Source organism: Cyrtonyx montezumae, unplaced genomic scaffold, assembly GCF_038088225.1.
Source record: "Cyrtonyx montezumae isolate F1298 unplaced genomic scaffold, pur_monq_1.0 scaffold_0, whole genome shotgun sequence".
Classification (NCBI taxonomy): domain Eukaryota; kingdom Metazoa; phylum Chordata; class Aves; order Galliformes; family Odontophoridae; genus Cyrtonyx; species Cyrtonyx montezumae.
This window is the reverse complement of record NW_027071824.1, coordinates 2,156,606-2,226,630: the sequence shown is the minus strand read 5'-3', so window position 1 is coordinate 2,226,630 and position 70,025 is coordinate 2,156,606. Positions and strand designations below refer to the sequence as shown.

General features: G+C 42.7%; 3 protein-coding genes across 3 annotated transcripts in view; all 3 read right to left on the bottom strand.

The window, feature by feature from the left end:
• The window catches only part of CCT4 (chaperonin containing TCP1 subunit 4), a 6,714-nt gene extending 979 nt beyond the window's left edge, over positions 1-5,735 (bottom strand). The window contains exons 1-12 of the mRNA XM_065753503.1: positions 5,543-5,735; positions 5,337-5,389; positions 4,973-5,062; positions 4,117-4,225; positions 3,316-3,458; positions 2,343-2,464; positions 2,124-2,256; positions 1,650-1,789; positions 1,338-1,434; positions 893-1,003; positions 529-659; positions 198-432 (exon numbers count right to left, since the gene is read on the bottom strand). Of these exons, the coding sequence (XP_065609575.1) occupies positions 198-432; positions 529-659; positions 893-1,003; positions 1,338-1,434; positions 1,650-1,789; positions 2,124-2,256; positions 2,343-2,464; positions 3,316-3,458; positions 4,117-4,225; positions 4,973-5,062; positions 5,337-5,389; positions 5,543-5,660 (1,482 nt within the window). The 5' untranslated portion in view covers positions 5,661-5,735. The remainder of the gene's footprint in view (positions 1-197; positions 433-528; positions 660-892; positions 1,004-1,337; positions 1,435-1,649; positions 1,790-2,123; positions 2,257-2,342; positions 2,465-3,315; positions 3,459-4,116; positions 4,226-4,972; positions 5,063-5,336; positions 5,390-5,542) is intronic.
• Positions 5,736-14,025: 8,290 nt separating this feature from the next.
• Positions 14,026-20,819, bottom strand: LRRN4 (leucine rich repeat neuronal 4). The gene is made up of 4 exons (XM_065746182.1): positions 20,100-20,819; positions 18,353-18,554; positions 16,826-16,963; positions 14,026-15,723 (listed from the first exon to the last, which is right to left on the bottom strand). The coding sequence occupies exons 1-4, from the start codon at positions 20,785-20,787 to the stop codon at positions 14,400-14,402; spliced, it is 2,352 nt and encodes a 783-aa protein (XP_065602254.1). The 5' UTR covers positions 20,788-20,819; the 3' UTR covers positions 14,026-14,399.
• Positions 20,820-26,155: 5,336 nt separating this feature from the next.
• Positions 26,156-48,092, bottom strand: FERMT1 (FERM domain containing kindlin 1). Its single transcript, XM_065747386.1, has 15 exons — positions 48,006-48,092; positions 44,670-44,842; positions 43,250-43,483; positions 40,733-40,879; positions 39,952-40,165; positions 38,859-38,961; positions 37,224-37,331; positions 36,180-36,311; positions 35,980-36,029; positions 33,658-33,782; positions 32,445-32,551; positions 31,318-31,539; positions 29,706-29,830; positions 27,733-27,874; positions 26,156-26,548 (listed from the first exon to the last, which is right to left on the bottom strand). The coding sequence occupies exons 2-15, from the start codon at positions 44,818-44,820 to the stop codon at positions 26,375-26,377; spliced, it is 2,034 nt and encodes a 677-aa protein (XP_065603458.1). The 5' UTR covers positions 44,821-44,842; positions 48,006-48,092; the 3' UTR covers positions 26,156-26,374.
• Between the last annotated feature and the right edge of the window lie 21,933 nt (positions 48,093-70,025).

The window sequence follows — 70,025 nt, the reverse complement described above, 5'->3', positions numbered from 1 at the left end:
ACTTGAATGCCACAGCTGTAGAACAAGAATCTGCTATTGCCAATACTCAGGGTGTTGCTGCAGACTCAGAGTCATTATTTCTCTCAGCACTAGTTCTAAGATTTTTTTCTGTGTACTTCAGACTTGAGCTAGTACATTTTTCCTTGTAATCCCCTATTTATATAAGCTATGACGTTCTACATGCAATTCTTCGTTACCTTTCTGACATTAATGCCAGCTGTTTTCTCTCCTTGAGCATGTCTGTTCCTCAGCTCTGTTACTGTTGAGATAGGGTTGAGCCCTGCGTTTTCAGCCAGCGTAGATGGGATGACTTCCAGTGCGTCCCCGTAGGCACGCACGCAGTATGAGTCCATGCCCCTCAAAGTGCGTGCGTACTCGTTGAGGCGCAGTGCCAGCTCTATCTCTGGTGCTCCACCTCCTGCAATCAAAGCTCTGGGGACAGAAATTAAAAGTCAGGCCTCATAGTGCATAAATCAAGAGCTTTCCACATTAGTATACTGAATCATTCTGGCCAAACGGGCACGTTACCTTTTCTTCACTAAGCATCTAATGACACACAGGGCGTCGTGAATCGAACGCTCAGCTTCCTCTAGAACAAGTTTGTTGGATCCACGTACCACAATGGTTACCGTTTTCCCAGGGTTTGTGCAACCTGTAATCTAGAACAAAGCCCAGCAACAGCAGTAAGAAAACAGCCTTTGTGAGCTATGTACAACCTCAGTAATAGTACTCAGGTCTGCTGAGCAAAACCACTATGCTGCCAGAGCCTACACGGGGATTACAAGCAGGTACTTTCAGGCTTCTTAGTGCTTTTATTACTTTTAGCTAAGTAGTTATTGTTAAAGGAACTGGAGAGGGTTAAGGAAGAATTAGTCTTCTATCACTTGTTCACCTTTATTAGTTTTCCAGAACCGTTCAGGTTGACTTCCTCTGCCAGCTCAGCAGACCCCAGCATGTCAGGAGTGAACTGGTCAATGTGAGCAACAGGCTTGGTTCCGATGGTCTGAAAAAATAACAGCAGGAAAAAAAATAAGTAAAGTGAATCTGAACTGCAGAGTCAGCAGGCGTGCTCCACAGTGCACTCAGTAAAATGCAGTTACAACTATTGCTCTTACATCCAGCCCTTATCTTTCTAGAAGTGGGATGGCTCAACAGAACAGGAATGCTCAACAGAACAGGAATGTTTTTCGGGGAAATGTCTTGTCTGCTCTTATGCTATGTTCCAAATGGACAGTTGCTGAAGTGTGAAAAAACTGGCACTGGCTGGGCACTTGAGTTTTGGTGTTGCCTTTAAACATAACCCTTATTTTATTAGACGTTTATGTAACTCACTTTACCTTACATATGAACTCAATGTCTTCTCTTTCTATGTCTTTAACCACCATGATCTTCATTTTGTTCAGAAAATGTAAGGCAAGGTCACTAAGAGCATCCCTAAAAACAAGAGGGGAGAAGTCAGTCCAAACTGTTATTTTATTAACTGGGTGAACACAAGGCACTTGTATGCTTCTGAGCAGTGATATCATGTAGGGACATCATTAAACCCAAAATGTATCAGTGACAGCACTAGCATTGCTGTGAGTGACAGATACAATCTGTCCCTCTGCATCAATGCAACTGCTGATGAGTTCCACTTTCCACCGACGTACCGAAGAATAGATTTCTGAATCAGCAGCACGTTGCACCCAGCCTTCTTAATTTGCTTAACTAAGTTCAGAATATAAGCTCTCTCTTCACGCAGCACTCTGTCCATTTGAGCATAATCAGAAACAACAATTTGGTTGTCCATCTGTTAAAAAAAGAAACACCAAGTATCGTGAACAACTGCTTGCTTTATGAGCATCAGGATGCTGTGTGTTCTTTAATTGAACAGCCTGTGATTCAGAGCACGTGCACACAGTACAGTAAAATGCCTTATTAGAAATAGTTTCAGTGAGAAATACAGGATTCTGAACTTGCTTATGCCAACTATACAAATTCTTCATATAGAGTTCTAAGTAATATGATGAGTTCATTACAGCTGTGGAATAGAGCTGACATTACCATATCTCAAAACACTTATTTTGTCTTTATGTTCCCCAAGAACTACAGCAGAAGTTCTCACTTCAGTTAGTTAAACTTACATCTGTCTTTGGAGCAGAGAGGCAGAACTGAATTAGGCCAATTTTGGCTTTTTCCACTCTGGTTACACCTGTGTTTGCCACCTTCTGAGTCAGGACTAGTCCTTCAACCAGTTCACAATCATCAATTGTTCCTCTGGAAACAAAAACAATCCATGACTCTAGTGCTTTGGGAGGCAAACTCCGCAAAGCCGTTGCCTCTGACTGCAAACTGTTTCTTACCCCAGCTTCTTCACAATTTTAATATCTCTGAGGTCCACACTGCTAGCTGTAGATGGGTCAATCACCTTCATCACTGCATCCACGCTCATGGGAGAAAGTAAACTAGAATACTGACACACAACCTAAAGGATTTAATGATAGAAGGGAAAAGAAAAGAAAGAAATCAGTGATATGTGATTTAAACACTGATCAGCAACAGTGACAAGTTCCTCAAGATTGCCACTGGATTTTAGTTTGACTTTTTAGTTTTTAAAGAAAAATTTCCCCTCCCTGTCCATCAGCCAGGTACCTCAACATGGTATCTTCTTACTGGTGTCTCCATTTAGAGGAAACAACAGCTCCCTGCTGGGAAGAAATAAGCTCAGGGACTTTGGAAAGCAAATGTGACTATTTCTTTCAGTCTTAAAGTAAGCCTGTCGAGAGCTTTGCTGATTGTTCTGCCAGAATGGAAATACACTTGTAAAGGAAAGCTTGCACGGTGCTATAGGAATCTTATGTTATGGAGAATAATAATTTCTGCTTGTATCAAAGCTATCACCCCTCTAGGGAAAAATCAAGAGCTCTCTCATGCAGCCACTTTGGGAACAAAGTTCCTGCAAGCAATTCAGCTCCACTTTTTGATGCTGTTTCTGGAATTCCTGCCTAATGATGAACAACTGCCTACATGAAAAGCTGGTAAAAGCTCTCGCTGTCCCACCTGCTCTGTTTTCATCTTAAGCTGGTGCATGTATTTTACACTCAGCAGTTAGTGTTTGAGATCATTAATTGTTTCAAACGGAAATTCAGCTTCAGTGCATCAATCTTGATCAGCCTCAGCTTTTTAAGAAGTCAGTTCAATGTAACGTAGCCACCATCCCAAAAGCAATGACATCTGTGATGTGCAGGATTCTTAGTCAGTAAACAGCAGCACAGGCTGGGAAAAGCTGAAAGGCTCAGCATGCCTGGAGGCATCAAGTTCATGTTCCAGCCATACCTTTGAGTTCAGTGAAGTAGTTGCACTGTTCAGCAGGGTTTCTCTGTCACTCAGTTCAACTGGCTGTGCCATGTTGGTCAATACCTCGATACCTTTCTCCAAAGCTTTCTGGAATGACTCCGAAATGATGGTGGGGTGAATTCCTGTGAATAAGTAAATATAGACGGTTGTTAGGTGATCCTTCCCAACCAATGGCCTTTCCCCATCTCCCCCCACCTGTCTTTGTAATTTGAGGTTAATTTAAAGACAGCGAGTGTCAGAATAGATATCATTTTAGCAAAATGCACTCTTCGTGTAGATGGCTTTCTCTTGTTAAAGCTATACATTCCTAACAATTTGTTCTCACAGCCAAGTACAGCACATTTCTCTGCAATATCTGACATGCCAGAAACAGTACTGTTTTCCCTTAGCGTTCTTAAAGCTGCAGCTCTTCAGGTACCCGAGGACCATGGCTAATTTTACATCACATTTATTTCCAAGAATGGTTTCAAGTCCAAATCTGAGCCGCAAGAGGACTCGAGGATGAGTTTTTATAAGGCAGCATTTACCAGATCACCTAGTTACTGTTTTCAGTATCAGTGGTGATGCAATCAGCTCAAAATGAAAGGCTAAGCAGTGAGAATCAGAAATGGAACACGAGTGAAGCATCAAGTTACCTTTTCATGTTTAAGGTAGTTAACAGCTACTTGAAGCTCTGTGATACACATGAAGCTGTATGCAGGGCTCACCCCAGTTTTTGTAGCTAAGACCTTCATACGTAACAGCATCGTACATATATATGTATGAAACAAATACACTTGCCTTTCTGAAGCAGTCTGGAACAGGCATCCAGGAGAGCTCCAGCAATGACAACAACGGATGTAGTGCCATCCCCAGCTTCAATATCTTGTGCTTTTGACAGCTCTACCAACTAAATAATGAGATTAAAAAGTTTAAATATTAATTAAATAAAGCTACTTAACTGAAAACTCTGACAATTACAAAAAAAAAAAAAGACACTAGAGAATGCAACACTACCAGAATTACCCACAGTTTCAGGACTAATCTTTTCTAATTTGCAACTTACTTCTCATACTTTTATATATGTTTGGCTGAAGCAATTAAAAAAAAATAAAAACCTTCAACAAAAGAAAAGGAACAGAAGTCAAGAAGCTTTTCTCCCAAGCTAACAGGTGATCTCACCCATCTAACAGGTCAATCTTTCCCCTTTCCTTCAGAAGGGTCCCAGATCACTCACTTCCACCTTCAGCCACAACCAAATATAAGAGAGCTACATTTAACTTTTCACAAGACTTGGAATACTGTATCCTAAGATGACCAGACCATAACGTAATTTATTTTCTCCTCTCTCTTTTGTCCTACTGGTTTGGGACATCACCAACTTCCTCAGATAAGAGAAGATTTGGGCTAAAATCTTTTATAGCTTCAAACATCTGGAAGAGATTATTCCTAAGCAATAAGAAAAAAAGATGTGGAATTCTTCAGCACATCTTACAATCAAAATAAGTAGTCCTGAAGCACTCTGCAGGAATTCTCTTGCTCTATCACTAATGAGATACACTCCTCAAATCCATGTGAGACATTGCAATCAGGTTCATTTATGGGACTAAAGAACATTAACGTGTATCAGTGTGCAAGCAATGGAAGAAGGCTTTACCATTTTGGCTGCAGGGTGCAAAACCTGCATTTGTTTCAGGATAGTAGCACCATCATTAGTGATTGTCACATCTCCTTTAGCATCCTGAATCTGAGAAGGAAAAAAAAAAAGAAACAACACTCATTAGAAACTATAAGTCTGTATCCTCATGTCCAATGTCAGACAGTCTGACAAACAACCTCATCAGGAAAACTTCGATAAGTATTCAATCTTCACTTCACTATGAAAAAGATTTGATCATAAAAAAAAGGAATATTTTTCAAGCTCAGAAAAGCAGCTCAAGGCAAAAGAGCGCGTCCACTTGATTCACCTAGGACGTTACAGTCTCTTGAGCAATCCCACTGCTTTCAATCTTGCAGCTTACCATTTTATCCATCCCTTTTGGTCCGAGGCTCGTTCTAATAGCGTCAGCGACAGCTGCAAAGAGAACAATGGCATTTGCAAGCTGATCCAGCAAGATACAGCCACTCGTACACGACTCTGAACAGCGTCTCCCACCACGAAGCGGCTCCCTCCTCCTTTCACCAGCATTAACCGCTCCTCCAGCAGCAAGGCCCCGCCGGCCCTCACCTTTGCCTGCGGAGATGTTGCTGAAGCGGATCTGGGAGGGTTTGTCCCGGTCCTGGTACGTGCCCTTGGCCCGATTCCCGGCTCCGCCGTGGGCTTTGGGTCCCGCGTTCTCCGGCATCGTGGCTCTGCCGCCGACAGCGCCCGACGTGGGGATAGATGGACGTGGATGAACCCCGACCACAGAGGCGAACCTTCCAGAAGACGCCGCCGACACCCCCTGGGCGCGCCGGGGTCCTGCCAGCCGGCGCCAGGCGGGACGTCACGCACGGAGGTGGCCGCGCCGCGCCTGCGCGCTGGTGGCGAACAATCGCAGCCTTGCAGGCGAGCTGCGCGGACACCTAAAGGCGCGCGGTGGCGCTTATAGAAGCGGCCGCGTGGGGGCCTCGCCGCCCTGCTGCTGGCTGTGCGCGTGCCGTGGCTGTGGTGGGCGGTCACACGGTTCTGGTGTGCTGGGCTGGGCTCTGCCTTCAGCAGTGCTACAGTACGGCACGGCACACCTGGGTTTCTGCGGGGCGTATAGTGGCAGCAGTGAGCTCAGTCTGCTCGGTGCTGCGCTTATTGCAATAGGGCTTGGAGCAACGCGGTGCGAGTTTTTGTCTTCAGGGTTTTGGAGGAAAACAGGCTAATACTATTGCTCTCACAGTCACCATGTTACACGTTACTCTGTGCTTGGTTAAAACAAAAGCCTCTCTAATATTAAAGGTAATTTGGGGTTGGGGGTTGCACCCTTTTGGGGTGGAGAACCAGGGTGACATAGCATTGGTCTGTGTGACTGGGGATTTATAGAGCTGTTGGGCTAGTGTAAAGGCTGTTAAAGTTGATCCGTACAGAGGGCTGAAAGATGTTTTGTAGATGCCTGTTGTAGCAGAAATGCTAAGTCATGGCCTGAACCAGTGATGGAGCACCTGGTGGGAAGGCAGGGCCAACCCAGAGGAGCTCAGCTGCGTGTGATGGAGCCAGGACCCACCTCTTCTTAAACCTCATTTAAGAGTTGGCAGTGGAGGTGAGGGTATTTCATTGGAGATCCTCGTGTATCTGAAGCCTTTCAAGAGTAAGCAGTTGCTTTTTTTTATTTTTGTGCCCCTAGCTGTTGTGTTTGAGCGTATCTCCGCTTGCTGTAGCCTAGGAATTTGCTACTATGCTGTCATGTTGTATTACACTTGTGATTTGGAATTGCTAGTGAGTCATTTGAGCTGACTTAACATTGAACCTTGCTGGTAAAGCTAAGCTTCATATAAGAGGAGGCTGCAGTTTGAGACAGGATGATTTGTGGGCAGGTGCAGATGGAGGGACTGGGAGGGAGTAGGTTTAGGATCTCCATACTTTTCAGTGGTCCACCTACAAGAAGTATTTTTTGTTTTTCCTGAGGTTTGGGCTGGTTAATGGCTAACTTTGATTTTTGCAGTAGGATTCCTTCTAGCTAGCATGCCTAGGTTTGTCTTAGGTTCATCAGCACTTCCCTCAGAAGTTGTAGGCTAATCAAGCAAAAGGAGATAGAAGTTTTGTCTGTAGTTGGCCTGAGTTACAAATTGCTGGTGTGTATTTAATGCTGTTGTTAGATGTGAGAGTAGGATCTGGGGTGGAGGAATAAAAGTGCCCAGGCCCAAAGGATAGTGTTTGTGTTAAGCTGTGCTTAGAGCCAGCATGCACAGAAGCCTTCCAGGCCCATTTGAGAGTTGGATTTAGGCCAGGAGATGCCTCACATGATCTTGTGTTTCTTACCCTCTTATCATTTCTGATTGTTCTATCCTCCAGGATTTCCAGGGAGCAGTAAGGAAGGTGATGATAAATCATACAGTAAATGTGTACACATATAATCCTGGTCTTATATTTTTTCCACTTATTTTCTCTGTCCTTTGAGTGGGCCTTGCTCCTGTAACCAGCTATGACTACAAGTGGTAGAAATGTTATGTTTTCTGGCTGAGTGTGTATTGAGCCACTCAGAGGAGGGATTTTTAGTTAGTGGCTGCTCAGCCCTTTGGGAGCATATGGGGATCCATACAGGAGTGTGATAGATGACAAGCCGTGGGTGGGAAGAAAGATGAAGACAACTGCTTTCTCTATTTGAACGTGGTGTGAGTTCTCCTTTTGGGCTCCTTCCACATGGTAAAGCACAGCTATGTGGTGCACAGGGAAGGGCAGAATAACCCTTCTGTTTGGCAATGGCATGGTTTTTCTGTGACTTCCAGTGTTTTACTTTACTCAGGCAGAGGCAACCAAGTGTGAGTGCAATGAATGTGCTCTGATCTCTGTTTCCAAAATCCAGAATGGACTGATTTGCCAGTTTTCCCTTCTTGATCTTTAGAAGTCAATGGTTCTTTCCTTCCCTATGTCAGGTTAGCAGATCTTTTCCTGATCACGATGCTACAGAAAGAGTAAAGAACAGATCAACTGCTGAGAAGTAGCGTGTGGGACAGTGACTGATAATCCTCATCACTTCTGCTTGCTGACCTGAAAATGGTTGAGCACCTCAATTCAAAATGAAGAGTTGGGAGAACAGCAACACAAAGGATGCCTAGTGTTCTATCTGTCTAGAAACTGAAATTGCAATTGAAATTATTCAAAACTGAAGTCCTTCCTTTCCTTTGTTAACTTTCTGGAGGGGTTTGTTGCCTCTAGGGAGGGTTAGGGTGAGGAGAAACAGTTGGAGGCTGAATCCTGACAGAATAATGGGATAAGTGCTACTGAGCCTTTGAAGAATTGCAGTTTCTTATAGGGGTCCAGTAACACCAGTGCAGGCTTGAGGTCTTTGGTAAAGTATTTCCATGTGGAGTAGTACCCAGGTTGATTCCACTCCCTCCCTCTAGGTGACAGCAGAGCACCAGTCTTGCTTTAAGGGGTTATTCCCTGAATACGTTAAAAAAAAAAAGTGCTGCTATTTATCGTCTTGCTTGATTACATTTTAAAGAGGTTGAAATTAGTCTTGCTATACTGCTCTGCTTCAGAACGAACTACATACCTTGGGCAGCTGATAGAGAGGAAAAGTACCAGGAGTTTAAACGTTTTCTTTTATGAATGTTTGTTTCCGTGGACACGAAACGTGTTCTCACCTGTGATAAATATCTCCGTATTTCACAGGTAAAGCATGAACTAGATCCTTCTTGGCAAGCAAGATTCTGAGCCATCAGAGGCGTCCTGGTTTCTACCTCCAGGTGAATGGTTTTATTTTTACTTTTCTGAAGGTGACTGCAGAGGAGCCTGTCTGTGCAACTCAGTGCTTGCTGAACGAGTGCGGTGGTTTGAGTTTGCATCCTGTGCTGAAGAGGTGGATCGAGGCAGCAGTAATGATGTGGACTCCCTGCCTCAGGCTGCAGTGACTCCAGGTGGACCAATGAAATGCCTCTCGTGCCCTGGCCAGGGACAGCTCCCCAAAGCAGGCTGCCTTTTGTGGCAGAATGGCACAGGGCAAAGTGCCTTGTCCTGCTGCTCTGCTGTGCTGGGCTTGCTCACCTACCTGCTTCTGTGTACACAAGGGCTCTGGGGGACTGCTGCTTGAAATGGCATCTGTTGCACTGAAAATGATGTGGTCCCTCTCAATTCCCTCGCAGCCTACAAAGCTGTGTGGTGCCTGAGCCTTGAAGAGGACGGCTTTTCTTTGGAGTGAAGGGATCATCTGTCTTTTTTTCTAGAGAGTTTCTTCTGCATAAATGAGATTTGAGACTCAGTGGCTGATTTTGAAATACTGAGCAAGGAGAGGGAACAGCATATGCCTCTCCTGCAACGCCCTGGGGATGCACCCACACGTGCTGGCTGTTTCGGCCTTCCTTTGCTTGAACTTGGACCTCTAGAAAGAACAAAAACATTGCCAAGTGAGTGGAAAGGATCTTAGGAATGTGTGTAACTTTTTTTTCTTGGAGAGAAAACCAGGGAAAAAATGGATACAAGCTCATGAAAAAACATGTTTGGTGCTCAGTGTGCTTCCCCCAGGTGATCTTCCTTTCAAGGAAGGGACAGGATCAGCAGGATAGCAAGTTGAGCTGTTAAATGGTAAGTGGATTTACTACTGATTGCTTTTTGATAACCAGTTGGCTTTTGTTAGCTTTTAAGATTGTTTCAGAGATGTGTGGGTATACCTTTGTCATTCATCCAAAGGTGGGGTTTTGCGTTTGGAGCTACAAAGCAGGATTGGACTGAAACAGGAAGATGGGGGTGAACAACCAGGCAAAGCAGAGCTGGGAGAACAGCAGCTGTCTGACTCCACCCACAGATGGAAAAGTTTGTGTTTTACTCCCTGGTTGCTTTCCTCACTGCCCTGGCCCCAGCCAGTGCTGGGAGAGGCTGCTCAGCTGCTCGTGTCCATTTGTGGCACAGAAATGAAGGGAGATGTCCAAGCTGGTTACTGCTCCTGTTTACAAGAATGACAGCTCTGCTTTTGGTAGTCAGGGAATGGGAATAGTACTGAGTAATATTTTTCTGCAGTTATATATACTTGGATTATGTAGAAGCTGTAAAATAAGCTTCAAGAAAACTTTTAACCTGGCTTGCTTTATAGGATTTACTTTTGAAGATGATAGGTGGAGCTACAGTTCATGTTTTAAAATGGATCTTGTGGTGATTTACTTTTTTTTTAGAGGCATTTAGTTATTTGAAGTGCTAGCAGTATCAGTGCTTTTCAAGTAATTGCTTTGTAGAAGTTGTGATTTGTTTAAGACTCACTTGAATAATCAACATTTTACCTGTTCTTGGGCTGCAGCAGTTACTGAATAGACAGATTCTGGGTGAGAATAAGGAGGGAACTGCTTGTACACAGGTTGGGATTTTTGAAGAACAATAGAATAAAGCCATTAGTTTTCCTAACTTGAAAATGATTTCAGGCTGTAGGATTATGGTGTGAGGGTAGAGAGAAGGCCTGTGAAAAGGCACAAGGGGCTGGAGTGAGAACTGGCTGGAGGAGTTGTTTGTGACAAACCTGTGTCTTGCGCTGGGGAAGGTCTGTCTAATAGAGAGACTGAGGTTGAAGAGAAATTGTGAGGCAGTATCTAGCATCTGACTTTGGAGGGTGCTGTTTGCATAGGCAGCACGATGCTGGTGTGAGTTGGTGGGCAGTGGGGCTTTTGTAGACTTTCTTAGTCTGAAAACAGAGCCTGCTTTATCAGCCTTATCTTGGCTGTGACCCATGTGATGGAAGCAGTGGTTCTTGTCACGTGTTTGTGAGGCTTTGAGTACTTTTCTTGCTTTTGCCTGCAGTTTACATTTCTGCTCAGCTTGTTATTGCAGAATTGTAGGGTTGGAAAGGACCTCTGGAGATCCTCTATTCCGACCTTGTGTTAAAGTAGGTTCCCTAGAGTAGGCCGCACAGGAAAGCGTCCTGTTTTTATTACTTTTCCTACTGAGAAGATAAACAGTAAGGTACACAACAAATATACAGGTAAATGAAGGTAGATGTGTTATTGTAAAAGAAGGAGCTAAAGAAGAGTTCTTTCCTTATTTTATTCGTATACATCATTAAAACTTAGTAATGCTAACTGCACTTGTGATACATACAAAAAATGAAGAGTACATCATGTACTGCAACGTCAACTCTAACAGAGACCTGAAGGTCACAGATAAAAATATATTGATAATCTAAATCTGAAGATCCAGTTCAGTTAGGAATATCTAATCTGGCTCAACCAGCACATGATTATTTCAAGTTGTTACTAGTGAAGCTGATAATAAGCAAGGTTTTGGTTGGGTTTGCTTGGAGTAGTAACAACCTTTACTGAAACATGTGATACAGAACTTCATCACAATTAATCCATAAAATAATACAACTGTATCTTCCTAGATTGTAAGGAGTTATTAAGACAAACTGGGCTCAGTGAGCACTGTAAGATTCTGGTTCTTCTGTCCACCTGTGCTTTTGCCTCTTTCCTTCTTTTGCAGAGATCTTCCTTGGATGAGCATAATTAGTGGCTTTGGGTCTTTAAATAAGTTTGAGCTTTTTGTCAGTAATTCTTAGCAGGATCTGGTTAGTTACCCTAGAGGGAAAGGAATCTGCATTTCCAGTGATATTGGTGGCAGGGGAAAATAAAATTCTGCAAGTGGTACAGATGAGTTTTAAAAGAATAATCTATCATACTGTATTGTATGATTCACATACCTCTCCTGTAAACTTAGCTTGCCCTTTGCAACATATATAGGGTGGTGAGGGGGGAGTTCAAGCATTGTGTTTGTTGTTAGAGGTCTTGAAGTGTTATGCAAATCTTTGAAGCTTTGGTTGCTGAAACCAGTGAAGTTCTGGGTGCTGTCTGCAAAACATTCCAGAGGAAGGTGGGTATTATTTGGCAGCAGGTGGTGGGGGCCTTGGGTGTGTGCCTGCTTCCCTGACCCAGATGGGTCAGGGAGCAGGAACTGAGGGCTGTACAAGTCTGCAGCTGGAGCTTTCTGGCTCAAGGGGATCTCCTACTCACAGGCTGTGTGCTGGGAATCACTGTTGCCTTCTCAGGGCTATGAAAGCAAGAGGAAAAGGTGAAAAAGTAGTTTGTGAAGTATGTAGGCTGTTATGATAGTAATCAGTCTTCTGGGAAAGCCACAAGGTATGCTTACACTGATGTGCTTGGATGAAGGATGATAACTTGGGCTTTTCTGAACTCATGATGTGATTCCCTGTCTGGAGGGCTCTGCTGTGAGGGACCAGGATGGGTGTCAGGGCTGGCCCTTTTGCCTGCAGTGGCTAAAAGCTGTTTTGCTTTTGGGTAGCTGTCAGATTGGAGGTGAGTGGTCACTGACCCTCAGCGAGGTCAAATCCTGGGGCCTTGAGACCTTCCTCTGTTGAGCTTTGCCTACGTGTTGCAACGATTTTGATTTTTAAAGTAGGAAATGGTAGTTAAGATGTATCCTCTCAAACTCATTTTGTGCATCATTTTCCTTTGGACTTGCTCATAGTTGAAGTGGAACAACCTACTTTGTTTCCACTTGCAGTATCTTTTCTGCTCTTCCTCTTTAGAGCTGATCTTCAGGAGTACATACACGTGGCTATTCACAAATCTCTTGCTTTGTTCCACTTTCTGGTAATACTGAAGACCCCAGTCAAGGTCTTTTTGAGTGGTGTTTTACATACACTGGGGAGTATGTGATCCCTGCCCCAGTTTGGGTTAATATACATCAAAAGCTGAAGGCTCTTGTTTGCTTTAAATGAAGTATCATCGGCTCCCGTTTACTGCACCTTCCAGAAAACATAGGAAAGAACAGGCCTGAAATAAATGAGAAACTATGTCCAACGCTCTGAACTACCAGAATGGGAGAGCAGATGAAGTTTTCCAAGTAAGAGCTGCTGCCTTCCCAGTTTCTTCATCTGCAGTTCACTCCTGTTTTGTGACACGAAGCTCAGGACAGGCACATTAAGCATCTGCCTGGAGCTGGTGTCATCTCCATTGCTGGTGTAGGGGAATGAGTAAATTTGCATGAAAGTGTTGCAAACCCAAACCCTTAGGAGTGAGGAAGCTGTAGTCAGCTTCATATGGCACATCCAGAATGAAAATTCTCTTGACATCAGCACATTTATCTTAATAAAAGTGTTCCTTAACTATATCTCTGAAGGTTCCAAAACAATGAACTGTTGGAGACCACTCTTTGGCTAAACACTATAGATGGTAAACACAACTCAGAGATCTCAGTCTTTAACAAAGAACCACTCTGTAGCTTTTATTTCCATTAATACAAGAAGCATTAAAAAAATATGCAGAGAAGAGAGACTCTTTTGTACTGTACAACACCCTTCATTCTCTGAAATTTGGGGTGGGGGGGAAGGGGGGGGGTTATATGCTGTGTCTATACAACAACAGGAACAGCTTCTGGAACATAAACCTGGCTCTCTGAACAGTGGTTATCGGAGGGAAATGTTTGACCAGGACAGACTCCCCCTCTTACAAAAAAACTTTTCATTAAAAGATCTCACAAAACTGCTGAAGAATGCAAGTTCTCAGCATCTGTTGCTATTATTATAGCAGAAATTAGTACCCCAGGGTACATGTGAAAAAAGTCTGCATAAATCCCTGCTGTTGCTAGTGGACGGGATTTCAGTTTTTCGAGTCCCAGCAACATACACATTCAATTCTTTCATTGCTTGGCTCTGTGCCTCTGTATGAAGTAAGTCACCAGCCTGCTGAATCTGCAGATGGAACTGAGCAGTAATCTCTTGTTTAAAGTCAGTTGTGAAGTAAATGCTGATGTACTTTCCCCCCCCCCCCGAACCCTTCTGTAAGGAACTGCTGTCTTGCAAACTCCTCTCTGCCTATGGTTGCTATTGTGGTAGCACTCAGAAACCTCAGTTGCAGAAGGCATCACACAAAGTTGGAACAGGACAACTGTCCTGGCCATCCGTGACCATCCTGCGGTGTCTCACTCTTCCTTTTGTCAATCAACCTGTGTGTCTTTATCTTGATCAGAAGTAGAGCTGAGAAGTTCTGGTCACCGGAGTTATTTACTGGAATTGGATGTGTAAAGCACCTTGCCACTGAGCCAAGATCTTTCTCAGACTCCTTCCAGTAACACACTTGAAAATGAAAGCAGCCTCACAGGAGTAAAAGCAGTGTCTGTCTTGCTTGGTGAGATGTGCTGTGGATTCTTGCTCTGCGTGGACTGTATCCGTGACAGCTGACAAGGCACCATCTCACTGTGTGAAATGTATGTTAGTATATTTATTGGTGAGTGTAAAGCTAACTTTCCAAGGTTGATGTCCATGCTTAAGCATGAAACAAGAACTCAAAGGCATTTTTTCTGTGTGGCTGCCTCTTTTTTTTTTTAATTCTCCTCTAGAAACATGGTGGCAGTAATATCAGATGTTTTCTTTTTTTGCTGAAAGACTTTTTGATAAAGGAAAGCATACCAAAGTGATAGACAGTGACCTTGGAATGTGTAGAACAATCACCTAGATCTAATCTGTTGTTTGTAATTTTAATGGGTAATCAAATGCTGGGTTCTTGTAGGAGACTAGATGTGTACCGTATTGCTCACTGTGGGGCTTTTGTCGAGCCTTGCACAGGCAAATGGACAAAATAATTGTGGAAATGAGGAAGAGTCCACTTGCTGAGGACAGAGCAGCAAAGACAAACTTGTAGCTGGGCTTCGTTCTGAACTTGGTGCATGAATTGCCTGCAGCTCCCTGGTTTACTGTGTGGCTTAACCCTGCACGGTTTGAAGCAGTCACACAAATGTGGTAAGTGGTGTATGGTGAGAGGTTATACACAGTGTACTGCCTTGCTGTGGCATAAATGTTCTCCAAGACAAGCTGTCCTTCCTCGCTGCCTTGGTCGTGAAGCATCAGCTGATAGGTACGAACAACGGAATTTGGGGCACACCAATGTATCTGTGCCGAGCTGTCTGTGACTTCAGACACCCCTCTGAGCCTCGGTGGGTCTGGAATTTCATTTTCTGTGGACATGCCAGGACATAAGCACGGAGATGCTCTCTGAAGTTCGCTGCACGGCTTCTGAAGGTGTCTGCAGGGATTGTAGTCGCAGGAGACGTACGTTTGTTGCACAGGGGTTTCCGTTGTCTCCTCGCTGTATTCGTAGTCATCTACATAGTGGATCCGTGGTCGGGTGGATGCGGATGCTGACTGAGAGCTGGGCTTCGTGGAGTTCAGCTGCCGTAGATTTGTTTGTGGTGTCCTTTCCACGGCAAAGGAGTGAATGTAATGGGGAATGGCATCTGGTTTTCCTGTTGCTGGACTGGAATGCTCGCTAGTGGGCTGGCTGAATAGGCGTTCCTGGGGAAATGCCATGTGAGTTTTACTGAGCTCTCCCTGGAGCTGCTGTGTTTCAGTTTGACTCACAGAGCCATAATCCGTGGTCTGGCTGTAGAGCTCTCTGAGAAAACTGGGGGAGGTGGTTAGAGATGAGAGGAGAGGGGGATGGCTCATGGATTCGGAAACTGCCTCATCCTCAGGGGAGGAACTGTTGGCTTCTGTGAGCATCAGCTCAGCTGGGTTGGCTGCAGTTGTGCTCATTACATTCCACTGAATGAGGAAGCCAGTGTAAGTGTCTTTGGTTAGCAGAGCAGAGTCTGTTGCCGTTGCTGCAGTGGTGGTGTAGTAGCTGGCAAGGCTGAAAGGGTCGCCTTGGCTGGGGGCTGTGTTTGAGTCAGGCAGTGAGAAATCTTTCTCAGCCTGGCATTTATTGTAGAGTTCTTGCAGTGGAAGAGAGATTGAAGGCCTGTCCTGGTTTTCTTGGGATGTGATGCAAAAAGTGTCCAAAACCCTGCAGAGAGGACAAGTTAGAACAGAAATACCACATTCCAGGTTCCTTTTTATCCAAAGCCATTCCTCATATTAAAGATGTGAAGCCTAGACCAAAATCACATTGTGTTAACAATAGTCCTGTGCTAAATAGATGACTTTCCACAGCACTGTGAACAGAGCTGACTAGCTCTTGGTTTTTAAGGTGCCTGAGACAGAGCATCCTTTGCTATGCAGTGGACCTTGGCAAGAGTGTCTGAGTTCAAGGCAGCTCATATTAAAGGTTCAGACTTTTAACGCTACACTAAGAAGGAACCACATGTAGAGAGTTGTAACAGGGTCCCCAGGATCCTCAATTGGCTGGCTTAGACAGCTAGAGCTATGCTAATGCTGGATGTGCTTTTAAGTGACTGAGATCAGTTTCTTTCTTTACTCAGTCCCTGCAGGCTTCTGTAAAGAATGCAAATGCTAAGTCTGTCCCGAAGAGAGGCGATCTGATTGTAACAGTACACTTCCCTGCTTTCTTAGTTATGGGTTGTGAAATCTTCTTGGTGGCCCTTCCAAAGGAAGACAGATCATACATACATATGCAAAGTACTTCTTGTAACTACAGCTTATTGTAGTTAATCTGTAAAACCCTTGGAAAGCATGAAAACAATTGAGGACAAACGGTGCTTTTTGCAAGAGGTTTTGTTCGCTGCTTTTGGCTTTGGGAATGCGAGAGCAAGGAGGAAATTGTGGACAAAAGTACTTGCAAAGTCTTCCAGTCCTGCTCCTGGTGCTTGTCCATCAAGGCTACCTAGCTAGCCCCCTTTTTTTTTTAATCTCCAGTAAATAGAGGAATATGAACCAAAAGAGGGAAAATGAACTACTCTCAGAATTCACAACTAATGTCACTTTATATCTTTCTATGTATGCCCACTGCATTTGTCCACTTTCAAGTGTAATTCAGCCATAATTCCTACTTAAAGGAGGCTGGATGTTACATTTTTACCTCTTGTGGAATGGAGGAACACACAGGGAATGTGAGTAACTTGTATGACAGTGACTATTTGGTCTTCAAATAACTTGCATATTTAAGTTGTGTATAAAGAGGATTGCTTCATCTCCTTGAACACACTTACTTCTGCAGCACAAATTTCTTGGGCGTGGAGAGCAGCCAGGAGAGCCTGCAGTCACATAACAGAGGATTTCCATGCAAGTTGATGGTGATACTGTCTGAAGAGTTGGTGTTCCAAGAATTAAAGGAACTCAGGTTACAGCTAGAAGATGGCAAATAAATACAGTAATTAGTGCTAAGCTCACCTTAGAAGAATTGGAGCGTGCTTATTAGCCTATCCTATGTAAGATACAGTGCAGTATTGTCAGTTTCCTTGGAAATACCACACTAGCAACACTCCCATTCTGCATTTGAAAGTCCAGGTTGATATCTGCCCGTTGCTCTAACTTGCAGTGTGGCTGCTGTCTGTATATACCAAAAGTGCTGTAAGTGGATAAGCACCCTCAGAGATGGCAGCTGGAAAGGAAAAGGTTCTCTCTGCCATCGTGCATTCACCTGCACTTTTATGTTATGTCATTTCTCTGGCTTCTTTCTCAGTGTGTTTCTAGTGGCTTGACTTTCTCCATGCCAGTCACACCCTTCATGTTAATTACCCTCATATACCTTCATCTACTAAATCAAGTAACTGATCTAGGAAGACCTTGCTTGCCTTTACTGTTAAACTGTCCTAGCTGCAGAGAAAGAGTGAAGTCCCTGGAGCCCGAGTGCTCAGAAGGTGCTCTCCTTTCTCTGCAACTTTGGTACTCCTTTTTTCTTATCAAGTTTAGGTCCTGATTTTTAGAGCTTAGAACTGTCGTTTCTGTGTGTGTTGTAAAGTGCCGTGTAAATTCAGTGTGGCAATCTAGTGGGGGATTTATTTTATATTTTGCTTGAAGAGGTCTGTTGATTTTCCTGAAACTTAAGAGCACAGCCACTGCTATAGTGTTTGCTTGGTGATTTGCTTATAATCTGGGCCAATATTATGAAGTCTTCTAAGGTGTTCTCCAGATGTTTTCCTTTGTGTTGACTCTTCTGTGTGCAGTTTACCCTGATCTTGATATATCACCTTCAGATTTTTGTTTTCCACAGTGCTCCAGTAGGTGTGTGGCACAATGAGTAAGCCGTGCTGATGTGTTATTGCTGAGGTCTAAACTGTTTTACTAACGCTGAATGAGGAGCTTTTATTCCCGCACACTGAAAGAAGCAGAGAGAATCCCAAGTGTATCCCAGGCTTGGGAAGCATGATCTGCTATCAAAAGGAGGCTTCAGAGCATCTGTGCTAATCTCAACAACACTGGGTGAAGTCTTCTAGTGGAGTGGCAGCAGGATGGATGTTATCTCAGGCAAATAGTAACTGTGCTATTACTACAAGTCTCATGTCAGCTCTTTGAGCTTTACCAGTTCTCCTGCTGTATCAGTCCTGCTGCTACAGCACGGGCTTCACGTGGTGTACCTGGCTGTGTACATTGTTTTTCCACGACACACAAGCCCATGCCCCTTTTCTACAGATGTGATGTGAAACAACCTTTGCATAAAAATCCTCTCCATGCACAGTTGTTCTGGGAGGCAAAGGCAATGACTGATGAAGAACACAAAAGAAGAAGCAACTCACTTTTGGAAGGAGAGATAGTTTAGGTGAGGTGCACTTTCAAACATCTCTGTCCTCACGAAACCCAGGGAGTGGGAGTCTCTGCAGTTCAGCTCTTTGAGATGAGGCATAGACCTGAAGTCGGTATCGAGGCTTCGTAATCGTGACATCTTTGTCAGGTGAAGTGATCTGAGGTTGGATAAGTCTCTGGTCCACTCAACTTGAACTGAAGCAGAAGAGAGATTTTTACTTGTTGCGTAAATAGAGCATTGCTGTGAATTTCTGCCTAGGAAAAGGAAGCAGACTGAACTGTGTTGGCCCGATGGTAGATGTTAGTGAGATACTGCCAAGTACTACATGGAAAAGATGGAGCCCTCTCCTTGTGAAGCAAGTGGATTTATTAGTGACTTAACGGGAACTGACTAGGGAGCTACTAGATAAAAGATCTGAATTCATAGTGCTGTAAAATATCTCTGTGGTTTTCTGCAGCTACTCTCTGTGGGAAGGGAATATAAACAAAAATCAGTACATAGGCATGTAAACACCAGAGCAGCCATTTTTGTAATGTTATTTGCAGGCCTGGCCATGCCATTGTAGGGCAGAGGATAAGGGAAGATACAGAAAAAAAGCAATAAAGGCAACCAGAGAGATGGAAGTTTTCTTATTAGGTGAGGTTAAATGGATTCCCTACTCAGAGAATTAATGTCTGGAGGGCAACGAGAGAGGTCTGCAAAGTCCTGAATGGTGTGAGAAAAGCAAATAATATCCCCTATCTCCTACCACAGGAAGAAGCTGAGACATGAAACCATGGAGGGAACGGGCCTTATACAAAAGTGCCTTTCCATCCCAGGACTGAATCATGTAACTCACTACCACAAGAGGTGTTAGAAATTGTGTTGGAGATGTGCAGTGAGGTGACACCTCCAGCCTCAGGAGATCCATGCTGCTGCCTGCTGGAACTGGGGCCGGCACATATGGGAAGGATCCCTTGGTGCTGCCTTCCTCTTGCTCCCTTCCCTTAAGTAGAGGAGTTGCTGCCCTGTTCTGGGAGGTATGACTGCTGTGACCCCGTGCTATGCTTCTTTGTGCCAGTGCTGACAAATAATCCACAGTGACACCTCACTGAGCCTTTGTGAGAGTAGAATTGTTTTAGACAAATAAAACTGCTATGAAGTGAGACGGAAATGCATGAGGTGGCCATGTGGGTAGGCCAGGGAGGCAGTGGTGTGGTGTACAGGAGAACTGGGGCCAGGCCTTGGCTCTGCCCCAGCTGGACAAAGCACTCAGCATCTCCCTGCCTCAGCACCTCCATTACAAATAAGCTCACAGCAGAGGTGGGACAGAAGGAAAAGTTGTGCCACCAGTTGCCCTGGGCTGGGAAGTCTCACTGTGTGGAAGCATTGGGCCAGCTGTGGCTGCCACACTCTGTGCTCCTTCAGTGCAGCAGTGTAAAGCAGGGTATAGGCATGAGGATAGACAATGAAAGATTTCAGCCATTTGTCTGGAAAGAGAAATGAAATTCCTTCTGCACTTCCTAAAGCTAATCCTGGGGCTGGCAGTGGCACGCTGTGGGATTAGGAGAGAGACAAGGTGCTGCAATGAGATGGGCAATGATGCTTGGTGCTGTCCTCTCCACTCTCCCTTACAGAGGCTGCTCCATGCCAGGGCCTCTCCCCCTGGGTTACGTGACTCTGGGGAGTGCCTCGCACACTCACATCAGCTGTGGGTGAGATCAGACCCCATGTTTACCGTGAGAAATCTGTAAACTTACTTCTCTCAAGAAAGGTCCTGCTCAGATCAAGCACACTGATGGTGTTCTCAGGCCTGTGCAGAGCATCGCCAGGGGATAGACTGATGGCAAATGCAGACTCCTGAATTCCCCTGCTGCCTTCTTGGCCAAGCAGAGTTGCGGAGAGGTTCAGGAACTGTAGCTGGGGGTAACAGGAAAAAGCCAGTGGTTGGATTTCAGTCAGTGGATTTCCGGCCATGGACAGCCACCTCAGGTTAGGCATTGAAGAGGTGTGGCATGGTGGCACAGATGACAGCTTGTTAAAGCTTAAGTCCAGGAAATGGAGACTGCTGAAGGTTTCAGACCCCCATCTGACTGCCTGCAGAAGGTTCTGCCTCAGAGAGAGGATGCGCAGCAGCGGGAGGTTTGCTATGTTTGTGCCGTTTGCCTCTTCTAAGAGGTTGTTGCTGAGATCCAAGATCTCCAGGGTCTCTGGGAGGCAGATGGGGAAAGTTGTCAGGCTGCTGTTGGTCAGCTGCAGGGTGATCCATGTCCTGTTCTTCCGATCCTCACAGGACATGCTGGTGAGATTAACGTTCTCCAGAGAGTCTCCCTGAGCCAGTTGAAAAAAGGTGGTGACATCCCTGGATGCTGCAGGCTCTGCTCTGCTCACTGGGCCTGATGCTGTGTTCCTTGCCAGCAGACAGAGGATGAGCAAGAGGGAGAACATCTTTCTGCTAGCTGATTTGCAGTTAGTTGCAAGATCTGTTTGTTTTTTGTTTTGGGGAAAGGAAAACATAAAGTCAGCATTACAGACAGACATTACATTACATTAAAATCCTTCCAGGTAGCTATGAGCTATTTGAAAGTGAAACGCTTGTAAGTGGTTTCCTGTTGTGTAAGGGATAATTAATGTCTCTTCTATAATTAAACCTAAGCAAATAGGAGCCCCCTGGGACAGGATTGTCATGTGATCTTAGCCGAAGTTGGCCTACAGTTTTTCATGCCGAGATACTGATAACGTGGCTCCTGACCCATGTCGTTGTTCAAGTGTTTGAAAATGGAGTGTGTGCTCCTGGATCAGGGCTGCAGAAGCCTGGGGTACTCGGATGCACTTTATTGGATGTTATGGTTCCCTCTGTGTGTCCCAGCCCAGCTGGATTTGTGTGGGTATCACAGCCTCTGGTTCACTCATCGAGATCTCTATGAGATGGGTGATGAGAGGCGTTTTTGATAGACAAACATTTCGAAAAATACATGAAATCCATTAGACTCCTACCAAAGTAGACTGCATCGCTCCTCTTAGAACTACAAAAGCTCAGGAGGAAACTGAAGACCCCTTTGAAAAATAGAGGTCCTAAGTGACTTGTCCAAGGCAGTGCAGGTAGTTCTCTGTCAGAGAACGAATTAACCGTAGCCCTGAATTAGTGCTTTACTTACTAATCTACTGTTTCAGGCTCTTTCTTCACCTTAATAGCTGCTTGCTGTTCTCTGAGCGGCGCCTGGTATTGCCCAGACCATCATTTATTGCTCCTGTCTCAGGTTTGAAGTAGGGACCAGCCAGCGTGCTTTGGTCACCTGAGTCCTTTTCGACATCTGGAGCTGCCCAAGAGCAGAGCAGCCTCAGGACCTCCCGGCCCCGGGGCTGCCGGCTTCCCTGCTCACGGCACATGGCAGCGGGAGGACGGGAGGAGCGGGACCGCTGGATCCTGCTCTTACATTCACCCGCAGCCCCCACGTGTAAACCGCAGCCGCTCGCACGTACCTGCCCCGAGAGTCCCGATGCCTCGTGCCTCCCCTTTGGCGCAGCACCGGCTGCCGGGCTGTGTTTTTATACACTCCGGTGACTCAGCCGAGGAGCGTCGGTCTGTGTTGTTCCCGGCTTCCTCTGCTCGCGGCTCTGCCCACCAGCACGGGCGACGTTTGTTGCCGGCTCGCTCCCCCCTGCGTGGGGAGGGGGTGGCTGCGCGGCGTGCCCCGCTCGCGGCAGGGTGGGAAGGCTGCCGTTTCTCAGCGCTGCTCCCCGGGCGGATCCGCCGCCGCCTTCTGCTTCTGAGCACGGGGGTAAAGGGGACGGAGCAGGGCCTGCAGTCCCACCGCTCGCATCTTCCTGGGGCGGAGGGAGCCTGGGAGGGGAGAGGAATTCTTCTGGATTTTTTTTTTTTTTTTTTTTTTGCGGACAGAGTGTAATGATGTGGAGATATGCTCCATCTGCTGACAAGGGTGTTGATAACTCTGCGTGCCAATAAAAGGCTTAAAGTATTTACATTTCTCTGTAAGGCACTTGCACTTGGGAGTAACTCCGAGGACTGTTCTCCCAGGATGGATGGCTTCTTACAGGGCACTCCCTCCGAGCAGTCCCCTGGGACGTGCCCCAGGAAAGCTGCTGCCCACCTGCTGCTCCTGCAAAATCCCTTCAGCTGAGGGAGAAGCCTGCAGCATCACACATCAGTGTGACAGCTCCCAGTCCTGCCGTGCGGGGACTTCTACGTGCTGCATCTGCTGGGGAAGGTTCCCTTCCTGCACCTTCCCTCTTCCTTTGCTGGTGTGTAAAGCCAAGGGACTGCTCTGATCTAGGTCTGTTGGCTTTGCCACAGTTCAAACAAAAAGGTTGAGGGCTGAGACTAAGAGCAGGAACATGAGAAGAATGTATTAACAGAGGTTGTTCCGAAGCAAAAGTAAAAATGCGGCTGCTCAGTTGGTGCTATAATACTGTTCTTAACATTTCCAGGGAGAGCTTTTCATTCGTCAGAACAACAAAAGAGATGATGACATAGAAGGGAGAACAGGATTGTGGGCTTCGGTGCTAAAGTGCAGATAAAGGTCTTGCTTTCACAAAATCCTTGACTCTGCTTGTATGCACACCTTATCTTCTGACCGTGTCATTTATTATCTGTGTGGGGAGTGGGCCTTGAAAAACACCAGAACATCCATGGATCAAGATATGGGCTCTGAGTAGGACTCTCCAGTGCCCTTGTGGTTCCCTTGGAGGCTGAATGCAGCATACAGGTTGTTCTGTTCGGAAGGGCTCTTGGGCAAGACAAATAGTTTCCTAAATGAAGGGCTAATCCCACGGATTAACCTTGGTGGAGCAGCTGGCAGGGCTGCACTTAGGGCAGCACATAGGCCAGGTGTTCACAGGACGACAGGTAGCTTTGGAGATCCCCCAGGTTCAAAGGGCAAACTGGAACAGGTTAACAAATTCTAAAGCATCTGCTACAGGAGTGGGTAGGAGCAAAAGCCAGCCTGGTGGGAAATCATCTGATGGCAGCAGGCAGAGATTTCCTTTCTCCCTGTGTGTCACTTTGGTCTTTTCTCAAGTTGCTGTTTCTTCAGGTTATTGATCTTATTCTGCTTTTCTGGGAGTTCTGGTGGCAACCTGAGGGAATGCTCAGTAAAGGCAGGCATTTTTGTTAGCTTTTTTTCCACACGGATGATCTATGAGGCACTAAGAGCTAAAGCAGACACCCCCTCCTTAGGGCTGATTCAGTGCTGCACAAAACCACCCTGCCTGGAGGAATGCTAGAGATGAGCCCTGCATTCCTCAGTGACACGGCGATAAGCAGAACCACGGGGAGAAAAGGAGAAGGTGAGCATGGTACCAGGCTGTAAAGCTTAAGAGATGAGTGTTTCTTAATGGCTGCAGTCCAAATGATGGCTAAGAATGAAAATATCCTGAAAAATCTGGAGAATGGCTTTTAAAGCCAACAGAAAAAATACTTTACAGGTCGCTCCACAGAGCAAGCACAAGCAAGATGTTTTCCTGCAGAGATTAGAAAGAGAAAGGATTATTTAGTCCAAGCTTTCAGAAAACTATGGGGCTTGTATGTCGTCTGTTACAGTAGTGCATTCTGAAGGCAGCAGTGAGACACCCCATGGAATCTGTTAAGAGCAGACAGCAGCCATCTGACACTGGCAGCATTTTGCCCTGATCTGACGTTGGTTTCATTAAACACGACATATAGAATGCAGTCACATCTGAGCCAAAGTATTAGTTTCCTAAAGGCTTTTTATTTAATCTAAACAACATTCATGTTTGGTGTTTTGTCTGTGCATTTCACATACGTTCCAGGGCAGATACTCTCCCTGTAAAGCATCTCTTGTGCAGTCCCGGGACTGAGCACTTAGTAACTTGGTTACTATAGACTGCTGAAATGGTGGTACAAGGCAGTGAAAGCCAAGTTAAACCAGGTTATTGCATGAGTAAGGGTGTGGTATCTGGTGTGCATGAAGGGGAAGATCTGAGTCTGGCTGGGATATGCTTGGTGCCATGGGTGGGATGGAAGATGAGCAGCTGGCCCTGAGCAGGGCTGCATGCAGGCCCAGGCAGAGCAGGCTGCTGCAGCCTGGGGTAGAGGTGCAGAGTGCCCTCACTCTCATTACCCCTGGGATGACTACAGGAGCTGCAGCCACTGCCCCATGCGAATGGATAAGAACAGATTCCTCTCTACATGTTCCTTACCACTCATCCAGGAGCCTTGTAAGTTGGGTGGTACAAGAAGAAATGACGATCTCAAAAACCATGGAGACAGGGCAGGGGCAGGGAAGCATGGCAGATGGTGATGCTTACGTGCCAGCCTGAATGAGCTGGCAGAGCTTCTGCTTGCAAAGCAGCAGGAAGGCTTTCTGAGAAAGGCAGTGACGCATGAGAGTGAGATAGAGGGAGGGGTGGCAAAGAATGGAAAGATTTGGTATTTTCACTGGAACCTCAGCCAAGGCATCCTTGACTGGAAGTACGTGTGTTAGCTAAGCACTGTAGAGTCACATGCTGAGCTAGTGGGAACTGTATTTGAAGTTTCCCTATGTCTGGATCTGCATATTCACGTAATTTAAACAACAGGTGGAAACTACAGGTGTTTCATGTGATGGTTGTGACAAGCAGCGTGCTGAGAGTGGCTAGCACAGAGCTCTGCTTCCTGGTGAACAACATAAAGGAGCCTGTTGTTGCCAAATGCAGGGCTGCAGCACAGACATGGCCCTGATCCTGGCTGAAAGTAAGCAGCTGGCATGGAGGCTGCATGGCAGAGGGCAGCTGTGGAATGGACATCTGTATTCAGCTCACCCACAGCTCCCTCTGGGCAGGTTTCAAATACTGCAAGTGTTTGGATTTGGACTATCTGTCACAGGTAGTTCTTACACTGAGGAAAATACCTGGCTTGTGTCAAGCGAGTGAGAAGCAAGTCAGTCCTCATCTGAAGTAAAACTGGATGGTCCCCTGGCCCATGTAGAAAGTGCTGAGGAGAGAGTCAGAGTGTGCTGGGAAGTAGGCTGTATCTGCTCAATCTTTTGCAAGATATAGTCACAGTTCATTTAAATTGAGGGTGGTTTTCCAGCATCCTTCTCTCATGCACAGGACCTGACAGAAAAATGAGGGCTGTCCAGCCTGTGACATTTGGAAACTATGTAGTCATTTCTGCAACTTCTAGCGATTTGACAACGCTTGTTCCTTCTATTTCTTTGGATACCTGAAACCAGTTTTGGTTTGTCCAGCAGATTTATGAATCCTCCTAACTTTCTTCTCCCGTGCCTTCCTGCATATTGTAGGGCAGAACCACAGTTCTTTTATCTCAAGTGGATGTGTGCTGCTCTCTCCAACAGACTGCTATACACACTCCTTAGGCACAATGTTTTCGAGTAATCTTTTTGTGTTACATCCATGAGCAAGGTAACTTCTGTCATTTCTCCTGGCATTTCAGCTCCTAACTCCTGACAGGCTTGGAGTTAGATGTTACTGCAAAACAGAGTAACAAGGACAGAAGACAAAAAGCAAGCCTACACTCAGAGGCCTTTTTAACATGTAAATAATTTAGAATAATACCTAAAGTGTTTTTTCAATCTGGAAACTAATACAGTTCCTCAAAAGATTAAAATCCTGAGTCCAATTCTGTTGAGATAAATGCTTTGTTCTAGATATGTGGTAGCTCCACTGGCTTTATGGGAGCTATTTCTATGGGTGAAGGTAGGCACATCATGATATTTTTGAACTGTGTAATCACTATTTGGGTCATGACAGCTCAGCTTCTAGACTCTGAAACTGAATGTTTTCTGTTCTCAGCACGAGTGTTAGAGTGTTAGACAAGTGATACAGCTTTAAAACATTTATTCAGCACATATTCTATTAAAGGATGGCCATTTTAACCTGCTGGTTTGACAGTGGGAATTACACAGCTGTAACAGAAGAAACTTGCTGCAAGTGTCCTCGAGTTACTGTACAGTTTATTTATTATTCAGTAGTTAACCATCAGAGATGTATTATTTTTTTAATCATCTCTGGTCGTCTTAAGCCGTGGGGAGAAGCAGGCAGAGCTCGCTTCCCCTCATTCCTGACCTCCAGTTAGTTTGTGGAACAGTTCTTCATCCAGAGTTTCATTGTGGTCTTTGGAACGGGTTGACAAGAAGATGTAGCCCCCAATGTGCTCATGAATGATTTTGCAGTCTGCACTCAGACATGTGAAAGCAATAGACACGTTCTGATCAAACTCAATTCCAACCTAGAGAAAATACATACGGAGAAAGCAGGAATGGAGATAAACTGCATTGTTCTTCTGCTTCAACCTCAGAGAAAAAGTGAGTGTGAGAGTGCAGCTGGACACAAATACTGTGACAAAGCAGCACCTGCCGCTGCTAAGCAAGAGCTGTTAAGATTTCTGGGTCTCCAGTATGTCGAGGGTCTTAATGTTCTGTTCTGGCAGGGCCCTCTTGTGGTCAAAGGCTGTTTTGTCAGGCAGCAAAAAGTTTCAAATGATGTTTTTTTTCTCGTGGCATTTTAAGTGAGAACACTGAGGAGAGCAGAAATGGCACTTCTGACTCTTTGCACACTTAACCGATTATGTTTAATATTGTTGTTACATGCTGACTTCAAATCTGCCTCAGGGGCCAGGTTTTGCCTTCCAACTATTGTCAGTTCTAAAATCCAGCAAAGTGGGGTTAGTTGCTAACTGTTTTTTGCCTTTCTGAGAGCCATTACTTGCTCTGGCATGGGGTGTGCAGCAAGAGGGAGTATGTACTGAGCTCTATTTGATCTCTCCTGTCTCTTGCAGATGGATATGGAAAATGGTATAAGCAGGAACAGTTTCCAGACTGCTTGTATGTATTTGTATCAGCTTACACTACTAGATCCACACCATAATATACAATTTCAAAGGTGGCTTCAAACTTTGAAATCCAAGTGCTCCAGTAGGGTGCTGGGCAGCAGTTGGTTGCACAGAGCACCCAGGAGCAGAAGCACCTCGCTAGAAATCTCAGAATAGAGCATCTTTCTCAGGTCCATGTATGGACACAGGGGAGTTTTCAATCTCAGTCTGGGATATGGAAAACAAGGTGGGTTCTTGCATCCTCAGCCTCTAACAGAGACTAAATTGCTGCAATTTTGAGGATGACACATGAATAAAGAGGTATTTTTACAGACAAGAGATAACGAGGAGGAATTTACCTTCAAGTCTCTGTATTTCATCCCACCAAAATCAAGGGCAACTTGAAAAATCTTTGTAGGTAGATGTTAAACCAGAGAACTTTCAGTTTTCTGAACTTTCTCTACAGACTTGATTAAGGAAAAAAACCTATATTACTTCATAATAAATCAGAACACATTTTAAATTTCCTCACTGTGAGGTTTAAAAAGATTTCAACTGTCTGAAATGTAATGTCTGAATGCTGAGAGCTGTTGCCATTTTACCTGACGTATCTCCCAGTTGACATTCCACTGCTTCATGTTAGAGAACCTCCACGTTGTGATAGGGTCTCCTGTGGCTATATCGATTCTTATCAGCCTGTTGTAGGACACTCCAAGCACATCCTCTTTCTTGCTTCCTTTAAACCTGAAAAAAAACCCACACCAAACTTCTGAGCAGATTTAGTTTGCAGTGATTCCTGCCTAAAGATACACTTAATGTGCCCTCTTGCAAAGGTGCCAAAAAAAAAAAAGAAAATAAAAAAAAGTGGAAAAATTCACAACAGCCTGGGCTGGAGTAGGGCTTGGACTTTTCTTTAAGACAGTATTTGTAATAAAGCAAAGATGCAGCCTGGTGAACCAGGTGAAATAATGGGGCAGGCAGGTCTGGCTGAAGTTTTTCCAATTCGTTGTTGTCTGTTTTAAAAGTACTCTTCTGCCAAAATGCATGAATTTGATTATATTTGTACTGGAAAAGTGCCAATAATATTTTTCCTTTTGTCACTTCAATAATATTGAAATACACCTTGCACGTATTCTCATTTAAATTATATAAGCATATAAAAAAGCTGTTTTATATATCACTATTAACTCATCAAAACAACTCAGCAAAATAAGCACATTTCTGAGTAGCAGTAACATTACAAGATACTGAGACATATCAACTTTCTTGTAACTAGAGGTGAAAATGAAGTATAAGAACTTTTGTGAACAGAAATTTCTGAGCTGGAAAAAATGAGGGAAAGACTATCCAGATAAAAAAAAAATACCATTCACAAAAGCTGGAAAAAGTCTAACCTGGCTGCTGTTTATATTTTCTGCTTTTATCCTTAAACTTGTCCTGAAGGGGATAATGTGACCTAGACCACAATCAGCATCTTAATTAACTCCACCGCTGAGATACTGTCCATCAGCTTGCAGAAATAAACCACAAGATGTTTTACCCATCCTCTAAAATGTAAGGTTTTTGTTGTTGTTACAGAGTTAGTGCTGACTGATGGGGCAAAACATCTCTCTGTTAATTAAATACTGATAGGGAACATTCCTGGGCACTGAACTCAAGTGCCTGTTCTGTTCAACTGCTAGAAGAGCCCCAGGCACTGTTCTGGCTGCAAGCAAGCAGCACTCTCCCAAATGACTCCCAGGGCTCAGGAGCTGGAACATCCAGGCTTAGCTTGTGTTTACCAGCTCTGTGTTCACTACTAGCTCATGCTGTACTGGTGGTTTGCACCTGACTACTGGGTTTGGGGAAACAGGAGAGTTTGATAGTATGAATGTTTGCTGTTCCATGGCAGCTGGCCTGTGCACCAGAGTACGGTTACCAGCTTGTTCAGTTTATACTGCAGATGATGCCTAAGCAGCCCTTGGAGAGGTGGTAAAGGAGTTAAGGAGTGTGCCTCCCAGTATGACTGTGTCAGCACTCTTCATTCTTTTGGTGTTTTGTCTAGAGAAAAGGGTGCAGGTCAGATACTTCTGCAGAGCCATGCCATATTCAAGGGAAGTGTCTGGTGAAATTGCCTTTCTTGTGCTCTTCTAGACTAACCTACAAGACATTCTGTTTTCTTAAAGAAATGACAAAGAAATTATGCTTAGCAAAAGGCATGCTGTTGTATTCCGAGTGAGAAACTGAATGAAAAAGTATGCTGCAAGCCTGAGAACACCAACAAGATTTCCCTTTTTAAAAAGTATATATATTTTAGTGATTTTATGTCAAGAAGAGTTTAATCTTACTGATGTTATTTCAGGCAAAACCCAACAGGTCTGTGTGAAGGCAAACATAGTGGAGACCCTCATTATAGGAATGCAGTTACTGTGTGCTACTGCTATAGAAAAAAACAGTAGCATGGAAGTTACTACAGTTGAAAAAGGCCTGTGGGGAGAAAAATTACTAAGAGAATATTTCTATAACAAGGAATCAAGTAAATTCCTGAAGATCAGTGACTGTGAACAGCCTGACATTGCTGCAGCACTGTGATTACCTTACAATGTAGTAGGATAAGCCAAACTCGGGGAGGGACTGCCATGCTTGAATAAAACGCAGCTTTGCCTCCACTAGGGGCATCTGGGATACATTCTGGTGAGCTTCCAGAATACGAGCTGCCAACTGCAAAACAGCAAGAGAGAAAGTTTTCAACTGAACAAAAATATACATGCTTTCACTAAATCAAACAGCATTAGCTCTTATGCCAAGTTCAGCTATTTATTGTCACTGTTCATGCAGACCTACTGCAGAGACAACTTGGGGATAGACTTTGAGCTATAAGGGGAGAACAGCACAGGAAGGTCTCAGTGTTTTGTACTGCACTTAGGCTACTTCCAGTGTGCTCTAAGACGATCTTGTCCTTGTTTGCTGCCCACAGGCCCATTCTGTACTGGGAGCCTGCTGGCAAACAGGGAGGAAGTCTCTGGTTGTTTCCCTCTGCTGTCTGTGTCTTCTCCACTGGGCAAAAGTTTGAGATGGTATTATCAGGGCAAGGACTTCCCATGAGGTGATTCATAGTGTTATAGTGCTGCCGGAGCAGACTGCTACAGTGTAGCTTGCATTAGTGAAACCTGGCCCTTGGCTCTCTGCTGGCCAAGGCAATTGCAGAAGGCAAACATCTGATCTGCATGTTCATTTTCAGTAGGTTTTCCAAATTCAGCTATCCCAGAGCAACAGTTTGTTCTCATTCAGAACCTGCAGTGTCCCATGTCGGAATTTTGTTAGCCAATTTTTTTCATCATTCTTGTCTTGTATTTCTCCTCTGTCAACGTGGGCCTTGCTGTACTTGCTCTGGATTGACTCCATTGGCTGCAGCTGACCTGGAATGCCTCTGGAAAACAGTATTTCTGGAACGTTAAATGCTCTGCTAAAGCAGTTCCACGTAGCTGGAAATGAATTGCCACCACCCCCCAGGTGGGCAGGGCATGCTCGTAATTGAAGGCTGTGAGGGACGGAAGGAGCTCAGCAAACCCCTCAGGATTCTGTACCGATATACCATGTTACAAGCATCTTACAAGCTCAAGGTGCAGTGCAAGGGCTAAATACAAATGTATACACAGTAACTAAAGTCCCCTTCCTTGTAAGGCTGCTCTAGCTACTGTGCTCCTTATCTAGCCCTGACAGCAGACTGAAATGTGCAGTTAGCCCCTCTGAGTAGGTGATGGGATTTTATGGATGATGCTGATTACTTTGCTTGGAGACTATATCCTGCGCTCAGGTGGGCTGAACTCATGACTCAAAGGCACAGGTAATTAAATGGAGAGGAAGGAGGGGTACTTGGTTTAAAATGTAGGCAGAATTTTCCCTTTCTTTCTCTCTTTGATGAGACTTTCAGGGACAGCACCATCAGGAGAACATAATGAGTGACTTAGGAGGCAGTGTGGATGTAGGAGTACTTGGAAGAAGGGTTGAGAGAGCTGTCCCTGTGTTCAATTTAAAAAAGAGGCCTCTTGCTAAGCATCAAAGGGACAAATGAGTAATGCAAGATGATTCTAATGCATAGCCACATGGTTTACAAATGCTGCTTGGAACAAGTCTCATCCTTAAGCAGTTGTTTGCCTGGTGTTTGGAACAACCCATCCACAACAGTAAAGCCACGCTCAGTGTACCTGCTTAGACTTGTATTTTTTTGTGTAACGTAGTGAGACAAAACATTCTGGTTTCATATCTATGCTTTCTGGATCAGAGGTGGCCTGGGGAGACATAGTCCAGTTCTTCATCTTGAGAAATGAAAGGATCTTCTGAACCTCAGGATGGTAAGAGCTGTCAGCCATTGTTTTGCCTTTTGAGGCTAAAACAGAAGCAGCCATCCACCGAGCATATTGATTCTCCTGCAACAAATACAATTGTTGGTATTTCTGGACAAACTATTTATGAAGGTGGCTCAGACATCTTTCTCTGTACAATAAAACCACTGTGCTTAGTATGTGTGGACGTGTAGTTATAATAGCAACTAGTCCCTGATTGGACTAGTTCCGTCTACAGAACCAACCTGCAGAACAATTAGGTTTTAAAGTTGGAAAGCTCCTTATCTTGAAAGTGTAGTTATTTCTCTAAAAACAGATGCTTTCTTATGCCAAAGAATGTACAGTGTGAAACAGTTTTTGTTGTGTCCACAGCTAGCACTGCCATCAGCTGCAACTGCAGCCTATCACTGCTACGGTTACTAGAAAAGTTTTGGTATTTCATCCATGTGAAGATGTCTGGAAAATGGTGTGATGTGTGAGTTACTAGCTGGCAGAAAGAAATGCAATATTTTTGGATGTATTTGTTTGGCAATTTTGTGGCATGACTGTTCATGTAATGAATTTTTTTACACAACTTGCACTGACGTATTTCAATGCAAACAAAATACATTTAAATTAAAAGCAAATGTGAGATCCTAATCTTCATCTGTACACAGGGAGTTCTAATTAAGAAAGAGAACAAAAACTCGTTCTAAAAAAAGCTGAAACAAAATGTTGTAACTTCTTTTGATATTTTTGATAGTAGGGTCTTTTATTCTTTCCAGTAACTCTACTTGGAAACGGATGATAAAGACCATTAATGTCCATTTGTCCCATCACCCATTATGGTTTTGTTACACCACCACATCACTCTTAAATTTTAATAAACATGCAGATAATTAACTCTCTGGAGCATTCTTATTTTTCTACACAAATTTTAGAACAGGACTGTGGGTCTTCTAGACAATCTGCTAATAAACCTGGAATATAAACTTCCTCTCATTACTTACGTCATCACATCTTAAGTACACTTCATTCATGCCAGCAGCAACAGGAATTAGTAATTTGATTCCAAACTTCTTTGCTGCAACATTTACGTCTGGTACAACTTCACATCCTGGATCACAGAGAATGAGAAAGGAATGGATTTATTTAATTACTACATCACTACCTTTAAGTACTAGTTAATACTGAAAAACTGCACTTAATGGCTTTGCTTTAAAATTGAGAGCCAACTTTCAAAGGTGAGGCCTCGTGAAAGGTTTCTGTTCGAGTTCTGGCCTGGCTTGCCATGGCTGAATGCTTTGAGTTCAAAGTGCATGTTATTCACTATGGAAGAGAACAGATGTGGTGCTTTCAAAACTTCAGCCTGCTCTTACAAAATGCTCAACACTTAAAATGCAATGGTGATGATGAGACAGATGAGCACTTTTGGATATTTTACCCTAAATGACCTGAAAGCCTGGACTATATTTTCAGAAGCAACTCAGTACTGAAAATGGGACATAGGTGACTTCTGCAACAGAGCTAGGCATTTCAAGGATCCCAGAGATCTCTGGGACCCAGTGTTTCATGTTGATGGTGCTACTACAGGCTTTCTGGATCCAGCTGGAGTAAAGTTTATTCTAGGAGGAATCCTGGGCATCACTTATTTCCTGTTGATGAATATCTGATGTCCCCGCAGGAATACAGGTAGATGGTGGCTACATATAATGTTGGTGTCTGCCCTGTGTACAGAAAGTGTTTCTCTTCCAGAAGCACCTACAGCTGGCTGCAGCTATGGAAATCCCTATTTGTGAATCAGACAAGGCCCAGAGAACTTCTTGGAGGTGTTGCTGCACAGCAGTATAAAGGTACAGCATTCTGGCTCATCACATCATCCACAATGCTCTTCTACCAGAGTGTGTTTGCCACAGACAGAGGTGAGTAATAAAAGCATCACTCAGACATCACATTCTCTCCCTGATTCATCTTTACATGAACTCAGGGATACGTGCAATTTTACAAGCCAGGTCCAGATAATCTTGGGCTAAGCTACTGAATCTTTTCTGTTCAGGCTTCTTCTGAAGATTCAGTCTGCCTACTTAGGAGTATCAGTAACTGAAAAAGTAGTTTAAAGACCAAACACGACTGTGCATGCCTTGAGTCTTGCAGAGATTTCTTGGTGTACTCAGTTCATTAATGCAATATAAAACAGGAAAGAAAGGAGAAGAAAATGCCTACCTTTTAGGTTTAGTTTCTCTATGGGTTCTCCCTGTCCAGATTCTCTGTTTTTAAAATAAGATATGGAAGTATCTTTAAAGACAAACCAATATGGCTTGATAGTTTTGATTGACAGTCTTCTGGGCCTAAAAGAAAAAAAAAAACATGACAAATATACTAACATAAACTCAGTAATGCTGATGTAACCCACTAGTTTGTTCCTATGCGACAGAAACTTTTCAGCTTTTCCTTATCTAGGAAATTGGCACCCATCAAACTAACTTGTATGCACTGAATTGTAATGGGGTAGAGCCCATCTTTTTGGCTTTATCTGAATAGTATCTAGCACAACAAAAGTTTATTCCTTGACTAAGTTTCTGCAGCACTCCAAGAAATGGTAATAGTTGAAACCACCTTATTCAGCTCTTCACATCCATATATACATGGATTAATCCGTATTAGAATTATTTTACTTCACTTCAATACTTTGCTGATGCGAAGTGATTTTTTTCTAATAGTAGGCAGAAAAATCTCTACTTAGGAATGGTGAATTAACTGATGGATGCTAACAATTAAACTTAATTGTTGTGTCAGTTCCAGTAGGAGATAAAAATCATAATCCCACTAAGAATATTCCAACAAAACCATGGGGGAAAATATCTTAGATTCAGTATAGCTCAAGAGAGAAAAACAGAAGTCTTAGCACTGTTTTTGTGGTATTGTACTCTCTATTTAGTACTTGCCTTTACATCTAAGATGATAGTATAAATGCTACACAGCAAAGCAGTGATTTACTACCTGCTCTTGCCTTCTCTAGTGCCTTTCCAGAAATCCTAGTTCAGTCCTTTCTAGAAAATGCAGATCTTTAGGTTTAAATTCCAAAAACAACTTGAATTTTCAAAACTGCCAACTACTTTGGCTTTTAATTTTCCAATACAGGGACTTTCTGTTTTCAAAAATAAGAACTATGACATTTTCTTAGACTAAGAGAAGTATTCTTCTATTACAGTAACTTAATGAGTGCTTTCTGAAAGCTTATAATCAATTTTCTTTTTGAAATTGTATTATACTTCTCCACAACATTATCACCCACCTGGAAGCTGTATTATTTAGTGGTATGTACTCTGAATAATTTTGAGTAAAAGTTGACTTTTTATTTATTATAAATTATACTATATTATAAATATTTGTTATAGTTACATTTATGTGAATACATATATGTATATATGATATACAGAAGTTTGCTTTTAGGTTTACAACTAAGCACTAATTTTACTCCCAAAATGCTGTTGTTCCTTGAAAAAATGTTTTACAACTTAGCCAATCTCTACAATGTGTTAGGTTTAGTAAGTGATTAACTATGTCTGTAGGAAATGCTTAATGATGAAAAATAACCATTGAATGCTTTTAAATTGCTTTTAAACTGCTGGGGAAAACATAATCTAGTGTTAGCTGATGGACCTTAAAAGGCTTAAATTCCCTTTAATCCTAAGCCACCTTTGTCATGTTCATGTTGAGCACAATTTCCTAACTGGAAATTAACAACACTTAGCAGTTAACAACAGCTAAGAATTTTCATGTGCAATTTTCAGTTCGCTGATTACAAATATGACTTGTCAACAGAATGAATTAGTAGATATTCCTGTAATAGAAATCTTTATCCTTCTGAAACCTAAAGACTGCTTTGATGAAAGACACTGTAGACTTGAGGTAGTCATTTATATAACCCTTAAATCAAGATATTATAATGGGATCACGGAACTGTACTCCCATCAGCTTACTTATTCAGGTGAGGTATTGCTGAGTTGGTTTATTATACTTTTACTCCAACTTGAAATTCATTTTGATGTTAGAAGAAACAGACTCCACATCTGGTGAGAAAGGGGTAATATGTTTGCTTTGTTCCAAAAGGAAAAAAACTGCTCAAGGTCACCTTCAGAAATCCTTCTCAAGGAAAGCCAAAAGTTCCTTTCTGTGATTTTAATTGGCAAAAACGAATCAGTAAAACGTGATAGAAAACAAAACTGTAAATTATTTAGAGACAATGACTGATGAATGCTGGGAAAATACAGAGAAATATAAAGAGCCTAGACTTTTATCAAGCATAAATATAGATGCCATAGCACCCCAGAAGTTAGAAAGATTGGATGAGAATCTGCCTCAGAAGCAGTAAGAGAAAGATTTGAAGAGGGCAATCAATATTAGGCTAGTTAGAACTATCTGGTGTATTTGCTCGTTTATAACTTCAGGATCTACTTTAAGATTAGAATGCAATATTCAAGGGATCTCTTGTATGGTAAGCTTTTTGTTTTGTGTGTTTTATTATTAGTTTTAAGAACTCACCTAACTAGCCTGAGATAATCAGCAAGTTTCGGGATGTCTGTGATGTCCTCCTATCAGGAATAATCAGGAATAATTTTAGTACAATACACTTGGTAATTGTCTGTTAATTCTGTTAAGAAATCAGGAACTGGGAAAGCTCATCAGAGCCAATACATTTACTTGATTTGGTGACAGCAATTCTGGGATGCAAAAAGACATACCAAAATGTTACTTGATTTTCCACCTTCCAGTGTCACCTCCAGATTAGAAAGTGCAGCTTCTACTTCATCTACTTCTGATTCATTGGTGAAATCTTGTGTCTCTAATGATGATGATAACTTGCTTACGTGATACTAAAAGAAATCATCAAGAATCAGATTTGGATGGGCAAATTGATTCCAAATATCCATTAGTAACACAGAATCACAGCATATGAAAATGCCCTTTGGTCTTCTGGGTCTCGATTAACTGTGTAAAGTTCTGCAATGCAGAACCTCCTAAAGGGAAACAGTAAGTCCAGTGTCATTTCCACTGTTGCTGACGAAAGTTTCCCATTTTAATTGTTGAGATGTATATTCCTTCACTGTATAATCACCCCGTTCTGCATTCTGTGAGGCTGACTCTGCTAACATTTACATTCATAGTACTGTGACCTGTAAGTGCATCCATACCAGGTGGAAACTTGGCAGCTAAGTTCTGTGGTATTCCACAGAGGCAGGATGTGAATTTTTGGCAGCTTCATTTAAGTTTAAAAGGAAGGAATTTATTACTAATAAATTGTTGTGCCTTATTACCCACAGTTAGGGACCAGGCCGTGTTAAATCACAATGAATTTATATGTACTTCATAGCGTCTCCATCTTCACACTGTGTTATAAGGTTTCTTTTTTTTTTGTCTGTTGTGAACTTATTCATTTGTGTATTAGATGTGCAGGAGGAACACACGAAAGGGTGGTAGTTGGAATGAGAAGCAACACTTCACAGTAATCCCCTTCAGAATAGACTGGTGTCAAAGTAATATACTGTGTATGGTTAGCTTTAGCTCATGCTAGTAAATGGTTCCATGAAGTGTATATGTCAATTTGAGTAATGGTGTGCTGCCACTGAATTTATTTGTTTTAGTTAGTTGATGCTCCTTATTGTTTCTCACTCAAATAGGAGGCCCCCTGCCCAAGGAGATCTATTGGCCTGGGCTCTGCTCAAGTCCTGTCCTGGCTTGCGCCTGCCTTAAGAAAACAGGTTTTGCAGCTTGGATCAAGTACATGCCTGTAGCGCAGCAAAGATCAACATTTCTTCCTCCGTGCAGTCAATTTCTTCTAAGAGGATGGCCCAACGGGCTTGCTCATATATTTGGTTTATTCGCACAGCATCATACTGTAGCAAAAAAAAAAAGAACAACACTGGTCATTCATGACAATCAAGGTAGAGATGCAGATCAGCTGCAGCTGATCTAACATTGGACTGAAGCCATAGAAGTTGTTTCCTCCTCTCCCCAACTTCTGCCCTGCTCTATGTTCCCATCCTTCTCCTATACACACTCACATGACTGTAATCTCACAGCAACTCACTGATCCAACAGAAAATTAATGAGGACTCTGTGGCTGAAGTGGAAGGGAAGACTAAGACTTCCTTTTTTGTGGTAGTAGGTTTTGGACTGGATTTAGCCAAATGTGGAGCCACACTGAGAGTGAAAATAACAGCACATGGCTGACAGGAATGTGACATTCAGTAGCTTGCTACTGCCAAAAGACAGAAAATTTTACTCCTTACTTCCTGTCTTTTGCTTTTGGCTTTTTTGGTTCTGACTCTCCTCTTTCACTGGCTTGACATTTGTCAGATCCTGCTGTGAACTGCTTTAATTCACCATCCATTTTTTCAGTGTGGATTAGTTTAAATTTGTTTGGTTAATAAGCTGAAGTGAGTCATGGATACTCAAACTCCAGAGCTGGTGAAAGGTAGCTGACAGGAGGGTGAACCTGGGAGCACGACCTCTCTCTTTCAATAGCTTCAGGCTACCTAATAGCTCATTGCTATCCTAGGTTATTTTGTGGCTATGGCAAAGAATGGAAATGTCAGGGCTGCTGAATTTGAGGCTCCTATTTGATTTTTACTGCGGGTGGCATTTCACCTAAAACATATGACCTGAGCTAGAAAATGCCCTGCTAGGTGCAGGTGAGGTGCGTGAAAGAAATTTACAGAATTTACAGAAAATAATGATATGAATACCATTTCACATTGAACTCTTGATTTACGCGTGTCGCTGATCATAGTTCAATTTCTATAAATGTACCACCAAGGCCCTTAAAAACCCTGGCTTAATGAAACTGATTTGTAGTGGAAATAAACACAAATGAGTGCCAAACTGAGAAAAACATTTAAGTGATTGTTGATAAGTAAGTCTTGCTTTTAAATGAGACTCGATTACTCTTACTGAGCTTTCCAGAAGTACTTAATCACCCAGATATATTGAAACTAATGTGATTTAAGTGGCTTGGAGCTTCAGAGGACTTGAGTCCAGAAAAGCAGAATACTCATTGAAGGGCAGTTGAACATAAATGTCACATTCTTGCCTATTTTCAAAAATATGGCTTATACTTTGAGATCATTTAGGTTTAGTTTTTCTTGTTAGAAATGAAGTGGTAAGCAAACTGTCCTCTCCAGAAGGGAGCTGTTTCTGGTGCTCCTCAGATCTCATCTTAATACTTAAGATCTTATCACATGTAAAGAATGGTAATTCTGTGTCTAGAGGGGAAAAGTGCAGCCATAGCTGAGGGGCAGAATTAGAATTTGATCTCTGAAAGGCCTGTAACAAATCCTAGCTAAAATTCACTATCCTTGTGCTACATCTCCTTGACATGAAAGCAGTCAAACAATGAGCAACAATAAAAACAAAGCTCTTACTTTTGGATTCAAATCAAAGAAAGTGTAATATTTAAAGCGTAGAAGAAGCTGATCATCCTCCATAATGCCTTGTTCCATAAGTGATCGAGATGAATCTAGCCAGCTGTGGAAGAAAACAACTCTCAAATTCATTTGTAAAGGAAAACTGTCACACCTGCAAAGCTCCAGTGTAGTTATCAAGCAGAAATGGTAATGAACAGCTCAAAGTCTTGCAAGTCAGGAAAAATTCACATTTCAAGTCATAACTTGAGAAAGTGGAATATTCATAGAGATTTCCAACTTTCATTGTGTAAACACAGTACCTAATATCTTCCTTTTTGTTTTTTTTCTTGACAGCTATTCAGAACATCAGGACTAAATGCCAGAAACTGAGCAGTAAGTAGTCATAGGGGGAGCTATGCCAGTAAGACTATTTCTAACTGACCTCCAGAAATGGGAATTTAATTCGCGTATCTTTAGAACTCTTGCTTTTAATTTCAGTATTTGCTGTTTTATAATTCCAGCTACTTTTGCCCTTTAGTAAAATCCAGTGACAATATTAAAGTTACTGTTAAATGCCCCATAGATCTCAAACAGGAAAATCCAAGCCTACGGGGGCAATCCTCTTGAACACTTGCATCACTAAACCCCCTAGCACACTGCATTCTTCTGTGCTGTTCAATAAGCAATGCTTGCTTTTGCAAAATTCAAGAACTCACATATTCTTAATTCATCAAACCTTACTGAATTTATCCACATGTATACTTCCACTGTCCCTTTGAAGTCTTCAGAGTTAGCTAACCAGTCTTTTGGTATACCCACAGTGCTACTCACTTTAGTGGATTTACTTTCATCTAGCATCATTCAGTTTGAAGCCTGCACAACCGTATCATTCATCACTTTAAAACAAGATCATCTGATTCTGAGTAAGGAAAGAATGTCAAAAATAGTCTAAGTATTTTCAAAACAAAACCTAGATCAAAGCACGTTTATAAGTATAAATACAGCCATTTATCAGGCTTTTGTTTTCAAGGTCTAGTTTGCCTTTAATAAGCTGCACTAATGCCACCTCTGTTCCAGAGAAGCTTCCAAAGAAGTCTGAGAGCCGTCTTACCCTGCATTGAGTTTGGCTTTGTCAGCTAAAGTCCGAGGCTGATACATCTCTGCTAGTGTTTCTGGAGAACAGTTGGGATGACTGAAGGCAAGGATGCTGCAGTTCTGCTCAGTCAAGGGACTATCACTGAACCAAGTGATTGTAGAAGAAGCTGGTGTTCCACTGACGGGATCGTAAGTGGGCGTCATGGTTTTACTATATAAACCTGGACTCGCTGCAGGTTAAAGCAGTAAAGTATTATTCCAAGGAAAACTGCCTTCAGACTTAAGTAGTCCACCATTTTTCATTACAAAAGATTAAGTAACCTTTTTCTTTTGAGACACTGCTATCTCTGCTGTTTACAGCAGCCTTTTACAGGCCAAGTGCCCTAAGGGATAGAAGTGCTTTTCCTTCTTCTGTGAGGTGATCTCATTTGTGTTAGGCACAGGAAGCACTCTCGTTTTTTTTATTTCTCTTTTTCCTTGCAGACTGCCAAAACTGTCAATTTTTTAAAGACTGGTCTCACATTTTTAAAGAGCAGCAGCACATCCTGCATGCAAGGCCACAGCTGATCACCTCTTTTGTGGTACTGTCTTTCAAACAACAGTGGAAAGTAAAACATTTACACAATAGAATGTAAATATACTGGGAATTTCTTGAAGCTACTGATTTCAACTCAGCTGTGTCTCTGTGACTACAATCCTACTCTGAACTGCTCTCCCCGGTTTTAGTTGCATAACAGAATTCCTTCCTCTTTTTTATTTTCAGTCAGAAGAATAAAATTATACTAGTTTCTCACTACCTGATAATCCAGAACTCACTGGAGAGTTGCACAAGTTTAAAATGTCCTCTGTAACCAGTTCTTTGCTGTTCTTATCCTTTTTCTTCTTTTTTCGGAGTGTATCTTCTGACTGTTTCAACAATGAGAGCTCTTCTGACCGTCTGATATCTACAGCGGCAATTTGGGAAATGAAGCAACATAAAATGTTGGAAGCTTAGAAGACTACATCCAAAAAAACCCAACAACCAACAACCCACGATTAGTAACAACATTTGGGCGAGCTCCATGTTGCTCTCTGAACCTTATTTTTGTCAGTTTGAAATGAGCACCCTTGGAAAATCCAGTAATTCAATAACAAGGCCAAGAGCCTGGGCAGAGAGGGTGAGTTCTACCAGCATTTAAGCCTGCTTTTTTTAGCAAGTGCCACTATGTTTTAGAATATGAGCGTAAATCATACATTTAATTGATGTTATGCCTGAAGGTGGTTGCAGAGCCTTTAGGGAAAAAACCTCTTTCTCCCTAAAGGCTCTGCAACCACCTTCAGGCATAACATCAATTAAATGTATGATTTACGCATAAGCAAGAACAGAAATGGAAACACTGTATTTGAAATTCACTCCTTCTTTTTTTTTGCTTAAGAATTTCTTATTTTACCTACAAGACTGTGTCTTGTTGATACTCTATTCCCTACTGCACTACTGATTCAGACGTGTTATCAGTTGCAAATCTGAAGGTTGTGCAAAATACTTTCATCTTGGGTAAGCAAAGACATTTTAAACTCTGCTTATATATGAGAAGAGTTAGAAGATTTAATCTGGAAGGAAAACATAGATAGAAATATTTAATTAAGCCAAATGTCAGTTGAGCAATTATGTCATTTTTATCAGAGTTGTTAGATGTAATAAATGCATACTATCCCTTCCACGGTCCACTGCTAGAAGATGAAATTGAAAGCTACGCTGTGGTCAGCGTATCATAGAATAGCTTAGGTTGGAGGGGACCTTAAAGATCATCTAGTTTCAAACCTCTGCCAGGGTTGCCAACTGCTAGATCAGGCTGCTCAGGGCCCCATCCAACCCAGCCTTGAGTGCCTCCCGGGTTGGTATATTCACAACCTCTGTGGGCAACTTGCTGTTCCAGTACATTGCCACCTTCCAAGTAAAAAGATTCTTCCTAACATCTAACCTACATCTTTCTTCTTTCAGTTTAAAGCTATCCCCCATTGTCCTATTGCTATCAGATCAGGTAAAATGACAGATCCCCTCCTGCTTATAAGCTCCTTCAACTACTGGAAGACTGCAAAGAGGTCTCCCCAGAGCCCTCCTTTCTCCAAGCTAAACAAGCCTAACTCCCTCAACCTGTCTTCATAGGAGAGGTGCTGCAGCCCTTTCATCATCATCTTCGTTTTCTCCTCTGGATCCACTCCAACAACTCTGCATCCTTCCTGTACTTGGTGCCCCAGCCTGGATGCAGTACTCCAGGTGGGACCTCACAAGGGCAGACCAGAAGGAGACAACCCCCTCCCTCTGCCCCCTGGCCACCTCTCTGTTGATGTAGCCCAGGATACAGTTAGCCTTCCAGGCTGCAAGGGCACACAACTGGCTCACATCCAGTTTCTTGTTCATCAGGACCCCCAAGTTCTTCTTCTAGTATCTGTACTTGTATCTGGGACTGCCTCAACCCAAGTTCAACACTGTGCACTTGGCCTGGTCAAATTTCATTAGGTTCTTATGTGCCCGCTTCCGCACCACTCAGTGTGTCAACAGCAAACTTGCTGAGCATGCACTGGATCCCAAAAGTTGAAGTTTCTTCCGAAGATGAATGTGTCAACAGGATAAGCTTTTAAGATCTAAATTAAAACAGGGATCAGATGTATCCTAAAATGAAAAGATTCCAAAGACTGTTTGTGGACTCAGCTTATTCCTGTTGGGCACAGACATCTGACATGCTGCAAAATTTCATCTTGCGATGGAAGTGCTCAGTGATGGGAAAGAACAGAGACGGGGTAATACAGTGCTGCAGCACATTCATTACTTATATGGAGAAGCTGGGTAAGCTCTGACCTGAAGAGACTAGAGTTTTAAATGCTGAAAACACTCCTACTGAGGTAAATATATATAACCAATTTACCAAGATGAATATCATCTTATAGATGTTATTGCAGGTAGAAGATGGATTGACATCAGTAAAAATGCCTGTGTAAAAATCTGCTCTAAGAGATCAGTACATTCACGCTCCTAGTCAGTGGCTCAGAAGAAGCAGGACTGAGTCCTGCCTAAAGAGGACAGGGATCCATACAAAACCGTCTCACTATCCAGTACTCTTGCAGTTCATTTCTGACACCATTTTCAGCATTTATCACAATGGGAATCACTGGCATACATTGGATACTAAAACCAGAATACCTGTCTTTTCATCCTATCTCAATTCAATCAAACTTTTCCTTGAACTAGCAGGGAGTAAGGATTTTACACGAAAACAAAGCCACCTAATAAAATGCTCCAGCTAAGCTGCCAGAGGAGATTTAGCTTTACTTACTGAGGATTTTGCAGATGTCGCTGACAGCTTTGAATACCACAGAAGAAAAGCTGACTTTCAGTCTCACGGTCTTCATGTTTGGCAAGCGAAGCCTCAGCATTTTGTGCTGAGTAGTGAAGAGCAGCTTAGCATCTGCCTGTACCCCGCATTTATCAAGAGTCCAGTGGGTTTTCAGTAGCCAGCACTTCTTTTGCTCCCACCAAAGAGCATAGTCTGACCAATCTTGTGACACTTCTAGAAGAAAAACAGTGACGATGTGGTTCTTAGTAATTTAGGTAAGTAATACACTAACAAATCAGCTTTGTAACAGTACACTGCAAATGGGAGAATTTACTTATATTAAAATTATAGTTCCAGTTCCTCAGACCTACACCTCATTTGCTGAATACTTGTCGCAGGTGCTGGGATTTAACTTTGTTTTCCCTGAAGAGTTAACCTAGATGCTGACTGTGGCACTGCTTTAATGTTGCTAATATCCACAGGGAAAGCTCATCTCCTGAATCTGGTGCTATGCGTGGTCCAACACTTCTTGGATTGTGCTGGGATATGGAATAATAACAAGGGTAACGACTGTGCAACTCCAGTGTGAGCTCAAAATACCTAGTATGCACCCAGATGGACACAAGGTCTTCCACAATCTCCTGCAAAGCACCTCTGAACAGATTGCCTCTTTAGTCTTAAGAACCAGCAATAAGTTCCTTGAGGTTATGGTGACACACAGCTAAGGGCTGTTTCAGTCATTCAGCTCTCCTCTGTAGCTGCACAGTTGAAGTTAACAAGGATGCTCACAAGAACAGGAATTACTACGTTGGCAGTAAACCCTGTACCGATCAGGAGAGTGTTAACAAGCTCTAACAAATAAGATGACCTCTATCACATAGGATACAGAAACTTGTAAATGAGGTAGAAACTTTTAAGGGAGGTAGAGTGAGTATGATGTGATATGGTACAGATAAATCTGTCTGTGCAGAAAAGCAGGCTGATGAGGCTGACCAAGGACTGCCAAGGGTTGCCTACAAATGCTTCTCAGTGAAGACAGCCACCAAAAGATAACTGGTTTGTTTCACTAATATAGACTATATAGTTTTGATTAAATAAGAACATTGGTGTCTTCTGTACTTCGAAAGCATGCAGAGAAAAGCCCTGAATCAAGAACAGATAGAGACTGCATTCATGAGTTACATGAAGAATTTTTGGAGGGGGAGGACAACTGCTTTTGTCTGATTGGTTTTTGAGCCCTTAGCTATTCTGACATGAAAGATGTCAAAACCTTGACTACATGAGACTGAAAAGCACACACATAAGGAAAGAGACAAAACATTGCTGCTCTTAGTTCCAGGGGGAATTCTGAGATTAAACTGATTAAAGGAAAAAGGCACGATTTTAATAACACCATACAAATGAAACGGTCTTTACTCACTGATTTTTTCTACTAATTTCAGCATCACTCCTCCAATATGAAGGTCCCCTGTGACCTGTAGTGGAAATTCCTTTTGCTCCTCATCGCACTGATGATCAACTATCACCGAGAGGTCCCAGGTGTTAGACCCGTACGCACTTGAGGAAATCATTTTCCAAAGATCTGTGTAAGCTCTGCAAAAACCAAAACAAAAAGGATATTTTTTCCTCTACTCTACTAATGCATATCTTCACGGTCTCAAAACACATCCATGTTGCCAAGATTTCACAGCAGCCTTAGTAGGAAATTCAGATGTGCTACCTTGTTACCTCTGAACTAAGCTCTGTTCTTTTGATTATCTTTCAAGACAGACATGGGATTTTTTTTTTAAATTCTGGATGTATTTTTTTCCCCTAATTCAAGCATCTCCTGTTGGGCAGAAAGAGCCCAGTTTCATACCAGTTTCCCCACTGCCAGTCAGGACACTGCAAAGCCTGTAGCTGTAGGTGGAATCAGTTCTGGCAATCTATCCAGTGAACAGAGGAATTTTGTTGACTTTTACACTCACAGCTGTAATTTTCACTGCAAATAGAAGTTTATGCTTAGAGCAAAAGGTGGAAGGGTTCTACCAGAGTATTTTACCTATTAGGGTAGATGTGAGTGGGAGGGTACAAACAACTTTAATGGCTCTCTGCCAGCAACATCAAGGCACGAAACAGCAGTTCCAGCTGACTGTCTGCTTGTGCAGGGATGAAAGCACATATCCTGTCTCAGCATGGTGAATCACCTGAGATCCCACCATGCTCCTGCCAGGACAGGTACTTAGTTATCGTGCCAAGCCAAACTAGAAGAGATGCTCAAAGTAGAAGCAAAGTAGGTTATCATCAGTAGAGTTCTGCTAATTAGTGAAGAAGGAGCTCGTAGGTACACAGTGCCTGATGCTGCAGGAAGCACCTGGAATATTTAACCAGTGAAAGAAAGTACCAAATTAGCACTCAGTGTCCCATCAAACTGAGCCCTAAGAAACAAACCTTTACAGTGGAAATTTTAGCAATAGAGTGGATAACTTCCATTTCCATTTATCACAGGCTTTCAGTAATGTCTGAGAATTCAAGTCACAAAGACTTTGGACTATGGTGCTGTATACAGACAGCTTGAACATATAAATTAACTAGTACTTGTTTACAAAGAAGGCTACAGGGGACACAGCAGTGCTAACAGACTTCTGTAGATCTTTAAAAAAAAGTATTTAGTAAGTTAAGTAGTTTAGCTTAACTTAGGTCAAAACAGAAAATCAAGGACCATTCCCACAGGGGAGGAGTGACAGAAGGAATGACCCTTTCTAGGACCAACCACAGGACAAAAGAAGACATGTTTAGGCTACATGAATGTAAAATGAAGCTAAGGGTTAAATACTTCATGCCTAGAAACAGGGTTTTCTAGTTTTTATTCCACCTATGCACCAAATTCATAATAAAGCTTTATGTTACAGATGAGATAACAAAGGAGGGTTTTCGTGCCAAAAGATACTATGTGAAGGCAGAGCTGAGTTCAATGTTCAGAGGTTCCCTTCCAGAGCACAGAGGCTCAACAGCCTGTTACAACTTAATCTTCTCCAGACTTTCAAATGTGTTTCCTAGCTTCTTACAGCTTAAGAATTTCAATAGGAAGACTTCTTATTTTTTGTTAAATTACTTAATATGCACTATTTGTATTACAGAGTACAGTGTAAAGTCATCTAACCATTTCAGTCAAGTTCTTTGAAAATCTGTTCTCAGAATACCAACGTTGCAGACTTGGTTTCTTGAACACCTTTGGGTTGAGGCCATACCTCATGGCAATCCTTTTGATATAAAATTGTATATCTAAGGGATAACACAAATTTGGTGGCAGTGACAAATCTACTAATAACAAAAAGTGATTCCAAATGTAGAGGCAATGAAAATGTGTTAAGATTTGATTGATGCCAAAAGAAAATGAATAACATAAAGGAAACAACCTGTCCGGCTCAAAGCCATCACTGATAAGGCTTTCCTTAATGTCCAATGACTTTCCCCTAAAAGGAGTTTTACTGGAACAGCACTGGGAGTCTGCCCTGAATGGCTAAAATCTTGACTTAGAACAGAGAGCTCTAAGCTCAGAACATCAAGAGGCCATTTACGCTGAGGAACAAATGCTATTGTTATGCTCTTGCATGTGCCAGCCTACACCTTTTCACCAAATAGTTACTAAACTAAAAACTAACAAGGGCTGGTACGTATCCAAGTTGTTTGTTTTGTCTTGGTAAATAGGCATCGTGCTGTACACTGGAAAACACTACGGCTGTACAGCCTCTGGGATGGAGCTGGGATTTTGAATTTGTGCTGCTGTGTACTACTTGGATTTAATAGCTTAGGTATGCTTCAGACGAGGGCTCTGTGACCCTCTTGGAGGCAGTGTTCAAGAGCTCCTGAGCCCCGGCTCAACACAAGGGAGGAATACAATGCACAGGAGATCAGTTGCTGCCATCACACTTTATTCACAATGGTAGCAAAGTTGGAACGCCACCAGTCACACTCCTGAGCATCCACAACAGCATTAACATACACAAAAATCGACAGCTGGCTAAGCATAACGACCCCGGGATTTCAGTTCAGGAGCACAGCTATGAAATCTGGCAGAGCTGCAACTTTTGCCTACACTTCAGCCTATCGTGAGACAGTACAATTACCGAATGTCTCATCCTTTCAGCAAAACCCTACGGGTAACTTCTTTTTAAACTCCCCTTAGCTTGCCAATCCAATTCTGTGTACAAATGCTTGCGCTGGTGTGGGTGAAAATGAGCACCCGAGGGCTGGGCGAGACTCGCTCACACTGCGGCTTGCAGGGCCTGGAAAACCATGGCCTGGGAGCAGCTAATTCTGGCACCCCGTCATTCCCCGAAGCTGCTCTCCTCCCCACTTCCTCCTCGAGAGGTTTTCGTTTGATGATAAGAAAACACAACCACCAGTAAATCTATCAGAGAACAAAGCCCAGTCTCAAGAAAAGCGGCAAACCATGGGACAGGCAGGGGACGACCGACTGCCGCGCATTAAAAACAAGAGAAACCACCCGAAGTGCCGTGCGTGCCCCGCGCCCCGGAGCTGCACGTGAGCGCTGGACGTGCTGGCGGGCCGCAGATTTTTCGCCGCGTCGTTCACCCCGCACGCAGCCCGGGCCTTGGAGGAAGTGCCAGCCCGGCGATTAAAACAGCTCCGCGAGTAATCACAATCACAGACTCAGCCGATCCCACGCTCGCCGCCGCTGCTCCGCGCCCCTCGGCCCCGGCTCGGAGCGCCCCGCCGCCCCCCGCCCGCGCCGCTCCCCGTTCTCACTCACTCGGGCCCGGCCGTCCCTCACCTGCCCGCCCGGCTCCTGCTCCCTCCGCCCGCACCTGGCGTCTCAGCGCCGGGAGGAGGAGCGGCGCCCTGCCCGGCCCTACCCGCGCCGCGGCGGGGGCCCCGGGGGCTGCACCGCTCAGGGAGCGGCCCCGCTCCCGCCCCCTCTCCGCGACAGCCAGCCGGCTGCAGCCCGGGGCCGGGCAGCGCGTCCCTGCCCCGGCCTGCCCTGCCCTCCGCCCCGCTCCCTGCGCCTGGCGGGCAGCGACGAGCCGGATCGCGGTGCCGGCGCTGCGCTCCCGAGGGGCGGGCGGCTTCTCTCGGCGCGGGGCTGCGCCGTGCTCCGGCCTCATCGCTGCCCAGCGTGGGCCGAGGGGCTGTCTGTTGCTTGCAGGCGTCCAGAGAGCGCTAGGAAAACGACCGAAACGCCCACCTTGACTCTTTGCTCTTGAAAATAGTGAGCGCCAACGAGTCTGAGTGGCAGCCGCGGTCGTAACTTGGCTCTGCTTACTGTACTGTCGAGGCCGGCTCTCTGAGCCGTGAGGAAGGCCACCGTGGGGAAGTTGATAGCCGCCCTCGTGAGCGGGGAGCAGAAAGCCATATCTGGAATGCTGCCTATCTCGTCATTAGGAAGCGAAAGCAGGTGCAAAGAAACCATAAATACGATGCACAAGTTAATATTTAACATCAGAGTAACTTTTAAAAAGCTATGACTCTGGATCCAGTTGCTGTTTGCGAATGTTGCGACTCAGATAAAAGCTGCTTTGAAGTGGCTGCAGATAAAAGCTTTCCTTTTGTTCTGAAAGGCTTCCTGCAGGAGTTGGGTGCTGGGTGCGGAGCTGGGAGGTGGGACAGACCAATGCCCCCAGCACGAACCTGGGGCCTGTGCCCGTGGGAAGGCTCAATGGGGAGCTCTGCCTGGAAGTGGGCATTGAGTGCACCCTCAGTAAGTTTGCCGGTGACACCAAGTTGGCTGGAATTGTTGAGGAGTTTGAGACCGTTGATTACTGGGGAGAAGAGTTCAGTTCTGAGGGTGAAATGCCAGAGAATAGAAAGGTGTGTTTGAAGTGTATTTGGTAGACAAAGTGAGTTCGATTGACTGGAAGCAAATAAATGCTTCTCTAAAATGCAAATTCTCACAGAAAACTTTTCTTCCCTTAAACTTTTCATGTCCTTGGTGTGTGTAGTGACTGGGTATAACAGAGTGGGGGGAAAAAATGATGGGAGACAAATGGAGAAAATCAAGGAAAATGTTCTTTCGAATTGAACTCACATCCTGAAAAATGAGTCCCCAGAGACTGGAGAGGTAGAAGGGATGCATCTCTGAAACTGTCGGGAGCAAACAGCTACTCTTGTTAGAACAAAGCAGATATGAAGTAACTGAATCACAGATAATATCATATATCTTTGGTCCCTTTATTGCTGCCATAGATTCACCCACTGAACTGCTCTAGCAACGCTGACCTTCTTAGATTGCAAGCACATCAGAGCTGTGTAAGCATCAAACATCCTTTAACTGAAAACTTGAGTTTAAATGCCTTTCTAGTCTCAGTTGCATGGAAGCATTGATGGGCCTTTAACTGCCCTGATCACCCTCACCTGAGCCCTCCTGGTCCCTGCTTATGAATCCTGTAGCAGCTATTGAGCTCAGGTTTGGGTCTTCAGTCCCTGCATGAGCAATGCTGCGGTGCTGTTGGTGGTTATGGTTCTGAAGGGGCTATTCTGCATTCTTCCTTGTGCTTTTGCTGTTTCTTGGCAGTGGTTTGGCTCAGCAGTTGTCTGGCTGTTAGATCTGCATGGTGCTGTTGGGTATGTTATCTATTTGTTTCTTGAATATAGATATGTATACAGTTGAGCAAATAACTTTTCACAGAAAGTGCCTTTCAGAAATACGTAACTCGGGACTGAGTTATTTTCAACAGTCAGAGAAGCAATTAGAAAATTAAAAATAAAAAAAAAAAAAAGTTGTCCCTGGGGCAGAATTGTGGTAAGTGCTTCTCCTGGCTATGTGAGCTGTTGTCTTCCTTGTAGACTACGCTGCCTAAACGTGGACGTAGAGTTGTTAAAGTTGTGAAAGTCCCCTAAGATCCTCTAGTCCAACTGTTGCCAATGTTGCCCACTGAAATCTGTTAGTAAGTAACCCTTCGAGGCATTGTGACTCCTCCACCTCCCTAGGCCGCCTGTTCCAATGCCTCGCCCCTCCTGGAGAAGGAATTCTTCCTAATATCTAACTGGTGCAATCTGAGTCCATTCTCTTTCATCCTGTTGCTGTCATCTGGGAGAAGAGGCCAACCTTCACTTCACCACAACTTTCTTTCAGGCTGTTGTAGAGAGCAATAAGGTCTCCCTTTAGCCTCTTCCTAAACCTAATCATTCCAGTTCCCTCAGCTGCTCCCTGTAAAACTTGTGCTCCAGGCCCTTCACAGCTTCACTGCCCTTTTCTGGACACTCTCCAGGGTTTCAGTGCCTTGTAACAAGGGGCCCAGCACTGAACACAGCATTGAAGGTGTGGCCTTACCAGTGTTGACTACGGAGAGATGAGATGCAGAGATCTGGGGAAACTTGTAAAGAGCTGGGTTGCAACTGCTTAGCTAGGAAAAAAGCATGTTTTATTGTTTTAAACAAACAATGAAGTTTCTCTCTTAGGGATAAAACTGTAAGCCCTTGATTAAAGAAGGCCAAAAAAAAAAAAAAAAGAAAAAGAAAAAACAAGCAACAACTCAGGTGATAGTAAATATAAATAGTAAGATATAAATAGTGGTGATTGCTAAGCCTTAAGTATTGATGAATGCTGAATTTAATCTCCAGGCCAGTGTGAGTCTTGACCTCTTCTAAGTTCAAGTACTATTTATTTTATTCATTTGTTTGTTTGTTTTTCGGTTCATTGTGAATAACTGAGTTGAGGGAAGAGCATGTAGAGACCCGTAGCAGCCATGTTCTGCTGTGCAAGGTGCTATGAGGAATGTTCTTCCTGGATTGCTGAAGAAAACTCTGTAACCCATCCACCGGATCTGTTTGAGAGGGTAATACATTCACTGTACACTGGTGGAGCTGGATGAAGAAGGGATGTGGAAAAAGCCAGAAGCAACTAAATCTGTGTAAGTTAAATTTTATTTGAGGCTAGCATGAACTTTTACAAGATGTAGGTATCAGGAAACAAGTACTTTTTTCAGTCAGCACTGAATTATACTTACATTGCAAAAGGAGGTGATGCTTTGCTTCTGAGAAGTTGCAGAGTTAAAGTATGTTTTGGAGGCATAGTACTTGTTTTCAGCTATCTCACAGGAGGTTGAGGAAATCAGATTTGAGGAAGTGTGATTTGTCCTTTCAGAATAATGAATGGGGAAAACTGTAATTGAGCAACAGCTGTTCTCTGCTGTAGTTTTTGTAGAAAATCACAGGAAGCCTCAGTTTGTACCCTCTACCCTTTTAACCAGTTTATATGCTAAAATCCTCAGTAGTCAAAAATTAGGCTTACTGAAGGTAGTACCATGTGTCTTCATGTGTTAGTTGGTTAGGAGTCAGCTCAATCAGTTCAGTTTTTGAACTCTTTTTTTTTTTTTGTATAGGGTCTACTAATGTCTGTAGTAAAGTCTCCTAGTAGATAAATGTATATTTTGAGAGTAGGGGAAGGTAATGTGAGAGACAGAAATATGTTTATTATGTTTTTTTAAATGCATTTCTTCTTTTAGTATACTTTTTACAGCTCTTTTTTACCTTTATTAGGCTTACCTTATTATACTGAATTACCTTATTATACTGATTGGTATATGGACAAATACTAAGTGAATGCATTGCAGGAGGAAGGCATGTAAATAGTAAAGTACGACTTGCAAATGTGGGGAAAATAGCATCTCTTTCTAACTTATGTGCTCACTACACTTGCTTTGGTCAAGAAAAGTTTAGTCTGCAGTGATGCCACAGGTCTAGTACTTCCTTCCTCTCTATAAACAAACTTTCCCAATAGTAGTGTGTCAGGTTGAGTCAAATGCAGATCTAGTGGAGAGGGTGTGGGAAATTGTCAACCCATTGCAAGTGTGGGTTTTCCTCACTTCTTCTTAGATGCTTGCTCACTTCAGCTTTTCTCAAGTCAAGAGGGAGTTCCCTGAGTTTGGAGGGCAGGAGATGAATGCTGAATGTGGCCTTTCAGGTGAAAGTTGTGTTAAGACTTTGGTAAAATACTACTGACAGATGGCCTACCTACCAGGTCTTACTGAAGTCTTGAAGGTAAGATCACTATGGACACTTGCTGTGCTGAGACTAAAATAAATAAATAAATAGCTTGTCTTGCTCTTTGTTTAGAAGAGTTCAAGCTTCTATTGCAGATATGAACTGGGACCTGAAGTTGACGTGGCTTGAGTTTCCCAAGATACAGAGCGGACAGCCATGATCCATTATGAGTCAAGCTTGCTACCTTCTGGGCACAGGTGTTTCTGAAGGGTTTGAAAGTTGAGCCTCTATCTCTGGCTGTCTCATGCTTGAAAAGCAGATAATGATGGAATACTGACACATCTAGCACAAAGGCTGAGTCACTGAAAGGTGCTGTCCAAAACTTCTTGAATATGAGGAACAGTGAGGGGTGAGCGGGGGCAGACTTGTTACACAGAACAGATCAAGGATGACAAAGTCTGAAATGGACCGTAACAATGTGTGTTTTCCCCAGGCAGCTGATTTAATGACTCAGACCTCTGTCATACTGCTTTTAGCTGAAGCTGTGAAGATTTGCAAAGCTTTAGTCAGAAGTAGAACTATTTTTTTGTGACTGAAAATGAGCTAATCCATTAAGCCAGCCATTCAGTCTTTTACCTCACACTCCCTTGCCTCTCACCACCCCCCTGCCAATGTTAGGTGTCCTGGTTTTCAAACATGCTAGGTGTTTTCAGGCTTCCAGAAATTCTTGGTGTTGCCTTTTTTGTGCTCCTGTGAAGTCAGGGCTGTGAAGAAATGGTGCCTAGTAAATATGGATTGACTTTCACAATTCTACCTTTAAAATACCTATCTGCATGGTTTATTAAAAGAAATACCTCCTACTCCACCCTCAGAGTCTGAAGACATGCTGTAGAGTTGTAAAAGTTACAAGTTACTGTGCCTGATTGTGTGTACATAAATGTTATAGGCTACAGGATTGAGCCTCACAGAAGATGACCAGAGGGTTTAGTCTGCATTCCTGTTGCGTTTCTTGTAGGTTTCCTGTCAGATTTAACATGTACATGCCATCTTTGTTTCAACTTTGACAAAGGAAGTGCTGGTTCTTATCTGGCAAGTTAGAAATATGAGGATTGGAATAGCTACAGGTGTGTGCTAAATTGTATGCTTTTCAGAGGACAGAACTAAGGCTAAAATGCTGATGTCAAGTCTGGAGCTTTAGCTGAAAGGCAACAGTCTTTAGTACATTGTACTTCTTGTATAAATAACACTTGATGTTCTTTTGTTTGTAATGGCTGTGCAGTAACATGGCTATTTATTTGCAGTAAAAATGGGCTGTATCCTGCAGAGCTGTGCCTCAGATTGGTTTACGGGTGCTTGTTTGGAGACTATGGTTTACCAAACAAATACTAAGTCTTTTTTTCATACTGCAGTTTTTGATTATAGTGTTCCTTAATGTCTAAATATTATTTTGAAATCTTAGGGGAGCAAAACTGTACTGAATCATCCTGTGGTGTGCTGCTGGACTATGTCTCTTATCAGTGTACCGTGTCATGTCTGCTCTTCTACTCTTAGCTGCAGGAGCAGGTGGAGAAACAGTTCCAAAGACAAACAGGATTTGGTACTACTCCTACCAAAGTTAGAACATGAAAGACTGGGTTCAAAATAATTGTTTGATTGCATAGTCTTGTTATAACTGTTTTCTTTAGGATACTGTTTCTCAGTTGGAGTGACGTTCTGAGATTTTTATCTGGAGCTGGATTGGGGCTGTTTGGATGATGACTTTCAAGATAAATAGGATTACCTTTGTTTGACCTTCATTTTAAAATTGTTTGTATTAATACTATCCTAAGTCATTCTTCATTCCTTTTAAACACTAAATATTACAGCTGTACTTACAAGATCAGAATGAAATTGAACTTTGCGTCTATCCAGATTGACTAAAGACTGTCTTTTGCCTCAAGGAGTCTGGAGCTGCAACAGGGAGGACCTCTCAGGGTAGTTGTCCTTGCTCCTTTTGTACAAAAAGAAGAATGCCTGGAGGTTGCAGAGTGGTTCAGCTGTAAATTAGGTTTCTGAGCCACAGGTGGTAGAGGCAGGGTTGTACACGTGTTCCCTGGCTGCAGTCTGGGTGGTCTAACAGAGCCCCAGCTCCAGGTCGTGCTGGTGAGAGCCAAGTGCTGCTGGCTCAGGCAGCAGAGACTTGCAGAAAACTTGTGGTGATGAAATGCCAAGGAGCTCCTGTCCTGTGAGCTGCTTGTGAGCTGCCTCATTGCCTGGCCAGGTCTCTGGAGAGGGCAAAGTTGCACCAACTCAGCCCCTTCTGGGGAGCCATGGAGGTGTGGTCAGTTGGATGGATTAGGCTCACAGGCCTACGCTGGAAGGTCTCAAGTGATCTTCCCTGGGCCATCCTACTTGTCATGGAATAGTATGGTGCTTCTGTGAAAGGGAACTGTGTGACTTCCTTTGAGTAATTCCTGATGAAGGCATTGTGAATACTGTGTTGCTTGACTTGGTTTTCCCATCCAAATGCGCAACTATTCTTTGATACTAGACCCAGATTTTAAAAATAGAAGGTTTAATTAAGGCTTCCCTTTCTGTATTCTGGCACCTAAATCAGCATCAGGATTTTCCAAAGGGATGAGCAATATACAGAGTTCTCTGCAGGGTTATGATTGACCCTTGAAAGTTATGGTTTAGTTAGAACTCTTTGGAAGTCAAACCATGGATTTATTCACCTGAGGAGATATAAAAATAATATATGTATTTAACCCCATCCTTCTCAGAACTTCCTCTTGGAGATCAAGGCTAGACATTGAGAACAGCAAAGAAAATCTGAAAAGGGAATTCAAGCATATTAAAACCAAGGAGCAAGTAGTGTATGGCTTATTTAAAAACTAATTAAAAAATTTCATTTGGGGTACGGCTGTTTAAGAACGAGTGAAGTTTTCAAACCTTGAAGTGCTGCTTTAAATGTTTCTTTAAAAAGGAATCACCTTTGAAGATGACTAAAGCAGGGGTTGTCATAATAGTTGGGTTACTTGCATCTCTTCTGCTTTCTGGCCCTAACCCAAAGTTTACTTTCTTGCCTGTGCTTGTACTTGGGGTTGGACCAGTTATTATTTTTATTGCAGGTGACAGAAGAAAACTGATTTATTTGTAAGATCAAGTGAGTGTTGGATACTTGAACTTCCAAACAGAGAGCTATGGCATGATGTGTAACTGCATTCTTAAAACTTGACCCTTATTTAGTTTAGCTTTGCAGCTGGAGTGGGTACTGATAGAAGAGAAACTATAATGGCATACTGCTGTCTTGCATACATACAGCAGGCATGCTTGTATACAATCTCATTTCATCATTCATTCCAGCCTGAGTTCTGCTGTTCATATTACCTGTAGCTAAATTTTATCCCCTCTCTGTCATGCAGATCATTCTTAGTACCTGAAGAAATGCAAATATTGCAGAGTTTGTTAAAGATAAATGCTAAGAGAGGTCCAAATGTCCCAGTTCAGGTGCTGAAAATGATTGGCCAGTTGGTGAGCCCTGCTAACCCAGACATTAAACAGCCCTGACCCCTGTTGTACTGCTGGTGGGATATGCACTAGCTGTGGGTTGGTTGGAGTGGTACATTCACGTGGAGTTTCTCTCCTTGTTAACAGCAGTCAGCTATGTCATTGCCCTGCAGGATGTCAGCTGTGTGGTGGCTGTTTCCCCATGTAGATCCGTGTGACTCAGTTAATAGAACTTGCTTTTTTCCCCTTTTTTATAGAGTTTTTCACATTGTTAGGAACTCGACTCTAAATTAACCTTTCTTCTACATACATGTCTTACCATGTTGCATTGTATGGGTTGGTCCATTCTTGTGGTATGTTAAACATAGGCAGGGCTCTTTGGAAGAGGGGTTGGTACCAGATCCCACTAATCTGTGCTCAGCCTCAACGTGAGAAAATGTGATTGGATCAAGCGAATACTGATTGTGATGCAGCATTGCGTGTATGCCTTGCCTAGGGAAATAAGGTTTGTGGAAAGGAAGGAGAACAGCAGAAAATCAAACTACACTTACGGTTCCCATCAGAAAGGTTAGTATGAGAACAGAAATAATTTGTTGGTGGAACAGCTAGGTGTCTGTATTTTTGTGGCTATATATATATATGTGCACTTTGGCAGAGCAGAAACAAATTGTTAAACCTTTGACCCTAGGGGGAGTGGGGGCAGACAACTTTGTCTAAAGGATTTCCATGGTTTTATATCTTTTTTGCAAATTTGCTGACCAGGGCTGAATATACTTACACCTGTTTCCCCTGTGGAGGGTGGAAGAACTGAGCGTGAGCTGGTACCCCTTTTCTATTCTAATGCAGGCTTTCAGGAATGAAAGTCACTTCAAACTTCGGATAGACATCAAAATTAGTTGATGTGATTTGTCACAATGCTGCACTTGGTTGCATGTCTGTACTTGAAAAAAAAATCTCCAAGGCAACTTAGCAGCAACAGAGGTAAATAAGGAAAATTGTGAAAGAAGCCTGTAAAATTCATGCTCTTCTGTCATATGGAAAAACTTCTCAAGCTGAGAGCACCTCATGCCTCGCTGGGCTGTGGCCAGTAGGTGCCACTGCAGGATTAGTAACACGGGACACTGCAGTAGGGAACATAACTGCAGCATGGGAAGAGCTGAGGACAGGATCTTGCACTGAAACATTTAATTGAAAATAGATAATGGAAAGAATAGAATAGAAAATAGAAAATAAATGATAATGTTTTTGCGTACTTGTTTCCTTTTATTATTTTTATCTTTAAAGAAAAGCAAATAGTGGAAGCTGCACAGCTTCTGTTGTAGCTCCATTAGACCTTCGTGCATGTGCATGTGAAATCCACTTGACAGTGAAGTTTGAATGGAGTGCTATCTATTTAAGAAGTGTCTCAAGTTGAAGTGTAGAACTCGCTGCTGATGCAAAGCCTATCCTCAGACATACCTTCTGTTGCTGGGAGAAAACCGTGCAGGGAGAGTATCTGGGATAAGAACCCGTGCAGCTGCATAATACAGATGGCAGTAGAACTTGAGGGCTGAAAGATGTGGGTGCAGGAAGGATGTGGTGGTGTCACGTTTGTGTCATTCATGCTGTTGTTTGTGTGGAGTTCATTAAGGGGTATTATGAGCTTGCAAATGGTAGTCCAGCATTCCTGAGTAATTCCATTGCTGTGAATGAAAAGTTCCTCCTTTGTGTTCCTCCCTTTAGCTGGTGTAGGGAACCTGCTTTGGCAGGGGGGTTGGACTCAAGGATCTCTTGAGGTCCCTTCCAACCCCTATGATTCTACCAGGCAGGCATGTGCAGGGCTTTTGTGGCTGCTCTTAGAGGTGCTCTGAGCACCTGTAGCTGGTGTTTGGGCAGACCTTAAGGAGGGCACCATCAGTGGATGTGTTTCTCCTTGCCTGAGCTCTTCCTGATGCAAACTTTTTTTTTTCTTAAAGGTAAGATCAAGGTATTTTGGATCAGCTTTGTGAAGCACTTCAACAGATACTTCAGGATATGAACAGTCCCATTGAAGGTGTTCCATTGTACTTTGACCTGATAGGAACTCTTTGCTGGAGATTCGCTAATCAAATCATGAGTTACTTTTACTGTGGCTGGCACTGCAATTCAAGCTGTGCAGATCTGTCCTCATTTGATAAAGGTGAACTAATCCTAATAAATATGTTAACTCTTGAAGTGATTGGGAAAGCACCTATTATCAAGCCCTGAAGATCTCAAATCATGAGCTGCATCCTTCCAAAAAATGGCTTGTACCTCTGGTTTATATGTAATGTCTTCAACAAAACTAGGCAGAGCTTGTTTACTATTCTGGTTGCTTATTTATTTGATGTTTTGAGCCCTTGTTATGCATTCAGGTCATACTGTTAGTCTTTACTGTGCAGCTGAACAGCCAAATGGATGGCAGATGCACCTGGCAGAAGTGAAAGGTGAGATTCCTGAGTAATTGCATAAATATGAGAAAAATAATCTGAGAAAATATCTGAAGATCAGGTCAGAAGTTGTGGTAGCCTTCCAAGGATTTGATTAAACTGAATTGGAGTTAGGATCTTCTTTCCTTTAAAAGAAAGCATGATTGCATGTGAAAAAGAATTAATGAAAGCAATTTAAATGAAGGTTTTTTTTCCTTATAGATGGATTCTGAAAAATCCTTTGTCTCTGTTTGTGGGTTCTTCTAAACTGATTACACTAATGTGGTTGTTTCTGTAATTTAATTACATCTGCACTCAATGAGAACAAGTTAATTAAAAGTTGCCTTTTGTTAGTTGAAACGTATTAGCTTTGCCTACACGGAACTTCGTGGCTTTTGTTTGCTCCTCTTGTTGTAGGCTGTTGTTCAGTGCAGCTGTGCTTTCTATTGCATAATAACTTAATATAACTGGCTTTATAATTCTTACTTTTTATAGGCTAGACTAAGTTACCTCCAGGGATTTGCGAATGCAGATGAGTAGTGTAAAAACATGAGTCTCACTTGTATATTAAATCTTGATCTTAAGTGACCAATCGACTTCTGCTTTCAGTCCCTTCAGCAGGTTGTGTTGCTGGCTTTTGATGTTGGAAGGACGAATATATGTGCTGGGAAGTTGATGGTTTTTCAGACACGGTCCCAGTAGCTTGGGTTTGGAAATCATGTTTTGTTTATAACCAGAAAGGTTTTTATTTTAGAAAGCTCTTGGGAGATGAGCTTAACCTTGGGCTACGGTAATGTCAGGACTGAACAGGGCAGGGCATAGTTTGTATTTAGATTGGCAAGAGCCAATCCTTCAGAGCTGCATGACTCAGTAGCTGACACACTTCCTTTGGGGTATGGATGCCGCAGCATGTTGGTAGGAGGTACTGCACTGCTCCATGAGTCATTAAAACCAAAGCATTGAACTTTTCTTGGTCATTACAGATCACTTGGCTCCCTTAGCATGGCTTTGCCTGGCTGTTCTGACTATCCCCTGACTCCGGCATGCTCCTGCTTCATGCTCCCTGGCAATCCAGTTTCATCATTTACTCAGTATTTCTACTTAAGTGCTGTGGCTTTATGAATTTGGTATGAAGTAGCCTATCCTTGATATTTCTGAGGACATCCTTGTATTTCCATGTCTGTGAATCTAGAAGGCTAAATCCTCAGCTAAAGGGAATTATCTAGCTTATATTGATCATTAGTATACAGAAATAGGCCAGGAATCTTGGGTTTCTTTTCCATTCATAGGAGAGATCCTTGGAGTGACATTCACTGACCTGAAATGGAAATATTTCCTGTCCACTTCAGAATCAAGTATGAGCTTCTCCTTTCCTGCAGCGGGGCTTCGCAGTTTCCTGTGGATCTGCTCTGTCCTGTGATAGCAGTGCATACATATATTTCCTTGCATACTTATTGCACTGTGAACTCCCTTTAATGTCCCAGTGAATGACAGCTGGTATCCTCCCACAAGAAGGGAGTGAACTGTTTGTGTCATAGCCAGCAGCTGTGTACCAAGGCTGCTGTGACTTGAGGATGGATTAGCAGCTTGATGCTGAAATACTATTCACACAGAACTACTGTAAGCTTAGCTAGAGATGTTGGTGATCAGTTTGCATTTCAAGCAGCTAGCTCGCCTTTCTGACCTATGCAGACCAGTGAGATTTCCCTTATTTTAGAGACAGCAGGTTCTGAATGGATAAGGATGGAAAATGAAAATGCAAAATTGATTGATGTTCCCAGACTCTGAAGAGCTTTCTGTATTTGTTTTAACTTAATGTAGATTCATTGTGGGTCTTGGATATGTTCTCCCTAGCAAGATTGATGTGTTAGTCCTGAAGCTTTTTAATGAGAATTTCTTACTGATTGCATATAGTGGCTTGTCACCTCTGAGCTGTGTTGAATCTAAATTGTTTTAGGAATATCCAAGTATGAGGGAAACTGCTGATCTTTAGGCAGATGTAGAGGCTCCATTTCTAAGTCAGTATTCAGTGGTCATTATGAATACGTTATTGTAATTATCTATCTATATGTACTGCATTACTTTCTCAAGAGCCCTAGTTCTATGCTTACTGACAGCTTATTGAGCTGGTGGCCTTTCTTGGCTGGTCTGTCAGGTAAGAGTCTTAGTCAGTTGTCCAGAGATAAAGAGGAACTTGTATTTTTAAACTGTTTTTTCAACTTTAATAATGAAAAAACCCAACCAAAACACAACAAACCACCCAGCATGAAAAATGACCTTATTTCTCCCTCTGTTAGTTGCAAAGGAAGTACCTACGTGGATGAAATATGCAGTGGTGCTTTAGTTCCTCTTTTGCTTTCCTGGAAATTAAGGTGATTGTTGTTCCAGTGCTTGAAATCTTCTAGCATATTGGAATAGTTCTTAATGTGTTTTGAGATGCTATTTGGTAGCCATCTAGTATATAAGTGCTTAATCGGAGTTTTTAAAGGCTCAGTTACATTTCTAGGATGAGAGGTTAACAGTTAATAAATCTTTGACAGCAACAAGAGTCATGTCTTAACCCACTTACTAATTCAGTACCTGGAAAACTCCTCAAACGCCTCAGAATCAGTATTGCTTTTAAGTGGATACTTGCAATAATATTTGTAGCTCACATACTGATACCATGCTGTGCTTGTTCTGACCTCCCTTTAAGGACCCGATCCAAAACCAATTTTGAAATAAGTGGAAAGTCTTCCATTGATGTTGTGTTTCAGAGCAGATCCTAGAAGAAACTGCAGAGGAAGCGATAACATAGTGGTGGGTCATGTGTCTTGTGTCTGCAGTACTGGGGAGCTGATGTCATGTTTATTAGAAGCCAAGATCAGAGTTCACAGGCTCAGGAAATGTCTGCAGAGTTTAGGAATGGTTTGTAACTTCTATCCCAATGACAGGTTTATTTGGCACTTTTTGATAAGTGGCCTGTTTGAAATTTCCTCTCCGAGTAAGCAATTTGTAATTCCCACTTGAAAGGGCTACTGTGGGGGATGGTGATGGGGCCATATTTGAAAACCATTTATGGTTACTAACATCCTGGCATCTGTCATCCAGGAGTTTGGTGCCTTTGTGGTCTTGAGCTGTCCAAAATGACTTCTTTATATAGAAACCGGGAAACTCTCTTTGTGTCCTGAGAGAAGATATGTGTTTGTAGTCCATTAAAACATACAGATAGAATTGGTGACTAAAGTAAAAGATCATTAGAAATAGCTCTGCTTTTATTTGCTATGAGATTTGCTTGCTTTATTTTGATTCCCTTGTCTCATACAAACTTACAGCATGGTTTTCTATTCCTCACCAAAATAGCTTCATTGTGACACTGAAAATCTTCTGATTGTGAACCATTGCACTGATTCACAACCCTCTTATCCTAAGCCCAGCCTTTTTAAGTAACAAAGTAGTCGTTTTGCAGATGTTGGAGGTTCCTTTCACTGGTTTCTTCCATTGGCTGCCAAAGGAAGTTGGAAAAACCCTTGCAATCGTGGTGCTGTAACTGCAGTACTCCAAGGATATCAAGGAAACAAAATGTATTGGGAGAGGTAATGGCTTTTTCTTAGACCAGCTTGCCCTGCTGGAAAGGAGGAGCGAACAAACACAGAATCTCAAAGGGTGTGACAAAGTGAGCCTGAGCCCAAAAGTCTTTTTAGTCTTTCTAAGTGTGTTGGATCAATCTTTTTTTTTAACCTTTCCTGATTTCAAGAGAATTGTGTCAAGCTCCATGAATGGCAAAAGTGTGTCGTGCTGAAAGATTATATATGGATCCTAAAACTAGAACAAAAAACAATGCTTGTTTTTGATGATGACAACTGGGATACAACAGGTTTGTTTGTATGATTGCTGTGACTGCTCTTTTGAGTCATAAAACAAATACAAGGGACAATGATCAACTGCTTGCTAAGAATGGATGTGGAGATTGTTTGCAAAAGCAGTCTAGTATGGTAGACATGAACTTAGCCACACTGGTCTTTATTTTAAGAATTGAGCAAGTGTTTAAGGAAGCATTTCTGAAACATAGGATTCAGGGATGTGGTGGAACCTAACAAATTAACCCTCAACTCATTGAGGATGAATTGGAGTTGCAATGTTACCAGAGCTCTGGGGAATCGCCCAGGTCAGATAAGGGCCCATATGCTTATCTTGGAATCTGAATGCTCTGGAAATTGGATCTTCAACATGTGCAACTCTTGTAAATAAATCCTGGATTCCCCAGTCATTTCTGTGCTCTTGGAAAAAATGACCACAGCTTTTTTTTTTTTTTTTTTTGTGTGTGGTAAGATATAGTTGGACAAACAGGTTTACTCTTCTGATGCTTCCAGACTTTCAATAGGTTGAGGAGACCTCATTTGCCTGAAGACATATGGAAGACTAGTGGTAGGACTGAAAGGAGAAGCTGGATCCTGCTTCCAAGTTGCTGCTGCATTCTCTGAGGCATACAGTTATACAGTCTAATCTTTAATCATATTCAAATTTATTTTCTGTCATCGGAAGTTTGTGTCAAATGTACCCTGACCTCTGTCCTCATCTAAGGGGAACCAAGGCTATCCAAATAGAACTTCATAACAGTGTTGATTTTTCTTCTATTTTTGACTTCCCGTTCAAACAACTTAACGACTTATTCATGATCATGTCCCCACAGTCATGGAAAAGGTTTCAGATTCAACAAGTTGAGTCTGGCTTCTGCCGGCAGGGGACACTGTTGGTCAATAAATTTGGCTTTCAAATTAAATTCCCCAGAAACAATCAGTGGATGATAAAGGTGGAAGAAAGATTTAGGAAAAGCATTAAGTAGAAATCTTAGCCAGCCAGTTGCACTGATTACTGGGATGGAGCTGATGTGTAGTAGGCACATTTTATTAAAAGCTGGCTTGTGAAGAGTTAGATGGAGAAAAGTGGGGAAGACTTCAAACCAGGTGGCAGCAAGGTAGCTGTAGGATAGGTGATGCAGGACTGGCTGTGTTGTGTGTATGTGTGTGTGCTAAGGTTGAGGATGGAGTGGTGTTACCTCCTTTATTTGAGCTCTTCTGCTGATAACCTGTTCCAGCATTGTAGAGGACAGCCCTGATGTATATGCTGTGCAAGCAGCTGATAAAGTCTGCTTAGGAAAGTTTGCAAAAGGATAAACGGTCAGTCAGTATGGGGGGAGGTGGGGGTGGAAGGAGGTTGCAGCAAAATATATGGGCTGTGGCAGCTGAAGTCAAATCAGAGAGTTTTTTGCCTTCCCCTTAACTTAGAGGAGACACAGGGGCAAGCAGAAATTTTGGCAGGTGTTGAAATTAAGGAGGAATTTAAAACCTATTGCTTTGAGAAAGATGAACTAATACGTGCCTTGTCTGAGGTTACCTCCTGATGGCAGCACTGCACTAATGCTGCCACAGAAAGTTCAGAAGGAAGACTGCATTTGTTCAGCCATTCACCCGTGTCGTGGTATGTATTTGCCTTTTAATGTGAAGGAATCCTCCTTTTTTTTGGTCCAGCAGCAGAAATGGGAGTCTGGTGTTAGGACAGAGTAGCTTTAAGTTGTGTGTACAGAGCCTGGAGAGTAGTCCTAAATGATGTGCCATTAGCTGTGCTCTGAACTGTGAACATCTGTCTGATCAAGTGTCTTCTCTAGGAGGTGGCTCCCTTAATTTATGGAACACTTTGGAAATAAGACGCTTAAGCCCTTTAAAAGCAAACCAAGCAACTCCCTAGAACCCCAAGCCACTTCTGAGGGTAACAATAGAGATTAAGCTATACGTGTGTAGGTTGCTCCAACAGTAATGCTTCCTATTTACTTCCATGGAAACCACCGCAGATACACAGTGCACAATGACATTATTTAGGAGAGCACATTCACTGCTACAAAACACTATTTTTCATTGTAGTCACCACTGTTATCTATGCATTTTTGCCAGGGGTGAACAAGAGCCTGTGTGCTGCACTTACTTAAGTCTGTACCAGTGGAGGTGATCACAGGTTCTTGAAGGGCATCCTTGCTGCTATGAGGGCATCACTGCTGAAATGCAGCACCCTCTGCCTCACTGTGCTCACATCCACTGCTTCGTCTCCTTGGCTGGTAAGCAAGCATCAATGAACGTCACCCCTATTCTTTTGGGGTATTCATCCTACAGCATGCTATAATAGAGCAGTTATTTAATTCATTCTTAAGCTGCAAAGTTAAGATGAGGGGAGGTTTAAAGCTGACTTCAGCCGAAGTGCTTAACTTCTGAGGCTGTGTTAGACTAACAGTGAGAATTGAGCCCTTTGACTGTGAGCCAAGGGCCATGCACTTTGTGCTGCTTCTCCTTCAGCCCCCGTGGTGCCTACCATCCACTGTTACTTTGTTTCTGATGAGTACTCAAATGTGAACTCCTTCCTGCCACTGCAGAACTGCAGCCTCCTGTCCCATGCGCTCTAACAGAGCCATACTTTTATCTTCTTTGGTACTTTGGAGCATTGATCCATATCAATGCTGCAGAAAAGGATTACAGCAGGACTGGAAAGTATTCAACAGGCCTCCCTCTATCCAGTGTCAGTTGTGCCATACTTGTGTTAACTGGGAATAGGACTTTGGATTTTGATTTCAGTTGTTGGCTGAGTCAGGAAACCTAAGTTTCTCAGCTGTGGTGCCACTTGTTTATTTATTTATTTTCTTACTCGTCAATTTGCCTGGAATCTGTTTTTAAATGAGGATTGTAGCTGACGTGCACAAACCTGGTGATGTTCAAAGAATAAAGAAAGCAGTCCAGACTACTCAAACCCAAGAGCTGGCAGCTGCTACTCTGCTCATTTTAGGGTGGAAACTGCTAGGTTTGTGACTTCATGCGTTCCACGGGTAGCAGGGCTGATCTGTCACCTCTGTCTTGAGCAGCAAGATTCCTGTTGACTCCCAGGAGATCTCAGGTGACTAAGAACAAGTTTGGGTCCTGGTGGACAAAAAGCTGGAGATGAGCTAGCACTGTGTGCTTACAGCCCAGAAGACCAATATTTTCCTGGGCTGCATCAAAAGAGGGGTGGCATGTGGGAAGAAGGAGATTGTCCCTCTCTGTTCTGCCCTCATGAAGCCACATCTGGAGTACTGCATCCAGGCTTGGGCCCCCCAGCACAAGAGATCTGTGGGAGCTATTGGAGCGGAACCAGAAGAGTGTCACAAATATCATTAAAAGGCTGGAGCACTTTCCTATGAAGGCTGGTTGAGGGAGCTGGACTGTTTCAGTCTGGAGAAGAGACTTCATTGCAACCTTCCAGTACTTATAAACGGGATGGAGACTGTCTTTTTACATGGTCTCATGGTGACAGAACAAGGGAGAACAGGTTTATGCTGAAGGAGGGGAAATTTAGATTAGATGTTAGGGGAAATTCTTCATTTAGAGAGTGTTGAGGCCCTGGCAGAAGTGCCCAGAGAAACTGTGGGTGCCCCATCCCTGGAGGCATTGCAGGCCAGGTTGGATGGGGCCCTGGGCAGCCTGAGCTGGTGGGGGGCAGCCCTGCCCATGGCAGGGAATTGGAGCTTGATGGCCTTTAGGTCCCTTCCAACCTCTGTCATTCTGTGATCTATTATGAGGTTGAAATGGATGTTTTAGCTCAGTGACAAAGAACCCAAACTCCTAGAATGGATTTCTGTAGTGAATTTTGTTATGTCACAGAGACTGTTGTGGCCAGTCTTGCATGGTTAAGAAGAAGGTTAGGATGCAAGTTTTTGAAATCATGTTATTGCCAAGCTTTCCTGGCTGTTTTAGTAAGTGTCACAGACTGTCTCAATCTTCCAATGTTGTTGAGAAGTGGCAAGTTACAGCTGAGACATTTCATGTAATGATTGTTATTGGTGTGTTCTTCCTGTTCACTAAAGAGGGGTAGAAGACGCTTTGCCTCGTGGGAGAGCTTAAGAGCCTGTGTTATATATGACTGATAGGCACTTAGTTACCCATGCCCTGAGTAAGCAAATATCAGTGACATTGTATTTCAGATGTCTAAAAACAGCTGACTGTGTAGTTACATGGGAGGAGGCAGGAAAAGTATTCACTTCTTTGGTATTTTTAAAGCTGAGTACATATCTTAAGACAGTGGCTGAAAGATTAATTTAGTTTTTTTAGCTTTCTCTTGCATGTTTGTATAGTCTTTTTGTGAGACTTGCACATCTGGCTCCTCTGTCCTGCTCTCTGATCATGCTACTGGCAGCACATAGATTTGAAGCATCTCAGCTTTCCTCTGAATTCCCCAGCTGCTGCATCCTCCAACCATCCCCATCTGGCATTTGTTAGTGACAAACTATGGTATCATAGATCTGAGCTCTTCACAAGTACTATCTTGTGCTGCAGCTGTGTCCTGTTGCATTATTTTTCTTGCAGGATATACCACTGATGTGGTCCAAGATGGTGGATCCTGATGCAAAAAGCTCAACATCCACTTTATTTTTGCCATTACATTTGTTTTGGGTATAGGGCTAATCAGCCAAATGGAAGTTTAAGAAATCATTCTCAGTGCTTTGGGATTCTTTTTCATAAATTTGTTTAATTTATGTAAAATTTTATAGGTTGGGTCCTTAAAATGACAGATGGCAAAACTTGAAATGGGACCTAACCAAAATGGTTAGCTTTAAAAAGTGAAGGACTAGAAGTAGCTCCCATCAGCTCAGTGAAAGTTGTGGAGAGCTTAGCACTGTTGGCTTTGCTTCTGGTTCATTGAAGTCTTTTAAATATACGCTTATCTCTTATCCTGTCAGTAATGATATGTGATGATCAAATAGAAGTGAAGGTGTTGTATTTTAATGTTAAGCTGTGGTTTTTCAAATGCTATTCTGTCTCTGAATTATGTACAGGTGATTTTTCATATGTTCATGTGGCCATTGTGCATTGAGGATATGATATTGGAATTATTTCATTGCTTATGTAAACTAATAACTCTCACCTGTTTATGTGCCAGTGCTGTCACAGTGCAAAAGTAAGATGGACAACAGTGACTTTGTGCAACTTCAGGAGTCTTTGCTTGAAAATCAGCTCCTTTGTGTGAAGTGCTTGGGAATTCCCTTTGGGAAGTGACTTGAAGTATCTTCTCTAGTAGTGCTAAACTTCAGACTCCTGAGGTCACTTTCATCTGACATGGTTGTCTTTTTATTTCCTTTACGTGGGAAAGTTAACATATTTGCTCTTGCTTTTTAAATCAGAACAACAGGATTGTTTGGGTCTTAGTGTGTATGTGTAGTTAAAAATGTATGCCTGCATATAATATGAATGTGTATATGTATGTGTCAGTTTTCAGAAGGTTATTGGAAGCAGCTGTGGGTGGAAGAGAAACAAAGCCATGGATCTGGGAGCCAAACAATTAACATAGGAGTAGAATACTGTAGTTACATCAGTCTTTCTTTAAAAAGCCAGAATTCTCCCTTATTCCCAAAGGTGTATTATTAATTCTGTTGGCATGTAACATAGCAAAATGACTGCGTTTATGAACTTGACTACTTCTTTTAACAAGTTCCAATAACTGCTTCCTAAACCTTGTGTTTTTATATCAATTACATACAGTAAGCATTGAAATCTACCAAAGAGAACTGCTGAGGCCAAGAAGGGTTATTTATGTTAAATGAGGATTGCCAACTGCCAGAAGTAAAATGTGGTTATAATTTTATAACACCATTTTATAATTAAAGTCATAAGTGAGGTTTCCTGCTATTGTTTAAAAATGTGTCATGATAAATTTAAATCAAGGATAAAGGCACAGAATAGGCTACTAAAGAACATATCAGTACAACAAAGATGGTACGGCAAGCATGTCTTGCAGAAGAAAGACATGTGCTAACAATTTCAGTGAAATAATTATATTTATTGCATATAGATTCTGTTTTAGGAACTATAACCACTTAAGGACTGTTTTCATTCATGTCAGATTGAGGTTAATTTGTTGTTACTGTATGTCTATAGATAAATTTTACTGTCAGAAATTTAATATGTTGGTTTAATGATAAGACAGTCTTCTAGCCAGAGCAGTTTTTTTAAAAAAGGTCAAGAAATCCAGAAGAAGTTAATAATTTCAGCTAATATTTGCATCCACAGCGTAGTGAAGTTAATACTTTATCAATAAAGAAAAGAGAACTTAGGCAAGTAGGGACCCACTGGCTAGATTCAGGGAAATATGTGAAGACGTGCTTAACTTTAAGAGTCTTAGTGGGATGTTGATTTTAATAGGAGTTAGGTATACGCCTGAGAACTTCTATAGGAATTATTTTCTTAGTCCTAGCCTGAATTTGAAGAGGTAACTTCAATTTGTTGCTGTGAACAGGAATACCTTTTTTTTTTTTTTTAAGTTTATTAGTCGTCAGAGTATATGATTTTACTACTGTACCATCAATACCATTTACATATTAAATTTTAGGGTCTACTCATTACTGCCTATTGGTATTTGATAGTGCTGCCCTATTCCCAGAAAGAAGTGGTTTAATTCACATGCATTTGTAAGAGTTAATCACTAGAACATTCCTGACTTTGGTAAGTCATGTTCGCAGAATAGGTAAGTAATTTCCAATGTATCATTTCATACATTGCTTTGCTAATGTAACCCATGTGTTTCATATCAGCACTGAAAGGACATTAATCAGTACACACTACTTCTGCCAGACATATTCTATGCGAAGTCCCTGGTTACATCTCAGATGTCAACGTGTGGATAAAGATGAATTTAAAATGCAATAGACATCATTTGTTACTCATGCTGTTTGTAGTTTTGTTGTTAAATAAATAAATAAAAAGATCCCATAGAAAGAGCTGGTGGTAATGCAGCATGAGATATACAGTGAGGCACTCAGAGGTAAGAAATGCCACATTCAGACCTACAAACTGAATTCTCCTGCCTTGTGCACACACTGTTATCATACAGGCTCTCAGTGTAGGATCATATCAGTGATGCATTTTCTGCCCAAAATGGAAACAAAGCATGGAAGCTGCATGATTCAGGAACTGTTGGTGTCACTAAGAATTCTACCTTATGCCTAGAAAATTTCAGACAAAATGTATTCCTTTTTTTTAAGGTATTCATGACTCTTGAAAACACGTGGATGGAAGCAAATGAACAGCCCTAGAGCTGGAGATCACTGTAGTCGCTGTACAGAAAAAGCTGAAAAACATGAAGTCTGAGATAAGTAAAGTCACTGGGAATCTTCCATTGACTTCAGAATGCTCAGCTGCTTAGGGTGGTAAGCATGTTCTTGTTTTGTGCTTCTGTGAGGTTCTGAATGCAAAAGCTTTCTGCTATATTTGGGCTAGTGAGTGAGTTTTGTGGGCATAGAGAAGCAAAACCAATGGCAGTGGAATGGCATTACCTTTGCTAGGTTTTAGACTAAGCCCTTACTCTTTCACGTGGCTTTGCCCAGGTGAGGCAAGAACATGATGTTAAAAAGTGTTGGTTATATTGCAGATGTTCAGACCTGAAAGAATCATGAACTTTTGAAAAAAAACTAATACCAGATGGACTCATTAGCAGCCAGCAAATGCACATGCTACTGAAATCTGTATGGTCTGTTTTGACTTGGAACAAAATGAGATCATAGTGGAAGTACCACATAAGGCAACCAGAATGATAATTAGTAGGTCTTTAATGATGATAGATTTGATTCAGTGGGATAATGTTTGGAGTTATTTCTAGTGTCAGTAAGCAGTACCTATTTTCCTTTGAATGCTTGCTATGTTTTGGGACATTTGCAAGAATCCTTTCCAGTGTATGCCCAGCTCCTGCTGTGACTTCTGTGCAGTTCTTCAATTATTTTCCTAAGCAGAAATTTTAGTGAGTATTTACTGGTCAGATATTCAATCTCACTGAAGTCCTATTGGGAATTTTAGTTCCTTTTGACAATTCCTGGTGAACATTTGCAGTTATTATAAATGTGCCATTTATTTTAGAATCATAGATGTGCATGTCTGGAAGGAACCTCA

Coding starts and splice junctions, on each gene's coding strand:
- LRRN4 (XM_065746182.1), bottom strand. CDS start 20,787: ATGTTCTCCCTCTTGCTCATCCTCTGTCTGCTGGCAAGGAACACAGCA. Junction 16,964..18,352: donor AACTATCTCTCCTTCCAAAA/GTGAGTTGCTTC, acceptor GCCATCTTCTAG/CTGTAACCTGAGTTCCTTTA. Junction 15,724..16,825: donor AAGAAATTTGTGCTGCAGAA/GTAAGTGTGTTC, acceptor TCCTCTCTGCAG/GGTTTTGGACACTTTTTGCA.
- FERMT1 (XM_065747386.1), bottom strand. CDS start 44,820: ATGATTTCCTCAAGTGCGTACGGGTCTAACACCTGGGACCTCTCGGTG. Junction 43,484..44,669: donor GAAATTAGTAGAAAAAATCA/GTGAGTAAAGAC, acceptor TTTTTCTTCTAG/AAGTGTCACAAGATTGGTCA. Junction 36,312..37,223: donor TGATCTTTGCTGCGCTACAG/GCATGTACTTGA, acceptor GATTTCTTTTAG/TATCACGTAAGCAAGTTATC.